This window comes from Schistocerca nitens, chromosome 2, assembly GCF_023898315.1.
Source record: "Schistocerca nitens isolate TAMUIC-IGC-003100 chromosome 2, iqSchNite1.1, whole genome shotgun sequence".
NCBI lineage: Eukaryota > Metazoa > Arthropoda > Insecta > Orthoptera > Acrididae > Schistocerca > Schistocerca nitens.
This window is the reverse complement of record NC_064615.1, coordinates 201,549,547-201,621,635: the sequence shown is the minus strand read 5'-3', so window position 1 is coordinate 201,621,635 and position 72,089 is coordinate 201,549,547. Positions and strand designations below refer to the sequence as shown.

Sequence of the window (72,089 nt, the reverse complement as noted above, 5' to 3'; positions counted from 1 at the left end):
GCTTTGATGCAAACAGCTTTGATAAAACAACGGTAATAACAACACAATCCGAGGAAGCTTCTCACATCTCGTAATACTTTTAGGAATGGGAAATTCCGTTATAGCTCTCACCTTTTCTGGGTCTGCGTGCACACTTTCATTTGGCACAAGGTGTCCAAGTATTTTGATTTCTTTTGCTCCAAAGAGACACTTTCTTGGATTAAGTTTCAGTCCGGCTAGTTGCAGACACTTGAGAATGGCCCTCAGTCTTTTTACGTGTTCATCAAATGTCTCTGAGAACACTATAATGTCATCTAAATAACAAACATACATCGTCCACTTCAGGTGCCTTAGAAGATTATCCATATTTCATTCAAAAGTTGCTGGTGCATTACACAAACCAAACAGCATTACCTTAAGCTAATACAGGCCCTCAGGGGTGATGAATGCAGTTTTCTCATGATCAGTCTCATCTACTTCGATTTGCCAGTATCCTGAGTACATGTCAACAAATACGGTTTTCTGCAACTGGCGATGGTACTTCTCTGAAATGACTTAATATTATGCTCTAGAGTCCACAAGAGCTTGGGCTGGTCAGCCATGCATGAGGATATCAACGTAGTTTTCTATCAATTTTGTAGTGATTGAAGGCAGAGGATTTTTCTCTTTGGTGGCCTCACCTCCAAGGAAGGTCACACCCTTTAGTTTTGCAGGTTGTGGCAGCTAGGTGATCGGCTGGAGCTTCTAAACGGCGATGGAGACCTTGATCGGTGTGTTGGGGAGTGTCTTCTTCAGCGGCTAGCTTGTGGCGATGATTTGGTAACCTATGTCATCCTTCACCCACATCATCTTGTTCACGTTCGTCATCCTGGAGTTGGCGTTGGCTAAGATCAGTCTGCTGTCTTCTGGCATGGGCGTCATTAAATATCCATCGCCTTTCTTGACAATACCGCACCACATGACCAGGTCGTCTGCAGTGGAAACATACCGGCTGGTTATCCTGGGTCCTCCAGACATCAGTCTTCCTTGGTGCCCAAACAGGTTCCTCATGCGGCATTGTAGGAACGTAACTTCACCTGGGTCTCAATTTTTTTACCATTTTAAAGGGAAATGAAGGATGAGAGATTGGGCTCAATGTCTGTTCCACTTCCTCCCTTATGACCTCCTGAATTGTCTCAGTATTTTGCTCCCCATGCAATCCAAGTGCCTTCTGAACTTCCTCTCTCACTATCTGATTAAGAACACTTGTGAAATCAGTTGCTTCCTCCGTCACAGACATCGATACGCTGTTTGGCAGCTGTTCGAACTTCTTGCATGTAATTCTTTTTTTGATGCATTGTCTCGATATACTGGCACCATTTAATGAAGTCGCCTGCTGTCGAAACCTCCTTCAGGAGTAGGGCTTGATACATGTCCTCAGCAACACCCTTCATGAGATGTGCAACCATATCTTCCTCCTTCATTCGAGGATCCACTATTTTACACGGCTCCAAGACGTCTTGAATGTAGGATGCTGTCATTTCTCTTGGACGCTGTGCCCTGCACTTTAATTTGTTTTCAGTCTTGCACTTGTGCCATTGTGTGTAGCCAAAATACTTGTGCGGTTCTGTCTTGAATACTTCCCAGCTTGTGAACTTCTCCTCGTTGTTATCATACCATTGCTTTGCAGTGCCCTCCAAGTAGGAAAATACGTTAGCCAAACACACGGTGTCATCCCATTTGCTAAATTTGGCTATACGCTCATATACCTTCAGCCACTTGTTTGGATCTTGGCCATCATCACCAGAGAACCCGGATGGATGTCTCATGTGGTGGCACACAGTTTCTGTCATCGTGACGTCCTCTTCTTCTTCTGTCTCTGATCGATTGCGATCTGTTGAATATTGCTCAAACTCGGGTTTTTTGCCACGTAAACGGCGGCTCTGTCATGGCCTGATGGGAGCCACTCTATCGTCGATAATGTGCGGTATCACAAGTTCCAATACCCAGTGTCTCCACCAGAATAATGTCACAGAAGAAGGTGTAATTAGTTGAATGATGAACACTAACTTCACTTAATGAAGGTTTATTCAACACATGCAGATACAAGAGCACAGAGCAAACTGCCTCTGGCTAGAACACATACAGTATATATACAGCTACAGAACATTCCAGTAAAATGATTCTTGACATTTGTGGATACTTCTAGAATGTACTTGAACATAATATAGAAATCAAAACGTTTCCGCGACCCTCCATGCAACAATCTAGTATCATAACCACTACACTAAGGTGACTGCAGTACTTGGCTTCTTCTGTGACAATATCAGTGAGTAATTTTTAGCTTTGGACAGGAGCATGCATATGTACTGTGGCTGAAGTTTGAAAGAATAGTTGACCAAGCATGAGGTGTGTGAGAAAATTAATTAATCTGACAATACTGTGAGCGATCTGGCAATGTTGTGTTGTTTTACCTGTGTAGACCAGTGTCTTCATCCTTTTCAAGTGCTCAGTCCGAGTTTCAGCTCTGTACAACCATCATGTGATTTTCTGAGAGTGCCATTAGTGAAATTGTGTTTTTGTTGTGTGATACGAAAATGGAACAGTGGAATTTAGAGCAAAATTGTCCCATTAAGTTTTGTATTAAACTTGGTAAATCCATGAGTACGAGTTTACGCCCACTGAAAAGTTGAAACTAGCCTGTAGAGAACATTCCTCATCAAGATCACAAGTTGTTCAATGGCACAAATCATTTTTGGAATCAACAAAGATGTTAAATGTGTGCATGCTCTTGTGACACTGTCAACCAATTGTTTTAAAGATGTCCTTGAAAGACTCAGGAAAAATGTGACTCGAGTGAGATTGGACATTGCAGACAAGTGGGTGCTGCATCATGACAATGCCCCACGTTACACAGCCACATCCATCACAGAATTTTTGACCTCAAAAGGCACTCCTGTTGTTCCACAGCACCCCCTAGTCACCTGATCTGAGTCCTTGTGACTTTTTTATTTTCCTGAAATTGAAAAATGTCTTAAAAGGACGTAATTTTGGGACTCTGGAGAATGTTCAAAAGAATGTGACCGACATGTTAAAAGCCCTAACAGTTGAAGCCTTTCAGTGTTGCAACCCAAGACTGGGAACAATGATTCCACCAGTGTATAGCCGCCAAGGAGAACTACTTTGAAGGGGACAATATTGTTGTTTGAAAAAAATAAAAACTTTGGTAGACAAAAAATTAGTCTCCTTACTTTTCTCACACACATATGTACCGAGTGATGAGAAATAAGCTGATGGTGGTCTGGGTGCCGGAGTGCAGGCTGTATACATTGCAAGATGCTGAAACATCATAGGTATGTTCATTAATCAGCTCGCTTGTGGAATATGCTGAAAAAAAAAAAAAATAGTTCTACTGTCTGATGCCAGCTGGAAACATGATGCTGTAAGCAGTCAGAATGTGAAATGTTTCCCGTTTTGACATCAGTATGCTGTTTGTCACTTGGTGACGTGTTGATTTCTTTTGTGAAGTGGCTGTTGGTGTAAGCAGTAAGAAGTTTGATGTTTTCTGTACGTAACACAATGACTATTGAGAAGAAAGACAGCTGGTAAAGTTGTTTTATGAGAACAGCAGCAACAGCAGCTCTGCATTATGGGAATATCACTGACAGAAACAGCTGCGAAGGGACCCCATGTCAACAAATGGGTTAAAGAATGTGATAAAGAAATCTGAAGAAACAGGTGAATTATTTGATGTAGCAAGGAGAGGGAGACATCAATTCCCATGGCAGTTGTCAATGAAGTTGCTGTAGCTATAGACAATCATGCAGCACATGCCTCAAATTCTGCAGCCAGTGCTTGAGCTATGTCACAGGAATTCTCTCTTCCTTGGTCAACAGTTCATAATATTTTGTGGCATATTTTACACTGGTATCCCTATAAGATTCAGAACGTGCACCAAATGTAGCCAGAAGATAGGATACAATACTGTGACTTTGCCCTTCATTTTTTGGCACACTTGGAAGTGAATGACAGGGAATATTCTTTGGATGGACACGGCACTTTTTACTCTGCATGTTGTCATGAATGCACAGAACTAACGCAGATTGGGTTCTACTCTGCTACATGCGCAGGAACATCCACTGCACTCAGCTTCTGTGGCTGTGTGGTGTGGTTTCACAAGCTCCTTCATTCTCTGTTCTTCAAGGAGATGACCCCTCACAGACCTGTTAGGTGTACAGTGACATCTGCATGTCATAAGTACCTCCTTGTGCAATATGGGACTCCAGCTCTGCAAGAATGCAACTGTGTTCACTCCACTATCTCCATGCAAGTTGCTGGCCAGTTGAAAGATTTGATTTAAAAAAACCTTTGGTAATTACATCATCTCTAGGCAATTCCCAGATGTGTGGCCTTCCAGATCCCCCCAACCTAAATCCATGTGACTTCGGGTTGTGGGGATATATGCAAGATCATTTCTATCAGGGATGTATCTGGACACTTCTGATCTGATGGACAGCATACAATGGCATATCACTTTGATTACACTAGAAATGTTGCGAGCAACTGTCGACCATGCCATGTTACAAATGCAGCATGTTGCTGAGTCGGGAGACCATCCTTAACACATGTTGTAACTTGTGGCCATATCCTAATAAACATGCCAGAACCATTGTTATCATGTGTTTGATCATACCTCCCCTTTTCCTGCCCCCACACCACATTCTGACTGTTTACAGTGTCATATTTTCACCTGGTGGCAAGAAATGGAACTATTATTCTTTTCAGCATATTCCCCGAGCTTACCGATTAATGAACTATGCTATTTCAGCATCATGCAATGTATACAACCCTCACTATACCACTCAGAACACCATCAATTTAATTGTAACCATCCAGAACCTAGAAGAAACTACTGCACAATACATGTAAAACACAGAATAGGATTATAAACAGCAGTGCTACATGTAACATGATTAGGTTTCAAAAGGCTTATGCATGAAGCCTACAATGAATGCAGCAGCAGTATCTTATTGAAAGACCTTTCACAAAACCCAAAACAAATTCTAATCACATGTAAAGAAATTGAGGGTAGCAAAGCAAGAAATTGAGGGGAGCAAAGCAAGAAATTCTGAACTTTACAATGGAAAATCCAAGAGTATTACCCTAATTTAATTCTCACACCACAGAAAACATACATAATATAGATATTAGTGTCAGAGGCATTGTAAAACAATTGAATTCACAAAAACATCAAAGCTCCATAGCTTAAAAGAATCCTTATCAGGTTCTACAAAGAATTTGCAGCTGAGTTAGTGCCTCTCTTAACCACAATATACAGAAGATTCCCTGAACAGAAAACTATTCTTAGCAGTTAAATGAATGTGCAGGTTACATCTCTCTACAAGAAGGGCAGCAGAGCTGAACCACAAAACTATCATTAAATATCTCTGACATCATTCTGAGCTCAAATGTGATGAGGTATCTCAAACAAAATGACTTCTCACATGAAATCCTGAAATCCATGGTTCAAAGCAATCAGGAATATGCAGTATTTCATCACTTCCAAAAAGCAGTTAACTCAGTACCACACCTAAGATTATTATAGAAAGTAGGACTGCATGCAGTATCAAGTGAAACTTGGACAGCATTGAGGAATTCTTAGAATGGAGGATGCAAGATGTTACTTTGAATGGAAAACCATTGACAGGTGTAGAATTAATGTCTGGCTTGTTCCAGGGAAGAGTGTTGGAACCCTTGCTACTGATGATGTATAGTAACAGCCTGGCTGACTATATTAATAGTAACCTCAACTTTTTGTAGATGATGCAGTTATCTATAACGAAGTATGCCTCAAACAAGCTGAAAAAATATTGAGCCAAATCAAAGTGGTACAAAGACTGAAAACTTGGTCTAAATATTCAGAAAAGTAAAGTCGTTCATTTCATAAAAACATAATATCCTATGACTACAAAATCAGTGAATCACAATTGGAATCAGCCAGCTCATACAAATATCTGGATGTAGCAATTTGTACAGACACGAAATGATGTGATCACATAGGCTCATTTGTAGGCAAAGCAAGTGGCAGACATTGGTAGGATACTGAGAAAACATGATCAGTCTACAAATGAGATTGCTTGCATCACAATTGTGTGTATCACCCTAAAATATGGCTCAAGTATGTGGGACCCTTACAAAATAGGACTAACCCGAGGGGTGGGGGTATTGAATGTATACAAAGAAGGGCAGCAAAAATAGTCACAGATTTTTTCCTCACAGGTCAAGTGTTTTAATACATATGTAGGGCAAACAATCTACATTTAGATCTACATCTATGTGATTACTCTGCTATTCACAATTAAGTGCCTGGCAGAGGGTTCAATGAACCACTTTCAAGCTGTCTCTCTACCGTTCCACTCTCAAACGGTGCACAGGAAAACCAAGCACTTAAATTTTTTCTGTGTGAGGCCTGATTTCTCTTATTTTATTGTGATGATCATTTCTCCCTATGTAGGTGGGTGCCAAGAGAATGTTTTCGCAATCAGAGGAGAAAACTGATGGATGAAATTTATTGAGAAAATCCCGTCGCAACGAAAAATGCCTTTCTTTTAATTATTGCCACTGCAACTCGCATACCACGTCTGTGGCACTCTCCCCTCTATTTCATGGTAGTAAAAAATGACCCCCCCCCCCTTCTTTGAACTTTTTTGATGTCATCTGTCAGTCCTACCTGATGCTGCTCCCACACTGCACAGCAATACTCCAGAACAGGGTGGACAAGTGTAGTGTAAGCAGTCTCTTTAAGAGATCTGTTGCACCTTCTAAGTGTCCCGCCAGTGTATTGCAGTCTTTGATTTGCTCTAACCACAACATTATCTATGTGATCGTTCCAATTTAGGTTATTTGTAATTGTAATCCCTAAGTATTAGTTGTATTTACAGCCTTAAGATTTGTGTGACATATCATGTAAATGAAAATTAGCAGATTTCTTTTAGTACTCATGTGAATAACATCACTCTTTTCTCTAGTCAGGGTCAATTTCCACTTTTTGCACCACACAGATATCCTATCTAAATCATTTTGCAAGACAGCAAACGACGGCATCATCTGAAAATAATCTAAGAGGGCTACTCAGATTGTCTCCAATGGCGTTAATATAGATCAGGGAACAATAGAGGGCCTATAATACTTCCTTTGGGAACGCTGGATATTACTTCTGTTTTACTTGATGACTTTCCATCTATTACTACGAACTGTGACCTTTCTGACAGGAAATCATGAATCCAGTCACACAACTGAGGCGATATTCCACAGGTACACAGTTTGGTTAGAAGACACTTGTGAGGAACGGTGTCGAAAGCCTTCTGGAAATGTAAAAATATGGAATCAATTTGACATCCCCTGTCAATAGCACTCATTACTTCATGAGTAAAAAGAGCTAGTTGTGTTTCACAAGAACAATGTTTCCTGAATATTTGCTGTCTACATGTCAATATATTGTTTTCTTCAAGGTAATTCATAATGTTCAAACACAGTATATGTTAAAAAAAACCCTACTGCAAATCAAAGTTAGTGATATGGGCCTGTAATTCAGCAGATTACTTGAGCAATTTTCCAGTCTTTAGGTACAGGTGAAATACCCTCAGACTTCAAGAAGAATATAATAATTCCAATCCCAAAGAAAGCAGGTGTTGACAGATGTGAGAATTACCGAACAATCAGTTTAATAAGCCACAGCTGCAAAATACTAACACGAATTCTTTACAGACGAATGGAAAAACTGGTAGAAGCCGACCTCGGGGAAGATCAGTTTGGATTCCGTAGAAATACTGGAACACGTGAGGCAATACTGACCTTACGACTTATCTTAGAAGAAAGATTAAGGAAAGGCAAACCTACGTTTCTAGCATTTGTAGACTTAGAGAAAGCTTTTGACAATGTTGACTGGAATACTCTCTTTCAAATTCTAAAGGTGGCAGGGGTAAAATACAGGGAGCGAAAGGCTATTTACAATTTGTACAGAAACCAGATGGCAGTTATAAGAGTCAAGGGGCATGAAAGGGAAGCAGCGGTTGGGAAGGGAGTGAGACAGGGTTGTAGCCTCTCCCCGATGTTATTCAATCTGTATATTGAGCAAGCAGTAAAGGAAACAAAAGAAAAATTTGGAGTAGGTATTAAAATTCATGGAGAAGAAGTAAAAACTTTGAGGTTTGCCGATGACATTGTAATTCTGTCAGAGACAGTAAAGGACTTGGAAGAGCAGTTGAACGGAATGGACAGTGTCTTGAAAGTAGGATATAAGATGAACATCAACAAAAGCAAAACGAGGATAATGGAATGTAGTCGAATTAAGTCGGGTGATGTTGAGGGTATTAGATTAGGAAATGAGACACTTAAAGTAGTAAAGGAGTTTTGCTATTTGGGGAGCAAAATAACTGATGATGGTCGAAGTAGAGAGGATATAAAATGTAGACTGGCAATGGCAAGGAAAGCGTTTCTGAAGAAGAGAAATTTGTTAACATCGAGTATAGATTTAAGTGTCAGGAAGTCATTTCTGAAAGTATTTGTATGGAGTGTAGCCATGTATGGAAGTGAAACATGGACGGTAAATAGTTTGGACACGAAGAGAATAGAAGCTTTCGAAATGTGGTGCTACAGAAGAATGCTGAAGATTAGATGGGTAGATCACATAACTAATGAGGAGGTGTTGAATAGGACTGGGGAGAGGAGGAGTTTGTGGCACAACTTGACCAGAAGAAGGGATTGGTTGGTAGGACATGTTCTGAGGATCAAGGGATCACCAATTTAGTATTGGAGGGCAGCGTGGAGGGTAAAAATCGTAAGGGGAGACTAAGAGATGAATACACTAAGCAGATTCAGAAGGATGTAGGTTGCAGTAGGTACTGGGAGATGAAGAAGCTTGCACAGGATAGAGTAGCATGGAGAGCTGCATCAAACCAGTCTCAGGACTGAAGACCACAACAACAACAACAGGTACAGAACTTTCTATGAGCGAGTGGTTGTATATAATTGCTAAATATGGAGCTATTGCATCAGCATACTCTGAAAGGAACCTGACTGGTATACAATCTGGAGGCCATACCTTTATTAAGTGATTTAAGCTGCTTTGCTACACTGAGGATATTTACTTCTATTTTTCTCATCTTCGCAGTTGTTTTTTATTGGAATTCAGGAATATTTATTTCGTCTTCTTTGGTGGAGGAGTTTCGGAAAACCACGTTTAATAACTCGGCTCTAGTGGCTCTGTCATCAGTGACTTCACTGTTGCCATCGCGCAGTGAAGGTATTGATTGCGTCTTGCCACTGCCAGATTCCGAGACAGAGTTTTGTTATGTAAATTATTAAAGGCGTCTCTCAATACACAATATAAAATAATGTTGCATTGAACACCAGTTATACACTTACTTACTACACCCAACAAATTTGCAGGGACTGTACACTGTATTTACACTAGCCATTCCATGGATTATGGCAGTTGAAGTATTGGTACAAGACTTGATAATATCCCGGATGCACTCCCAAAAAATGATGGAATAGTCATTTATTTTTTCAACACCAGGGAGAGCACCATGGAGTTGCTGAATGACCCAAATTGGCAGACCCTCCAAAGATAGATGTAAACTTTCCCATGAAAGTCTGCTGATAAAGTTTGAAAAACCAGTTTTAAGTGAGCAGTCTAGGAATATACAACAACCTCCACATATCACTCCTGTAGGGTTCACGAAAACAAGATAACACTAATTACAGTGCAAACAGAGGCATTAAATAAGTCTTTCCTCCTTGCTTCATACACGAATGGAAAGGGGAAGAGGCCCTGATAAGTGGTACATTGGAAAGCACTCTCTGCCATATACCTCACAATGGTTTTTACGAAGCTGGGAGGTTCAAATCCCCATCTAACAATCCAGATTTGTGTTTTCCTTAAATCATGCGAGGCAAATCCTGAGACACCTCTTTTAACATGACTTGGCTGATTTCCTTCGCCATTATGAGCTTCTGCTCTGTCTCTAACGATTTCATCATGAACAGGACATTAAAGCCTAAGGCTCCTTCCTTTTTGTGGCTGTTGAGTTCAGTCACAATATCCGTAATATCTTAGCCCATTTCACCAGTATTTCATCCAGGGTGGTGCTCATGGCATGATATTGTTCATGTCTCTAGTTTCTCATGTGTACATGGCCGTCACTGTGCTTCAGAATGATGAAGAGAATTTTTAAGAAAGACAATTGTTTGTCTTTTGGTATGCCATTGCCTGTACTGAGAACACCACTGTGGCTGGAGGCATTTTAGATTTTATAAGCAGGAAGGAATGGGTGGGGAAGGGGGGGGGGGCAGTGGCAGGAGGTGGAATTTGCCAATGCCATACTTATAACAGTGCTACAGCGTAGTGCTCATGTGAGTGATGGGTCTCTAATTGTGCTGACAGCCAGTTTCAGATGTTTTACAACCGTATTTGAAAGATACACATTTATTTATTGTTAACACTGTAGATAATTGCATAAGTAAATGCATTTTTTACTCATTCAATTCCGTGAATGTACGTTACCTGTGTGACACTGTGCACCCACATAAGATGGATGTGAAACACTCATAATATAGGGAAGAACATGAAGTGTTTTTCAAAATCTAAATAGTGACCAGTTACAGTAAATCCTCTCATCAATAATATATGTTACAGTCAAACTGCTCAACAAACCATTACAGAGGAAAACATGTACATTTATGGGGGTTGCACGAGTCATAAAATGTGCATGTTGCTTTGTGTCTTCTTTGAAACATACAAGTATATAATTTAATGTGTTGAACCCTGTTGTTGTTTTTTGAGCCATCAGTCTTCTGACTAGTTTGATGCCCCCCCCCCCCCCCCCCCCCCCACACACACACAAATTCCTCTCCCTTGTCAACCTTTTCATCTCAAGATGCCACCTATGTCCTCAATTATTTGCTGGATGTATTCCAATCTTTGTCTTCCTACTCAGTTTTTATCCTCTATAGCTCCCTCTAGTACCATGAAAATTATTCCCCGACGTCTCACCACCAGATATACTATCATCCTGCAACGTTTTCTTATCAGTGTCTTCTATATGTTCCTTTCATCTCTGTTTCTGCAGAACATCTCCTCCATTTCTTACCTTATCAATCCACCTAATTTTAAACATTCTTCTGTAGCATCGCATCTCAAAGGTTTCGGTTCTCTTGTATTCCAGTTTTCCCACAGTCCACATCTCACTACCATACAATGCTGTGCTTCAAACATAATCTCGCAGAAATTTCTTCCTCAAATTAAGACCTATGTTTGATATTAGCAGACTTCTCTTGCCCTAGAGTACTCTTTTTGCCAGTGCTAGTCTGCTTTCTTATGTCCTCCTTGCTCATCCATGTAGGCTATTTTGCTGCCTAGGAAGCAGAATTCCTTAACTTCACCTACTTTGTGACAATAATCCTGATGTTAAGTTCCTTACTGTTCTCATTTCTGCTATTTCTCATTACTTTCATCTTTCTTTGATTTACTCTTAGTCCATATCCTGTACTCATAAGACTGTTCACATGCCATGCAGCAGATCATGTAATTCTTCTTCATTTTCACTCAGGATAACAATGTCATCAGCAAATCTTGTCATTGATATCCTTTCACCTGAATTTTAATCCCACTCTTGAACCTTTCTTTCACTTCCCTCATTGCTTCTTTGAGGTATAGATTGAACAGTAGGTGTGAAAGACTACAACATCCCTGCCTCACACCGTTTTTAATCTGAGCACTGTATTCTTAGTCTCCCACTCTCATTGTTTCCTCTTGGTTCTTGTACATCTTATATATTACCCGTCTCTCCCTATAGCTTACCTCTTATTTTTCTCAGAATTTTGAACATCTTGCACCCTGTATTCTAAGTACAATGTCTGGTGACATAAATGTAGATTTATCTGATAAATATGTCATGAAGAGTAAGACATAAATGGGCTCTAATCACCTCACTTGACAGGTTGTGTGCCTGCATCAGCTGGATAACACAATGCCTTCTCCACTGATTATCTTCTTCTTTAAATAAGTGAAAATGAGTATTTCTCACAAGGCACTAACACCATACAGTTGAATTTCACATACTGTGTAATGGCACAAAGAACTAAATACTTTAAAAGTAATATGAAAAAAAGAAATATTTTTTATTAGTCTTTTTCTGATAACATTACTCTTCCTCACAAAGTTTAATACTTTCACACTACTATGAAAGAATGAGATCCAAAATTCTCATCTTGCCTCCAGCTGTTGTTCATGATTTTGCACTTCATCAGCTTGTACATCTCTCCCTCCATATCATTACATCAAAGAAATTTTGGAATTTATTAATATATACTAGGGCAGTCACAATTGATTTGTTAACTGTATCATAGGAAATCACTACACTGAATGCTGTTCCACTTGTTTTCTGTATTTTGGGCTAATGCCTGTCCTTCGAAATTCACTTCTCTCTGACAAATATTCCTCCTGGCATTCTCTTTTGAAATCGTCATCTTGATACCACCTTGTCAGACAGTCCCTCAGGGCATCATTCTCCTTGCGACACTTGATGACCATTGATAAGCTGGACTCCTTGCAACATTTGTTGAAGTCTACAAGAAAATAACTGGGATGAATAATCAAGCATTAAAAATCTTTATTTTAAGAAATGAACAGTAGTAGTAATAGTAGTAGTAGTAGTAGTAGTAGTAATAATAATAATAATAATAATAAATACCTTCAACCTCTTTCGCACACTTGTCAGTCTTGGCCTTCTCTCTCATTTTTTTTGGTATGAGTACCTCTACCTCCACTTTTCTCAATGACTTGTCATTGGGGTCACCTAAAAATTTGTGAAAAAAATTAATAAATGAATTCATAAGCACCTGAGATAAACAGTACAATTAAGAATCAACATCACAGTTCATGGGGCTCTGGTCACAATGTTGGAAAGTATTAATATTATTCATCTACAGAACATTTTAATATGGTAAGTGATTTGTCAGCTTAATAAAACCAAAAAATATATGCAAACAAACAAATATGCACAAATGTGTTTAAGGAGGAGCTGACAGGTGGTCCATTGTAGCATTGTTGAAAGAACCACCTCAGCATGTGCGTGAAGAGATCTACGAAAACTACAGAAAACCTAAACTAAGATGGCCAGACACAGCATGACCTTCCATCCTCCGGAATCTGAGACCAGTGTCTTAACAAATGTACCAAAGGACATGAGAAGTTCACAAATATACGAGACACTTTGTCACTGAACCACTTGGCAGTATAATCACACACTCAAATCTTTAGCAACCTTACTGGCAGTGTACGAATGGTGGACGATAAAACAGTGCATTCATGTGGACTCATCACATCTTATGAGAGTTGTTTTTGATGTGTCATCTAGTATCAATACATACTCTCTGTGTAGATAACATAATGTTAGATCTTAATAAATTTTAAAATGCAGGTTAAGCCTAGGAGCCTTCCAAGTAGGAAATTTAGTCACAGAATAAACTGAAAATAATACAGGACATAGTGAGGACAGTGTAAGAAAAGCAATATAAGTATTCACTTATCAGTTCATGAAAAGCAGGGAATGTTGCTGTCATGAGACTGAGGGTAGACAGAAAATTAACTCTTGTGAAGGCACACTTACATAACAGGAAATTAACTTTTGTGGAGACACTTATACATCATCTTTTGTAGAAGATACTTTTATCAATTTGGTAATGGAGGGAAGATTGTGTGTGTGTGTGTGTGTGTGTGTGTGTGTGTGTGTGTGTGTGTGTGTAGTGGGGAGGGGGGGAAGGGGGGTGTATTGTAGAGGACACAAAGGCTTAACTATAGTAATGAAAACAAGATAAACTAGTGTGGAGAGCAATTTCAGACCAATCGAACCAGTCCCTGCACACAACAACAACAACAACAACAACAACAACAACAATCTTCAATTGCAATTAGGAAATCTCAAGTTCCCACTGTCGTTCCAATAAATTCAAGCCAGGAAACTTAGTGGTCTTGGTTTGCACTCTGGTGCTGTGCTTTCCTCCTGTCGCTCTGTCCAGCACAGTCATGTGGTGCCAGGGTGCAACATTACAACAGAATGCCTGAAACGCTGAGGGGCATCCAGAACAGGCATAAAGAGAGACTCCTTCTACATACAGGGTGTATCAAAAAGGATGGCGAAAACTTACATGGCTGAAAGTATACGATAATAGAGGCACAAATGCCCAGTAAACATGTACTCTAAACTGAACACTGTAAAAGTTATGAACACTTGTTCATTAGAAGAGTTGTGTTATAAAGTACTGAAGATGAACAGGTGCTTGTAGCTGTTAAGGTATGCATTTTAGAGCACATGTTTACTGGGCCTACCACCACCATACTACCACTTCCCAAAATATGGAAAGCAAAGAGCTTGCAGTAGAAGAGATTTGTTTCACAATAATGAAAATCAAGAACCTCACATAGCTCTTAAGTATGCGTGTTTACTTGACATTTGTGCTTCTATTATCATGTACTTTCAGACGTGTAAGTCCACGCCATTCTTTTTGCTACACCCTGCATAGGCACCAGTTTATATCTACATCTATTCTCCGCACATCACCTTATGGTTTGAATGGCTGGTACTTTTCTGTATCACCATCACTTCCCACATTTATCTGTTCAATTCATGAATGGTGGATGGGAAGAAAAATTGTTGGTAAGCATCAATTTGAGCTCAAATCTATCTAATTTTATCTTCATGGTTCTTATGCAAGATACATGATGGAGGAAGCAATATACTGATCATCTCTTCTAAGAACATATTCTCTCAGAATTTTTACAATAAACCTCTCTGCGATCCACAATGCCGATCTGTAGTGTCTGCCACTAGAGGTGGACGATCATGTCTGTGATATTTTCACAATTATTAAACATAACTGGATGAAATGTGCTATCCTTCTTTGGATCTTCACTATTTCACCTAACAATCCAATCCGGTAAGGGCTCTAGACTGGCAAGCTGAAAAGTACCATCAAACAAGGGTTTTGTAAGCTAGTTCCTTTGCCGGTTGACCAAGCTTCATCTCTACCCAGGTAGTTGTCTGCATGTGGGGTGCACACAAGGTTCTTCCTTTTTTTTTTCTTTTTATAGATTAGGCGATCCCCATCTAGTCTAGATAATGACAGCTGTAGAGACCTAGAAGTATTAGTATAATATCCAAAGGAAAGCCCCCCAAGTGAGAGTAAGAAGTCCTAGTTGTAAATTGCCAACACATTCGCAACAAAGTGCCTGAGGTTGAAGCGCTCCTGAAAAGCAATGAAGCCCACACCACACACCAGCAAGCTCGTTAAAATGCGATGTTCATAGCTGTGAAATTTTTGGTGAAAATTTAAGTGTATATCAAAAGGATAGGCTAGTGGAAAACTGTGTATTTGTCACAACAGGCAATACACTAAATCCACTGAGACAGAAACTGAAACTGCATGAGAGATTGGTTTGCAAGACTCAGTGTCAGGAGTGGGCATAAAATTTTAATTGAATCCTTCGATCGCCCACCAGACTCACCTCCAGATGTAATCAAAAACATTAGAGAAAAACCTCAGTTTACTTTATGTAAGTTTCCCAATTATACAGCAACCATCCAACAAACAACTGGGAAAATTTCAGTCTTGTTACTGGTGGGCATGATAAGACATCCTGTGAAACATTACTAAATGCCTTCTCTGAAAGCTACTAAGAGCAGATGGTTTGGAACCCCGTTGGTGATGGAAATGTTTTAGATCTAATGGTAACAAGACCTGACCTCTTTGAGCATGTCCACATTGAAACAGGTATCAGTGACTGTAAGGCAGTTTAGCAAGAATGATTACCCAAGTACAATGGATGCCTATATTAGTAGAAAGATGTATATGTTCAGTAAACTAGACAAAACAAAACAAAACAAAACAAAAACAGTAGGGTCATATCTCAATGAGGAAATTGAAAGTTTCAGCACAGTACAGGAGCATGTAGACTATGATTCAAATTTAAAAGAGTAGTTGACCATGCACTGCATAATTATGTACCTAGCAGAACAGTTCATGATCGAAGGGACCCTCCATGGTATACAGTCACTGTAAAGAAACTTTTAAAGCAGCACAGATTACTGCATAATAGGTTTACAACTAGCATAGTACTACAGATAGAGAGGTGCCACATGAAACACATTTGGCTGTCAAGGGAGCAATGCATGAAACTTTCAATGACTACCACAGCAGAAAATTGTCAAATGGTCTTTTGAAAAACCCAAAGAAATTCTGGTCATATGTAAAGGCTGTTAGTGGCACCAAAGTCGCTTCATTATGTGTGTGGAAGCGCCATGATGAGAAGGTCTGATGATAGGTGTCACCTAAGAATTCATGTGCGTGGAAGCGCTGATCCAAGTGTTCAGCTGGCTTGTCGCAAGTGGGAAACTGTGGCAGTGCCGCCTAAAGTCCAGTGAGTCTGGTGGTGCATCACAGTAGGCAGTTGGGGAAGTCTGATGGTGCATCACAATAGGCGGTTGGGTAAGTCTGGTGGTGAATCACAATAGGTGGTTGGGTAAGTCTGGTGGTGCATCACAGTATGTGGTTGGGTAAGTCTGGTGATGCAGCAATGCCGGGGAGCTTCTTCATGGTGAGTTTTTGTGTTTGTTGCATGGATTGCAATGATAATAGCACTTGGCTTTTCATGTCTGTGGTCATACTGAAATGATAATTACACATTGTCATACCAGGTATATCAGAAAATGTCTGAGGAGCATCACCTAGCTTGCCACTAATGATAGCCAATACTTAAGACTGAGGCATAGGGCACAAAAAATAACAAGCTCCCAACTAGACAAAAACATTTTATTAGGAATAGCGTAAATGAAGACACTGCAATAAACATGTGCCACCAAATCAGTAATTTAAAATATGAAAGTAGCTTCTGAATGTAGTATGCACTGCTACTGTCTGACCATTTGTTAAATGTAGACACTTCTTAATTAGATGTCCGCGATGAAGCACAATCACTGCGAGTTCTAGTATAATGTCTATGTGTGGGCATGCCACAAGTTGGACTGCTATCCGACATTCACTAGAATAAAGGCTATGATACTTTGATACGAAGTCCAATGACAAAGTCCACAGAGGCCAATGCTTGATGAGACAAAGGCTCTTAGTAAACTTATTAACTGCCCTGGAGGATGGTGCAGCTCAAGTAGTCCTGGATTGGCGACTTTACTGCATCTTGGTTTGACTGCTAAGTGCGACACGTTTGGTGGCTGGGATTAAACTGTCTGGTTGTAGTTGAGTGTCAGTGTCAATTCTGCAGTTGCATAGGAATACAGCACAGCACATGACCTGGCAGATGCAAGTAGTGCTGTGATTGTTGTGCCTCCTACTTGTGATGAAAATGCTGCCTGCTGGTGACACAGGTACTCCTGGTTGCAGCAGTGGCTGCCATAGTTTCTTATGACAACAGTCTGTTGCTGCTGTTGTCATCCAGACTGGTGTGTTTGGCTTGCAATGACAGAGCACTGGAGGCCCATGTTGTTGCTGTAGCCATTCCGACTGTTGGGTGTGTTCATTTTATGAGTCAGACTATAACGTAGATACGTACCTCAAGTTTTGTTTCACACAGTTTTGAAAATCATATTAGGAATGTGATACCCCTTGTTGCCCATACCCTGAATAATACAATTTCTGATCCTTATCAGCATAGCAGTAGTTTTGGCAATTTCTGCCTGTATTTTGGCCTTAAAACGCAGGAGGCCAAATCAGGGGAGTAGGCTGGCTGCTCCAAACTCCCCTTATTGAGGTGAGCCACTCTCGAAAGTGTTCCCTCAAAGCAGCCATTGATGCCCTTGAAATGTGAGCCATTGTTCCGTCCTGTTAGAACCAAATGTCCCCCAAGTCCATTTCATCAAGTCATGGAGAAACAAGTTTCTCCAACATGTTCACATACTGGTGTGAATTGACACTCACTGTGGCCCCATCTTCAAAAACATGAGGGGCCAACAATTCCAGCTGAGGAGATTGCACACCATAGTGCGGCTTTAGATAAATGCAGAGGCCTTTGATGCCATTTTCAGGGGCTGGTGCCAGCTCAGCAGCGCATGTTCATTTGTTGACGTATGCAGTCAAATGGAAATAGGCTTCATCATTGAAAAAACAATTATATCCTCAGAAATATTTTTGAAAAGAGCTTTAAGTATGTTCCTCCATGAACTGAAGCTGCTTTTGGAGAGTACCTGCACAATTTCAAATTTATATGGATGGTAACGAAGGTCATCGTGAAGAATTCGACTGACTGAAAGGTCAGAAAGACCAAAGGCACATGCATGTCTGCATGCAGAATGCTGTTAGGATTGCACGACTGAAGCTCAATGTTCTCATGGGATTTGATAGACCGAGGGACTCCAGTTCTTCGGCTCATCATACTCGTAATTTGTCCAACTGTAGTGAGCCTTGTAACAATTGATCTCTGGTATGGGACATGGCCCAGTGGGGCTATATTGAAGTGATTTCAGAAGGTGCACTAGGTTGCAATGACAGAGCATCTGTTTGAAAAGTAGGCTTTGACAGGAAACACATGCTCCACACGGTTCTAAAGCATGATGGTGACTAACCTGGAATACAACAATGCTTTAGAGCCGTGTCTGTTGAATGAAACCATTCCCACCCTTCTGCAACCATCCCATTCAGAATGGTGCGCATGTCGATCAAGGAAGTTATATTGTTGTAACTGGGCATGGGAGGTGCCACCTACCTTATGTGATTTTTAAATGTGTGTAAAACAAAACTTTAGATATGTACTTACATTATTAAAAAATAAATTAAAAAATCTAATTCATAAAATGGGTTTTATTGTGTTTTGAAACCAGGAAGTTACATTGTTGTACCCTGTATATAAATGACATAGCAGACAACATTGGAAGTTCCATGAGCCTTTTCATGGATGTCGCTGTTGTATACAGAGAAGTCGCAACACTGGAAAATTGTAGAAAAATGCAGGAAGATCTGCAGAGGATTGACATTTAGTGCAGGGAGAGGCAACTGACCCTCAACAAACAAATGTAACATATTGCCCGTACAAAGACAGAAAGACCTGTTGTGGTACAATTACACAATTGCAGAATGACTGCTAGAAGCAGTTACCTCCATAAAATATCCAGGAATATGCATAAGAGGTGATTTCAAGACTACATAAAACTAATCACAGGAAAGGCTGATGCCAGACTGAGAGATTCACTGGAAGAATCTTCAGGAAATATAGTCCATCAGCAAAGGAGGTAGCTTACAAAATCCTCATTTGACAAATACTTCAGTATTGCTCGTCAGTGTAGTATCCACACCAGATAGGATTGATAGAGGAAATAGAGAAGCTACAAAGAACAGCAACATGTCTTATTACAGGTTTATTTGGTAAGCACAAAATTTCACAGAGATAACCAACTCCAGTAGCAGATGCTGCAAGAGGGGCATTCTGCATCACACTGTGGTTAACTGTTAAAAGTTCCAAGAGTGTACGTTCCTAAGGAGAGTCAACAAATATAATGCTTTCTCCTACATATATCTCACAGAAAGACCAATTCAAACCTGCAGTGAGTCTTAACCTGCAATTGTTCTTCCTGCAAACTATTCATGACTGGAACAGGAAAGAAGGGAAGTGACAGTGGTATACAAGGTGTCCTTCACGACACACTGCATGGTGGCTTGCAGAGTGGAGCTGTAGAAGCAGATGTAATGGTCCTGTAACACTCCCTTGGTTTATGCCCGGAGTTATTTTTACATCACAAGATTTCTCTCGATTAAGAATAACATGCTGTTTCATTTCCTTGTAAGTCTTTAAATCCAGTCACAGAGTTGATCTGATATTCTATAGAGATGTATTTTATTTATTAGGTGTCAACGCACAACTTATCAGATGCCTTCTGGAAGTTAAAAAACACACCATTGACCTAGGTGCCAGTATGTAATGCCCTTTGAGTCTCATACACAAACAAAACTATTGTTGTTTGCAAAATCCATGTTGATTCTTACAGATAAGATTCACCAGAAATGTAATAACATACGAGTTCAAAAGTGTTCCCAAAGTCTACAGCAGACTCATATCAGCAATACAGGATGTACATAAAGTCCAGGAACACTTTCAATTATTTTGTAAAGATGTTATACATATTGCATTTTGAAGAGAAACTCTGAAAGTTTTTTTTACAAACATTCGATTTGTGAACCATGCGTGACCCGGCAGATGTCAATACAGTAATCGAATTCTTGCCATGCCCGTCACAGCATGGCATTGTCAACCGTAGCAGTCGCTTTGCGTATTCTCTCCTGGAGCTCTGCTACATCATGTGATAGAGGCGGTACACACACCAGATCTTTAATGTGTCCCCACAGAAAAAAAGTCACATGGGGTGAGATCTGGTCACCGGGGAGGCTATTTCAAGAAACAGCTGTCCCTTTCTGTAGCACGGCCGATCCATCGATGCGGCAGCTCCGTGTTCAGGTATCCACGAACTTCACGATGAAAGTGGGGTGGAGTCCCATGCTGCTGAAAGATGAATGGAGAGTCTGACTGCATTTGAGGCATCAGCTATTGCTGCAATATGTCCAATTAGGAATATCTCAGCGAAGAAGAATGACCCGTACAGTTTACAATGTGACAAGGAACAAAAAGAATTTACCTTTGGGGAATCACACTCAAATTCAATGGATGTTTTGTACCCCAGATTTGAGAATTATGCCAGTTCATTTTCCCATTAGGGTGAAAAGTGGCTTCATCGCTAAAAATTAAGTGATCAACAATGCCATCCCCATCCTCATTCAATTATTGCAACTGCAAACAAAACTCAAAATGCTTGTCCTAGTCACTGTCATTGAGCTTCTGCACTAGCTCCAATTTGAATGGTTTCATAGACAGCTTCTGTTGCAGGACTTTCCACCACACTGCCATTGGAATCATTTCGAGTTCACAGGGTGCACGACGCACAGATTTCTTTGGACTCCTTATGAATGTCTCTCGTACGCACTCCACATTCACTTCATTCACACTGGGACATCCACTTCTCTTTGCTGGGCACAAGCAACCCGTCATAATGAATTTGTTGTGCAGTGGTAAATGGCCTTGCTTGTTTGTGGCTTCTTACCATAGCTGGTTCTAAACATCCGCTGAACAGCTGTAGCACACTTGTTTTTGTCAAACTCCAACACACAGATAGCTCTGTCCGCACCTGAACTCGCCGTGTTTGCGAGTAGCGCTGACTATCAGCAAATTACCAAACTACACTGTGGCGGTATAAATGAAAAAAACTTTCAGGGTTTCTCTCCAAAATGACTTATGTATGATATCCATACAATGCTTGGTTCTTGTGCAATAAATAATTGAAAGTATTCCCGCACTTTATGTACACCCTGTGTAGGCTTGTTATTAGGTGTGTCTGTTCAGTGTTACACTGCTGCTAGAAGAGGGGCAAGTTCTTTTATATACTCTTATGTGAAATCTTATGGGTATGCCATGAAATCCAATCATCTTTCCTCTGCTCCATGGTTTTCACTGATTTTCTATCTTGCAGTCACCTATTTTGATATCTGTCATTTTGATGTTTGTGGAATGATTGTGGAGAAGAGGGATCTTTGAAGGACAGGCAAATGCCTGATGCTCATCAAAGATACCGGAAGACACAAAACCCTCCCCAAAAGGAATGGCTGAAAACTGGTTCACTCAATATCCTCACTCCCACCAACAAATGTGAAGAATGGGTAGACCTTATGGGCAGTCATAAGCTTAGGATATTGGAGTTGAGAGAGACAAAGTCTTCCATAAAGATATAGACATACAGACAGACATCAAGGGCTGGTAATACACAGCATCCTGTTCTGCAAATATATGCACCACAGTCAGGATGCACCATGAGGAGAAAGAGCATTTCCTTAATGAACTTTAAGAAAAAATAACAGAGGAGAACACCATCAATATGGGCAATCTGAATGCTCAAATTGGTAAATAAAGACTAGGATGTGAAAGCGTCATCAGTCCTCACGGTTATGGGAACAGAAACCTGGAAGGAGAGAACCTAATTTATTTCTGTATGTGAAACAACTTAAGCATGTAAGACATGTGGTATCAGAAGAGGGACAGTCATAAAATGACAAGATACAGTTGGTGTGGCAAGCTCAAGACTACGATAGACTTCATCATCGCTGATAGAAAAGCTGGTCAATATGTTACAGATGTTAAAGTCATACCCAATGAGTGCCTAGATGGCAACCACCAGCTATTAATTGCTAACCTAAAAGTCCCAAAATTTAAACAAAAGAGAATGTCAAAGATTATTGAAGGCCATGGAAAAGAAAAGAAACTACGGAGTGTGAATAACTGCTAAATTACCCAAAACTGAGAAAGGGGGAGTAGAAGAAACCCTTGTTACAGAAGCCACGGACATCTGCGGAAAAACGGATGCCACAACAAAAGAGAAGGAAACACCCTGGTGGAATGATCGGGTGAAGACAGCAGTAAAAGGGGAGAAGACAGATAAGAACATACTGAAAAGAAAATTACATCATGAAAAACAGAAAATAGATGATAGGTGAAATGAATTAGTAATTGAACACCTAGCACAGGAATACAGAGCAAGACACTAGCTGTAAAATGGCTGATCCAGGAAGAAAAGGAAAAGTGCTGGGAGCACTTTACTACAAGGATAGAGGAAGACTGTCAGGGAAGTAGGAAATTACTATACAAAGACTTAAGAGTATGCAAAATGAACTTTGTAAATATCCTTGCACTGTAAACAGATGAAGGTAACTTAACACAGACAGAGGAAGAGACTAGGGATGAAATGAAAAAGTACACCAACATGCTGCTAAGTGCAGATGGGGCAGCACAATCATCAACGACTGTAGAGTAATTAATGAAGTCCAAACCAACAGACATCCATTAACATGGCTAGAGTTAGAAACAGCACTGAAGAGCATGTGAAATGGAAAATCGGGAGGCTTTGATGGTCCCAGCTCAGACATGATAAAAGCAGCTTATATCTGGCTTAAACTGGCTGTATAAAGTTTTATCCGTGATTTGGGAAGAAAGCAAAATCACAGAAGATTGGAGTAAAGGAGTCATCATCCCTCTGTTCAAAAAGGAAAATCGGCAAAAATGTGGAAATTATAGAGGCATCACTCTGCTGTCACACACCCTGAAGCTGTTATAAAAGATCATAGAAATGAGAGTAGAAAGATAGTAGAACTTTTGCTTGAGGAAGAACAACATGGATTCAGGAAATACTGACCTACTATGCATCTTATTTTTGCAGTAAGAATGCAGAAAAGTACTGGGAATATCAAAGAAATCTTGTGACTGTATTTGCACACATTGAAAAAGCGTATGACAGTGTTCCTCAAAACAAGATATGGTAATGTCTGGAAGGCCTAAATGTTCCAAAGTACTTAACTGATTAAGTCAAGATGCTATATCAAAAGTGTTGTAGGTGTATCCAGATAGGCAACAAGTGCCGTATCACCATTCCTGTTTGTAACAGTAGTGGACAAGATCATAAAATTTATCAAGAAAATAGATGGAGAACCAAATGCCCTGGTTTTTGATGATGATTTGATAGTATGGGGAGAGCCACAATCTGAAGCATAGAAGAAACTTAATGACTGGAACAATACATTCAAAAATTTTGGACTAAAAACAAGTAAACGAGAGACAGTATGAATGACCATCCACAGGCAAAGAACAACCCCCAATATATCTCTAGAAGGAATCAAAGTTGAATCTGTTGCCCATTTCAAGTACACAGGAAGCATGATCTCAAAAGACAACACCATTAAGCACGACATACTCAGTATGTTAGCAGTTAGTATTAAATTTTTACACTCATATCAGAAATCTTCTCTGGGGCGATAAAATGCCATGGACACCAAAAGTGACCATGTACCACATCTATTCTGTATGAATTCTTCTGTATGGTTTAGAAACATGAATCCTATTAAACAAAGACCTAAACAGAATCCAGGTAACAGAAATGAGATTCATTAGACCTAAAACTCAAACAACAAGAAAGGACAAAATCAGGAATGAGGTGAATAGAAAAGTAGTTAGTGTTGATGTTCATAAAAAAACTAAGGCTTCAGTGGTATGTGCACATAATGAGAATAAACAGCAAAAGACCTGTCAAAAAGTATTTGAACCTAAACCTAGTAGGAAGAAGACCACAGGGAAGACCAAGAAAATGCTGGACACAGACCATAAGATCAGATGTGGTGGAGAAAGATAAAAATGGGAAGTTGTCTGGAACAGAAATCACAGTACAATCTTCCTGTGTAAAACAATTTTGGAAAAAGGAATTTAACATTTTTGCCATTTCTCTGTCACCTTCCAGTCAGTGTGATTAAGATCACTGAATGTGTAGACAGATGGCTTTGACCTGTTCACTGCTTTAACATAAGACCAGCATGCTTGTTGTTGAAGAATTTTGCGTATCTGCTGTGAAGATTCATACTACCGCTCACAGTATGCACCAATAAAAACTCAAGAATAACAAATCAAATTAAGCTTCCTTAAAGGTGTAACACAAAAATCAATAAAATAAAGTGATCACTGACCCAAAGATTGGCTTGGATATCACAAACAAGCAAGAAACCAGTTGCCTCTCTTTGACTGAGGACTTGCTTGCCCTGCCAGTTGTATGGGGACCTATTATTTATTGTGCAATTTGAATAATGCCCTTTCTGGCCAGAAGGTAGAATTTCAATAATGACATTTTTGCTCATACACAAAACGTGTAATGGATACTGACATGCAGAAAGTGTACTCAGTACTTTATCACACAAGTTTAGATCTTGAGGCAAAGTAATAAAAAAGCAACCTGCAAACTTTTTTTACAGATATTTGCAAAGAAAGACAATGAAAACTGGAACAATGTTGTAATTGTTCTACTTCACAACAAAGGCAGCAGACAAGACAAGCCACGACAAGAGACTATTCACCTTTCAGTCTCCCCTCCATACTGTACAAGACATTCACTAAAATTACTACTAACTGCATAGAAAAATATGGATATTAATCAAGCAAATTAACAAGCTGGTCTTAAAAATGGATACATCATACTGATCACTTGCAACTGAAATAATACACGAGGTATTCATAAAGTTTTCTCACCTCGAAAAAATGAAGTCAGTAATCCCTTTTTTCATTTGTTTGTAGCTATATGTCTGCAGTCCTGGCAAACACTGAAATCCCTGTGTCTCAGTATTGTAGCACACCGCTCACGGAACCAAAACAAAATGGTGCACTGCACTGATAAAGTGTAGTATTGGTAGTTGTTGTTTTTGTTGTTGTCGGTGTGGTCTTCAGTTCGATGAATGGTTTGACACAGCTCTCCACGCTATTCTATCCTGTGCAAGCCTCTTCATTTCCAAATAACTAATGCAACATACATCCTTCTGAATCTGCTTACTGTATTCATGTCTTGGTCTCCCCCAACAATGTTTATCCCCCACGCTTCTCTTATACTAAATTGGTGATCCCTTGATGTCTCAGAATGTGTTCTACCCACTAATAGCTTCTTCTAGTCAGGTCCTGCCACAAATTCTTTCCTCCCCAATGCTATTCAGTACCTCCTCATTAGTTACATGATCTACTCATCTAATCTTCAGCATTCTTCTGTAGCACCACATTTCAAAAGCTTGTATTCTCTTCTTGACTACACTGTTTATGTCCATGTTTCATTTCCATACATGGCTACACTCCGTACAAATATTTTCAAGAAAGACTTCCTGACAAATCTATAATCATCTCTTTTTTCAGAAATGCTTTTCTTGCCATTGCCAGTCTACATTTTATATCCTCTCTGCTTCGGCCATCATCAGCAATTTTGCTGCCCAAACAGCTAAACTCATCTACCACTTATAAGTGTCTCATTTCCTAATCTAATTCCCTTAGCATAACCTGAACCTGATTTAATTCAACTACATATTAGTATCCTTGTTTTGCTTTTGTTGCTGCTCATCTTATATCCTCCTTTCAAGACACTGCCCATTCTGTTCAGCTGCTCTTCCAAGTCTTTTGTTGTCTCTGACAGAATTACAATGGCACTGGCAAATCTCAAAACTTTTATTACTTCTTCCTGAACTTCAATTCCTACTCCATGTTTTTCTTTGGTTTCTTTTACTGCTTGCTCAGTATGTAGATTGAACAACATCGGGGATAGGCTATGAACCTCTCTCTCTCCCTTCTCAACCACTCCTTTACTTTCAAGTCCCTCAGCCCTTCGACGAGACGTTAAACACTAAGAAAGAGAGTATTCCAGTCAACATTGTCAAAAGCTTTCTCTAAGTCTACAAATGCTAGAAACGTAGGTTTGCCTTTTCTTAATCTTTCTTCTAAGATAAGTCGTAAGGTTAGTATTGCCTCACGTGTTCCAACATTTCTACGGAATCCAAACTGATCTTCCCCGAGGTCCGCTTCTACCAGTTTTTCCATTCGTTTGTAAAGAATTTGCGTTAGTATTTTGCAGCTGTGGCTTATTAAACTGATAGTTCGGTAATTTTCACATCTGTCAACACCTGCTTTCTTTGGGATTGGAATTATTATATTCTTCTTGAAGTCTGAGGGTATTTCGCCTGTCTCATACATCTTGCTCACCAGATGGTAGAGTTTTGTCAGGACTGGCTCTCCCAAGGCCGTTAGTAGTTCTAATGGAATGTTGTCTACTCCCGGGGCCTCGTTTCGACTCAGGTCTTTCAGTGCTCTGTCAAACTCTTCACGCAGTATTGCATCTCCCATTTCATCTTCATCTACATCCTCTACCATTTCCATAATATTGTCCTCAAGTACATCGCCCTTGTATATACCCTCTATATACTCCTTCCACCTTTCTGCTTCCCCTCTTTGCTTAGAACTGGGTTTCCATCTGAGCTCGTGATGTTCATACAAGAGGCTCTCTTTTCTCCAAAGGTCTCTTTAATTTTCCTGTAGGCTGTATCTATCTTACCCCTAGTGAGATAATCCTCTACATCCTTACATTTGTCCTCTAGCCATCCCTGCTTAGCCATTTTGCACTTCCTGTCGATCTCATTTTTCAGACGTCTGTATTCCTTTTTGCTGCTTCATTTACTGCATTTTTATATTTTCTCCTTTCATCAATTAAGTTCAATATTTCTTCTGTCACCCAAGGATTTCTACTAGCCCTCGTCTTTTTACCTACTTGATACTATGCTGCCTTCACTATTTCATCCCTCAAAGCTACCCATTCTTCTTCTACTGTATTTCTTTCCTCCATTCTTGTCAATCGTTCCCTAATGCTCTCCCCGAAGCTCTCTACAGCCTCTGGTTCTTTCAGTTTATCTAGGTCCCATCTCCTGAACTACCCACCTTTTTGCAGTTTCTTCGGTTTTAATCTACAGTCCATAACCAATAGATTGTGGTCAGAGTCCATATCTGCCCCTGGAAATGTCCTACAATTTAAAACCTGGTTCCTAAAACTGTCTTACCATTATATAATCTATCTGATACCTTTTAGTATCTGCAGGATTCTTCCATGTATACAACCTTCTTTTATGATTCTTGAACCAAGTGTTAGCTATGATTAAGTTATGCTCTGTGCAAATTTCTACCATACGGCTTCCTCTTTCATTTCTTAGCCCCAATCCATATTCACCTACTATGTTTCCTTCTATCCCTTCTCCTACTGTCGAATTCCAGTCACCCATGACTATTAAATTTTCATCTCCCTTCACTACCTGAATAATTTCTTTTATCTCATCATACATTTCTTCAATTTCTTCGTCATCTGCAGAGCTAGTTGGCATATAAACTGTACTACTGTAGTAGGCATGGGCTTCGTGTCTATCTTGGCCACTATAATACGTTCACTATGCTGTTTGTAGTAGCTTACCCGCACTCCTATTTTTTTTTATTCATTATTAATCCTACGCCTGCATTTCCCCCATTTTTATTTTGTATTTATAACCCCGTATTCACCTGACCAGAAGTCTTGTTCCCCCTGCCACCAAACTTCACTAATTCCCACTATATCTAACTTTAACCTATCTATTTCCCTTTTTAAATTTTCTAACCTACCTGCCCGATTAAGGGATCTGACATTCCACGCTCCGATGCGTAGAATGCCAGTTTTCTTTCTCCTGATAACGACATCCTCCTGAGTAGTCCCCACCCGGAGATCCGAATGGGGGACTATTTTACCTCCGGAATATTTTACCCAAGAGGACGCCATCATCATTTAACCATACAGTAAAGCTGCATGCCCTCGGTAAAAATTACGGCTGTAGTTTCCCCTTGCTTTCAGCCGTTCGCAGTACCACAACAGCAAGGCCGTTTTGGTTAGTGTTACAAGGCCAGATCAGTTAATCATCCAGACTGTTGCCCCTGCAACTACTGAAAAGGCTGCTGCCCCACTTCAGGAACCACACGTTTGTCTGGCCTCTCAACAGATACCCCTCCGTTGTGGTTGCACCTACAGTACGGCTATCTGTATCGTTGAGGCACGCAAGCCTCCCCACCAATGGCAAGGTCCATGGTTCATGGGGGGAGGCTCATTTTCTTATTAATTATTAAATCTACTCATGCATTACCGCTATCTGATGATGTATTTACAATCCTGTATTTGCCTGACCAGATTTCCTGTTCCTCCTGCAACCTAACTTCACTAATTCCCACAATATCTAATTTCTTTCCCTTTTCCCAGATTAAGGGATCTAAAATTCCATACTCTGATCCATAGAAAACTACTTTCGTTTTTCCTGATGATGAAATCCTCCCGAGTGGCCCCGACTGGAGATCCAAAATGGGGACCATTTTACCTCCAGAGTATTTTACCCAAGAGGATGCCATCACCACTTAACAATACAGCAGAGCTGCACACCCTTAATAAAAATAATGTAAAAAGGCCAGATCAGTCAATTGTCCAGACTGTTGTCCCTACAACTATTGAAAAAGATGCTGCCCCTCTTCAGGAATCACACATTCGTCTGGCGTCTCAACAGATACCCCTCTGTTGCGGTATAGCTATCTGTATATCTTTACTCCTGGGGCAGGTGGGGGAATATCCCACAGGCAACATGAATGCATGTAGCAGAATGCCATGATGAATGGAGAAGTGTTGAGAAGGGCTTTATCCAGCAGCAGATGTAAGAGGACTGCTATTGATTGTGATATCTACACTCTGGAAACCACCATGAGGTGCTTGCCACATCCCATTGTACAAGTTATCAGAGTTCCTTACTGTTCCATTTATGAACGGAATGCAGGAAGAATGGTTGTTTGAATGTCTCTGTGCCTGCAGTAATTATTCTAATCTTATCCTCACAATTCCTATGCAGGCAATACTTAGGGGGTTGTACTGTATTCCAGAGTAATTATTTAAAGCTGGTTCTTGAAACTTTGTTAACAGACTTTCTCGGGACAGTTCAGTTCCTTCAGTATCTCTGTGACACTCTTCCATGGATTAAACAAACCTGCCCTGCTCTGTATACATTCAATATCCCCGGTTAGTCCTATCTGGTACGGGTTCCACACATTTGAGCAATATTCTAGAATGGGTCGCACAAGTGATTTGTAAGCAATCCCTTTTGTAGATTGATTACATCATAAAATAGTGTTGTTAGAGAGAGCAGTATGTCCTGGCTACGTCCTTCATATGACTCCTCATGTGCACATTTTTGACACAATCTCTCAACACACTTGGTTAAAGCACTGTGCATTAGACAACTTCTCTTCTTAAATAGTTGTCCTCCGCAGCTTGTGGTCTCGCGGTAGTGTTCTCACTTCCCAAGCACGGGTCCCGGGTTCGATTCCCGGTGGGGTCAGGGATTTTCACCTGCTTCGAGATGACTGGGCGTTTGCGTTGTCCTCCTCATTTCATCATCATTTACGAAAGTGGCGAGATTGGACTGAGCCAAGGTTGGGAATTTGTACGGGTGCTGATAACCACACAGTTGAGCGCCCCACAAACCAATCATCATCATCAATAGATGTCAATGTACTCATGCATATCAAGTGCACGAGCTGTATTTCTTCCAGAAGCAGATGTGTTCCTGTTAATGATTGTCTTAATTTTGTAAGCACAAGCAGTATATAACTATAACACAATAAATGAGCTTATATCTACAAAAAAAATGGGCTAATATTCAAATGTGTGTAAATTTCCAAGGGGCCAAACTGCTTAGTCATCGGTCCCTAGACTTACGCACTACATAAACTAACTTATGCCAAGAACAACACACTCACACGCCCGAGGGCTCGAACCTCCGGTGGGAGGGGCCGCGCTGAGCTAATATTAATAATGTGTACTGTGTGAACTTAACTATGCAGTGTTCCATTGTGACTGTTAATTACAAGATACAGTCCGTTATCTGATATAACTTGATTGCAGTGTAAACAAACTATACATTATTAACTACTAACATAATATATGCTATTTTTCATTGTTTCATTTTTTTCTTATATCTTCAATTACAACACATTATAATTGACGTAGAAAATACGTAATATGCCGCAAATTGGCAACGTCACAAACATTTGAGTTTCTGGAGAAATGCAACCATTTCACTAAGCATAATAAAAATGTTGTAATATTTCAAATTACCCTAAATAAGTTACTGTTAATGAGAGAACTTCTAGAGATCGAAATACTAAGAACCAAAATTTTACAACAGAATGTAAATGTCTTTAACAGAAACAAATGAGTTCGAAAATGTACGAAAGTGAGACTCTTGCAATTTTGTAACCTTCGGTTACTGACAGCGTGTAGAACAAGGAAAACAGGCGCTCATTCAACTATAATGAGAGAACAAAAACCCATTACGGACTTCATGTATGGATTGGAGGCCGTGTATTGGCAGCAATGCGATGTACATCTTTTGTCCATATTCTGCTTTTTTACCAGAGATCTTAAAGAAACTTAATTATAAAGTGGAGGCAATAATAATGAATATTTGTTAATGTCGTTTTCATTCCATCTGGAAAGAACGCCTGCAATGTAAACTTTTCGAGAAAAACATATCGTTTTACGGGATTCCTTAAGGTTTGTCTGAAAGGTTATTAAGTAAGTAATGTGCCTCAGGTTAAGTATCTCGGTATGCAAACCTGTCACAACTAATTTAAAATTAAAGTACGCCCATATCAAACATTTTCAACTATGCAAACGTTAGCCTCTGTTACCTAACCCAAGTGGACCACCTCGTAACTTTGGCTGACGACGCAACTCTTCCTGACCGGTGTCCATTTTGGTTTCCCACAATGCTTCGTGAGATAGCAGATTTGAGTTCGTGACTTGGTGTGTAGTCAAGCTTAGTTTGAAAATTTTGACGTTCGTAATAAACGTTGCTGTGCAGAAGACAGGAACAGAACAACGTCTTTGGTATTAAAAGTATGCATTTGTTTAGAGGTTTAATATATGTGAAATGACAGGGATGCTGGATATATAGCAGTCCTGTAAATAGCGTGCACTGAAGTATCCAAATAAATTTTGATATAAATTTTTCAGGTTTTACTTGTGCCAGTGCTATGGATCGTTTATTACGGTTAGGTGGGGGTATGCCAGGTTTGAGCCAGGCACCTCCGCCTTCAGACGCACCTGTAGTTGACACAGCAGAACAAGTTTACATTTCGTCATTGGCGTTATTAAAAATGTTGAAACACGGTCGCGCTGGAGTGCCGATGGAAGTCATGGGTCTAATGCTTGGAGAATTTGTTGATGACTATACAGTTCGTGTGATTGATGTGTTTGCAATGCCACAAACGGGAACGGTGAGTCACTTTACTGTTCTTTCCTAATCAGTCCTCAGCTGTTTCAGTTGTTTAAATTAAATCCGAAAATAGGTCTTTCACATTAACAGTTTTTAAATAGGGGCTGCGTGTTGTAATAAATGGAACTGTTTTTCTTTTTTGTCTGCAGGGTGTAAGTGTCGAGGCCGTGGATCCTGTATTTCAGGCTAAGATGCTTGATATGCTAAAGCAAACTGGACGACCAGAAATGGTTGTTGGCTGGTACCATTCCCACCCAGGTTTTGGTTGCTGGTTATCTGGTGTAGACATAAATACACAACAGAGTTTTGAGGCACTTTCAGAGCGTGCAGTGGCAGTTGTGGTGGACCCTATCCAGAGTGTAAAAGGTTGGTAGTGAAGAGCTTGTTGGAATGTATGTAGTAGTTCATTAAGTCCTTTGTAGTATAATGTCTGTTTTCAGTTCACTTTAATTGATGCAAAACCAAATGTCAGCCTGAAGGCTACGAGAATACTGAAATAGGGATGAATTATCTTCTTTCACTTTTGTCAGATTTTGTTAGAGCATTTTTTTCTCCTCAGAGAAGTGTTGAATTACCATGTTGGCAAAGTTACAAAGCTGCCTTCTTTCCTGGGTGACTACTAATTAGCTCCATTGTTAAATATATCTAGGCTACATCATGCATAAACTGTTTTGCACAAGTTCACTACCTAACTGGTGCACTTACATTTCATGACCTTTCTCAGAAAAGGCCCGTTATTTACCAGCTTGCTTGAGTTATAAGTGATCACAGTAGTTTTCTTCTTGTCACATCCCATGCTTTGTGTGTTCATTTTTCTTAGAACAGTGATTTCTAAATTTTCTTGTGTTGGGTGCCTGATTTTTATCTATCATTGCAGAAATTCTGTTAGCTATGTCACAGTAATAATATCTGCAATGGGGAAGCTATCTATTTTATGTATACTGCAAATGCATTGTGTAGTATTACAGCTTTCAGTACGACAGTTAAATAAAATGAGGAAGAATATTGAAGTACTGAGCAAAGCTGTGCCTCAGTAAGTGAATTGGCTTGCATTCAGGTGGAATAAGATTCAAATCCTGCCACTGAGGCCACGAAGTTTAGGTTGATTTTTACTACTACTACTACTACTACTACTACCACCGTCTTGTACCCAGCGTCTCTTCTGACGAAAGCATGTATTAAGACTTCTGTTAAGATAACTGTAATGATGTTGTACACATTATTTACTTAGGACTCAACACTTGCACTTGTGAAATGTAAAAATTCACGAAGTCATGCTCACCGTAGTCTTAAGTCTTCTTGTTAATGTGGTTATAGCTTTTCCATATATTAACATGATAGGCTTAGAAAAAGGCATGCATGAAGTTCATACAAGACCCTCGTGAATTATGATGGTATATAAATAAATATTTCAATACTACAAATAGAAGTAGGGAGCAGTGGAAGAATAAACCGTGACACCATGCAGGAGACAGTCTGGTTTACCGATGGGTAGAGAACAGATGAAGTCACTGTGGTTGGGGTATACAGAGTAGAGTAGACTAGAGAGAGCAGTCTCTCTAGGGAAGTGTGCCACAGTATTGCAGATGAAAATATGTGCTGTCAAAGTGTGTGCAGAGGAGAATTTGTGTAGATTCTACAAAGATTGTAGCACCTACTTTTATTAAGATGGCCAATGTTGTTGTTGTCTTCAGTCTTGAGACTGGTTTGATGCAGCTCTCCATGCTACTCTATCCTGTGCAAGCTTCATCATCTCCCAGTACTTACTGCAACCTACATCCTTCTGAATCTGCTGGCCAAACAGCACTGAAATCTCTATCCACCACTGAAACAAGTTCAAAGCTCATTGCAGAATGCCCCAAAGCCCTTGTGGGATAAGGGGAAAGCAACGGGATAAATTTTCTGTATGTCTCTGGTCACCTAGGAATCACTGGCAGTGAACAAGCTAAATGGGCTGGACCCAGGACCTTTGTGATGACTTTATTTATTGGATAGGAATCTGTCCTAACATCACTATTGCAGTCGATAAATCAAAACTATGAAACTGAAGGTGATACAAAAACCTAAAAATAAATCCCCTTACCAGCCACCAGAGCAATTATTTATTTCGCTTCTCTGAACTCCCTCAAGATAAAATGAAGAAGCAAGTAAGACAGACTAAAGGGTCCATATAATCTGAATAGTTATAAACACCAGATGCCAAAATAACTGGGCTAGGTCCCAATGGCTAAGGCTTTGAAACATTGTGATTCTGTCAGCTTTGACTAGTGACATTGACACCACATCTATTTGTCAATATTGCGAATAAAGTATTGTGACTATGACATTATGCAATCTTACAAATTTTAAATGTCAAAGTCCAAGGAGAATGTTGAGGTTTTTGACAGGAATACCTTCAAACACATTAAAATTATTAGATCACTGTTGGGAAAATAGTTTTCATCTGGAGCATAAATGTAACTACGGAATTCATAAGAACTGAAAAAAAGAATTGATTTTGGAGTAACTCAGGAATGTGGGCAGATGAACTCCTTATACATTTCTTCCCTTTCTTTATTTTATTTTATCCACTAGAAGTGGTTAGTGAAAGCTTTTCTTCCTTCTAAAGTAAGCAGTATGAAATTTAAGGTTTTACCAGATTATATGATATTTATCCTGCCACATTCCTCAAAGTTATTCAAATACTAACAATTTAAGGAAAAGATACTACTACTACTACCACTACTTCTGCTTCTACTTGCAGTAAATATGACATGTTAAGTTCCAGGCACACAATTAATTAATTAATTAATTAATAGTACATGTCTGCATCTTAATGTGTCATCTTTGTGGTAAAAAGCATTCTCTCTATCTTTTCCTTGTATCGTTGACATTCCAACCAGCAGTTTCCATTGTTCAAATATTGTATATGCTGGTAAAAGCTCAAAGAGAAATTATCATTAAACATTTGTTGGCTTTGCCAAATCATTATCAAACTGTCACTTTCCAGCATAACCTAAACCTCAGTCTATCATTACAACCTTCATCTACAGCATTTTAGCAAATGCATGTTAACTTTGCTGTATTGAATTTTACACCTTTATTATGACTGGTTACGGTTGTCAACCATCATCCAGGGAAAAGCAAAAAAACAATATGTCTCTTATATTTCATATTGTGCTACAGACAAATGCCATACAAGAGGGCATATTATGATACACATCAACAGCTATCAGTGAAATCTTGTTTTTCATTGATCCTCTTGAAAATGTTTTTATTATAAGGTATGTCCATGAATATCAAATTTATTTTATGAATATAAAAAACTGTATTATTATTTTTTCTAAATGAAAACTTATTTTATTTTCTCATGATTGTCCTACATTAATTGCCATGGCTTCCAACCTACAAGGATGTGTGTTACGCATTTCTGTTGTTCTACCTCGGTCCATCCAGAACCAAATTTCTTTTCTAACCTCCTTAGAATGTGCTTCCAATCTTATTTTGCCCCCTCTCCCCACCCCTTGTCCTCTCCTGCTGGTTAGTACCAAGACCATGAATTAGCACTTCAAGGTCGTAAAGTTTGTCACCCCTCATGGTCTTCTGACACCTCTTCCTCTTGGTTCTTCTGGAGTATTGGGATCCTACCATCATTTACGCTGATAGCAGTAAAACTATGGGTAGGACAGGATACATTTTTGCATTTCCTGCCATTCAGGAACATCATTTGTTGATAAGAACATGTAGTGATTTTGTGTTGCATGTGACATTCACTATGTGCTATGTGTTATTAAACATACCTCCCTCAGCTGCATTCTAATTTGTAGTGACTCAGTGAGCAGACTCCAGGTTATTGATCGATGTTACTCTTGTTGCTCTGTGAAATCTCTTGCTGTTCATGACATCTTTGACCTTAGTCCCACCGCCTCTCAGTGGTCTTTCTCTGCATCCCAAGTCATGTGGACATCCCAGGGAATGAAATGGCTGACCATTGGGCTGGAGAATTTATTATTAGCCCGACATTCACTTTGACAATTCCAGGTACAGGTTTGCTTATGCAAATATCTCTCATTACAACTTCATCTGGTGGTGTACTGGCCCCTCTTTGTTCCGTTACCGAGGAGATTATTGCTGCATGACACTCCTTCTCCTGTTCCTCCTGAAAGGGCTTCACCATTGTATGTCACCTCTGTATTGGTCATCCAGATTAACCCATTGTTTAAGTAATGAACCGCCCCCATCTTGTGGTTGTGAAGCCTAATGGACAATAGCTGACATCCCGTTGGAATGCCCTTAACTTCTAGCTCTCCATACCAAGCACAGTCTTCCAGACTCTTTGCTTTTAATATTTCAGACAACTCATTGACAGCTGAACTGGTTCTCCATTAAAGTGTTTTTTATTGTCATATATAACATTTTAAACGTTAAGGATAGGATGGGGTGGTTGGGATGTGTCTCACAACATGCTGGATCTGGGCGGGGGGGGGGGGGGGGGGGAGGAAGGAAGGGACCTCAACCACACCTCTTTTACCAGCTGCATGGGTCCGGTTAGCCCTTCTTTTCTGCCACACCCTATTACCTGTTTTAGGGGTAGCACTCCAATGAGAAGAGTCCGGCTTCGGCAGCCAAAGACTGTATGGTGAGTAGCAGTCTATCCTTTTGTAGTCTTGTCATTATTCCATCTTGGATTTTTGATTGTTTAGTGTAAGGAAAAGACAGATTGCTGCTTACGGCAAAGATGACACATTAAGATGCATACAGGCACATTTAATTTTTTATTGTTGGCACCCCAACAGACATACATTATGTTTTTAGGCTTCTCACTTTTACCATTACAGATCTTCCGCTAGGAGGCATTCTACATGTAACTGTATGTGCCCCTGGTGGGGGCTCAGATGCTAGTGGGGTTACTCACGGCTTAGATGAGCCATCTGGGAGATTTGCTCTGGCCCACATACATGTATTTTTCCTTAAATTATTTCCCAACTCTGGCATCAGCATTGCTTTTAATGACTCTGTTCTACCACTCCTACAGTCTTTCAGTATCAAATTTCTGACTAATGTCAATAATGCCATATGAAATGCCTCTTGACTGAGGTGCAGATGACATATTTAGTCCCTGAGACCCCAACCGACCAACTTATCAACCTCTGTAAGCTGTCCATATATTTTGGTGTAATTTGACTGCATACAACTATTCCATGCAAAACCTGAACAGTAAGTGCCCTCGCACAAGCTGTGTGAACAATAATGTTGGACTATTGTTGAAAGAAGTGACAGGATGCTGCCTCCTGACAGGAAAGGTGCACTCCAACTTTGAATGTTCCACAGAACCAGTGATTGTTTATCTCATGCCACCAGACTGCAGTGATGACTAATCTAATGCTACCAGTGAGTATTGAAATGAATTGACTCACATTTTAAAGGTTAAGATTGAAGCCCAGAAAAAGAAAAACTGGCAGGGTCAAAAGCTATTTGAATTTCCAGTATTTGTTGACTGCATGCTCACTATCAAATTTTAAAAAGCCAGGGAAATCTCTGAGATCGGTGTCCAAAAAACAACCAGAATTTGTTACTTTGTAATGGACTGACTCTGTAGTATGTAAAACTGTGGACTAGCAGAAAGTCTTTTATAGAATGCTTACTGGATACTATATACAAAAAAGTTATTTGCACATTTCAAGGACAGCAGTTAATTTTGCCATTCAATTAAAACTGTCTCCATTTGTAAAAACCAGTACTGGGTTATACCGTCTTTTCAATTACAAAATATCAACATATGCCTTGTACCAGAGTGTTTAAATTCTGACTAAAATTAATCCTTTTTTTTCTGCGTACATGCGGTAAAACTTGTACAGAATCATTATTAATTTTTATTGTGAGCCAAAGTAAAGTAATCTTAAGTTGATATTGCAATACATGTTGTCTTATAGCATGCAGTTATTTGGGAAAATGTGTTACTTTCAAGAAACTACTATCATATGATAATGCTATCAGTGTTGACAGAAATAATTGTCTGGACACTGAAACAGAAACTCTTGAGGTCGAATTGTGCATTTAAATATTCTTTCACATTGTAGTGTATGTTTTGTAGGATAAAGTTTGCTTGCCTGTGGTGGCAGCAAGGGGGCAGACACCTTCCTGGCCATTGAGCAAAACTAAGTGTTGTCACAGGTGCCTCTAAAGTATGGGCATGTCACTGTCTGGAGGAGAGGCGTTACAACTATTAAATACTTTTCTTAGCAAGACATCCAGAGTAAGATCAGATATCAGTGCCTTTTGGTTTTTGGTAGAAATGAAGATGCAGAACAGGGCTGTCTTTTATAATGAAATTTATTGTAATGGTTGTGAGAATCAGCTTAAACAAATAGCAAGCAGCAAACCTCCAGAGCTCCTTTGAAACCATGCCAAGATATTTAGAGATCTGACCACAATTTTCATAAATATCTTGCTAAGGGATAGGTTTCTAGCAGTAATAAGGGTATAGGTCACTCTCCCTGTCTACAAAAAAAGGAAGTGTATTAATCAAACAGAGCTGATGTCATCTATCTTAAATGTGTAATTAAAACAGTATCTTTTAATATATTGAGTTCAGAAATTATGAATTTTCTGGTACAAAGTGGAAATCGACATGGTTTCCTAAAACATGGATCATAAACTCACACTTTTCACACACAGGTGTGAGGTAACAAGGTTCATTTGGTGTTACTGGAGTTCTGTAAAGTTTAAGATTCAGTAACACATTGATGACTGTAATGTACTTAGGTTCATATGATACTTGTAATTAGATTTGTGACTGGATTGAATATTTAACAGGCACAAATGCTGTATGTTAACTGGGAGAGTGTACCAATAGTATATCTGGTGTACAGGGGACAAGTATACAGGAGACCACTATTTTAGATATTAAAGACTAAAGGGGTGTAATAACGAAAATAATAAATATTGATAACAAAATATAAATGGATAGATAAAAAATCTATTCACCAAGTGGCAGCAGGGGAACACACATAAAAGGATTTAACTATTTTTAGCTAGTGGCTCATTTTTCTGGCAGAGGAGTTGAAGGGGAAGGAAGAGGAGAGGTGTGAAGGAAAAGGACTGGGGAGGCGTAGGGTAAAGGGTACAGTTCAGAAGTCATCCAGAACCCTAGGTCAGGGGAGACTTACCGGACGGGATGAGAAGGAAAGACTTTCCTTCTCATCCCATCCGGTAAGTTTCCCCTGACCTGGGGTTCTGGAGTGACTTTGCTGAAATGTACCCCTTTTCCTAAACCTCTCCAGTCCTTTTCCTTCACCCCTATATCTTCCATCCGCTTCAACTCATCTGCCAGAAGAAGGAGCCACTAGCTGGAAATAGTTAAATCCTTTTGTGTGTGTTCCCCTGCTGCCACTTGGTGAATAGATTTTTTATCTATCCATTTATATTTTGTTATCAATATTTATTATTTTTGTTATTTTGTCTCCAAAAGCATGTAATAGTTAAATCCTTGTGTGTGTGTGTGTGTGTGTGTGTGTGTGTGTGTGTGTGTGTGTGTGTGTGTGTGTGTGTGTGTGTGTGTGTGTGTGTGTGGATACTATTAGTTGCAATCTCAAAATTTTCGCACTTGCTGCAGTTATATATGATCAAGTTTTATCTTTTGCAAATGGTAGTACTATCTAGTAAGACCCAATCAAAATATCAGTCTGCAGTAAAGGTTCATTATTAGCTCATAATCTATGTAAAATGAAATAGGGTGCAAAAGTTCAGGCATTTGGCATATATTTCAGAACTTGTTTAGTTGAGTTTCATGTCATTGAGTGCACATGGTCATGTCATTGAGTGCACATGGTCATGTCATTGAGTGCACATGGTCATGTCATTGAGTGCACATGGTCATGTCATTGAGTGCACATGGTCATGTCATTGAGTGCACATGGTCATGTCATTGAGTGCACATGGTCATGTCATTGAGTGCACATGGTCATGTCATTGAGTGCACATGGTCATGTCATTGAGTGCACATGGTCATGTCATTGAGTGCACATGGTCATGTCATTGAGTGCACATGGTCATGTCATTGAGTGCACATGGTCATGTCATTGAGTGCACATGGTCATGTCATTGAGTGCACATGGTCATGTCATTGAGTGCACATGGTCATGTCATTGAGTGCACATGGTCATGTCATTGAGTGCACATGGTCATGTCATTGAGTGCACATGGTCATGTCATTGAGTGCACATGGTCATGTCATTGAGTGCACATGGTCATGTCATTGAGTGCACATGGTCATGTCATTGAGTGCACATGGTCATGTCATTGAGTGCACATGGTCATGTCATTGAGTGCACATGGTCATGTCATTGAGTGCACATGGTCATGTCATTGAGTGCACATGGTCATGTCATTGAGTGCACATGGTCATGTCATTGAGTGCACATGGTCAGAATTCATTGCAGGCAGATGGCTGATAAAGAAGCCAAAATGAATTTGCAGAATCAAACAATGGAAAATCCAGATGGAATGTAACAATTGAATTTGCAGAATTGTTTGTAATACATAGAATAAAATTGTTTGCTACAGGTAAAGTTGTGATTGATGCATTTCGACTTATCAATCCTAATATGATGGTCCTGGGACAAGAACCTCGCCAGACAACATCAAATCTTGGCCATCTCCAGAAGCCTTCGGTACAGGTGAGACTGTTTAGACTTAACGCAGCTGTGGTAAACAGTAGGTCTGGAACTAGTTAAAGTAAAGAAACTTCCACAAACAAATATGAAAATCATTCTGAAATAAATATACTTTATATATACTGAAGATCAAATGCTGCCAAAAGGAAATAAACAAAATAACTTTTTAGAATAATAATGGAAGTGAATAATTTCAGTATCTGGGATGGTAATTTTAGTAACAGGAGGGAACAAATTTGAAAGTTGAGTCACATTAAGTCTGAAAGATTAAGGCCAACAGTGAGTGGAAATAACTTGTCTTGATGTACTGTAAAGGAAAATTAGGGGAGTGAGGTAATTCTCAACTGGATGATCCATGCACAAACTGGTTTATTACAAAATTCATTATGAAGTTGCCACCACCAAAGTGTACCTTCACAGTACAGTAAAAGTGTAGTGTCTTCTTCATTGGTACACATTCAAATGTAAAAGATATAAGGATGGTCCATAGTGCAACCCCTTTAGTAGGGGAGCCTCGCCTCAAGATCCCAGGTACTCATTTGATGGCAGGCTGATGAGCCATCCTGGAGATGCTGGAAATAGGAAGAATCACCACTTCTATCTGTAATTGAACCCAGGGGCTCTAGAGACCAGTGCTCTACCTGCTAGACCATCGCGGTAAAAGATAAAAATGTCTATTTGTGAGTAAATAAGAGTGGTATCAATTTTCTTCCTTAGTAGTAGTTTGTTAAAATAATGACTACCTGAAAATGCTCACCTTGTCTAAAAATTAGGAAGGGTATCACAGTGTAGGTTATGCAAAAATAATTTTTAAGAAGAAATTCTGGACATTGTGCTGTTCAAAGCTAATTAGCATTGAAGATAGCCTATTTAACCATTGTGCACACAAATTCAATCGTCTCACCTGAGGTGGTGTTGCCAAACGTTTCTAGTTTGCTTTCCTGTAAATGAACACGAGTGAGACAACAGTTTGACATGGGATGGTAGTAAGAATAGACTCTGAGCCAAAGATGGGATGGTAGTGAGGATAGACCCACAGTCAAAGAGAGTTAGAATGCTGCTCCATTCCCCTCCCTGTTCCTCCCTCCCTCCCTCCCTCCCCCCCAGTCCCCCTCTCCCTTCCCCCAGTCCCCCTCTCCCTTCCCCCAGTCCCCCTCTCCCTTCCCCCAGTCCCCCTCTCCCTTCCCCCAGTCCCCCTCTCCCTTCCCCCAGTCCCCCTCTCCCTTCCCCCAGTCCCCCTCTCCCTTCCCCCAGTCCCCCTCCCCCTCTCCCTTCCTCCCTCACCCTCCCACCAGTCCCCCTCTCCCTTCCTCCCTCACCCTCCCACCAGTCCCCCTCTCCCTTCCTCCCTCACCCTCCCCCCAGTCCCCCTCTCCCTTCCTCCCTCACCCCACCCATCCCCCTCACCCCCACTGCCCCCCTCTCGCTCCCTCGCCCCCACTGCCCCCCCGCGCCCCCACTGCCCCCCCTCGCCCCCACTGCCCCCCCTCGCCCCCACTGCCCCCCCTCGCCCCCACTGCCCCCCCTCGCCCCCACTGCCCCCCCTCGCCCCCACTGCCCCCCCTCGCCCCCACTGCCCCCCCTCGCCCCCACTGCCCCCCCTCGCCCCCACTGCCCCCCCCTCGCCCCCACTGCCCCCCCTCGCCCCCACTGCCCCCCCTCGCCCCCACTGCCCCCCCTCGCCCCCACTGCCCCCCCCCTCGCCCCCACTGCCCCCCCCCTCGCCCCCACTGCCCCCCTCGCCCCCACTGCCCCCCTCGCCACCACTGCCCCCCCCTCGCCCCCACTGCCCCCCCCTCGCCCCCACTGCCCCCCCCCCTCGCCCCCACTGCCCCCCCCCCCTCGCCCCCACTGCCCCCCCCCTCGCCCCCACTGCCCCCCTCGCCCCCACTGCCCCCCCTCGCCCCCACTGCCCCCCTCTCGCTCCCTCGCCCCCACTGCCCCCCCTCGCCCCCACTGCCCCCCCTCGCCCCCACTGCCCCCCCTCGCCCACACTGCCCCCCTCGCCCCCACAGCCCCCCCCCTCGCCCCCACTGCCCCCCCCCCTCGCCCCCACTGCCCCACCCCTCGCCCCCACTGCCCCCCTCGCCCCCACTGCCCCCCCCTCGCCCCCACTGCCCCCCCCTCGCCCCCACTGCCCCCCCCCCCTCGCCCCCTAGGCCCCCACCCCTCGCCCCCACTGCCCCCCCCTCGCCCCCACTGCCCCCCCCCCTCGCCCCCACTGCCCCCCCCTCGCCCCCACTGCCCCCCCCTCGCCCCCACTGCCCCCCTCGCCCCCACTGCCCCCCCTCGCCCCCACTGCCCCCCCTCGCCCCCACTGCCCCCCCCTCGCCCCCACTGCCCCCCCCCTCTCGCCCCACTGCCCTCCCTCGCACCCACTGCCCTCCCTCGCACCCACTGCCCCCCCGCCCCCCACTGCCCCCCCTCGCCCCCACTGCCCGCCCTCGCCCCCACTGCCCCCCCTCGCCCCCCACTGCCCGCCCTCGCCCCCACTGCCCCCCCTCGCCCCCACTGCCCCCCCTCGCCCCCACTGCCCCCCCTCGCCCCCACTGCCCCCTCCTCGCCCCCACTGCCCCCCTCGCCCCCACTGCCCCCCCTCGCCCCCACTGCCCCCCCTCGCCCCCACTGCCCCCCCTCGCCCCCCACTGCCCCCCCTCGCCCCCACTGCCCCCCCTCGCCCCCACTGCCCCCCTCGCCCCCACTGCCCCCCTCGCCACCACTGCCCCCCCCCCCTCGCCCCCACTGCCCCCCCTCGCCCCCACTGCCCCCCCTCGCCCCCACTGCCCCCCCCCCTCGCCCCTACTGCCCCCCCCCCTCGCCCCTACTGCCCCCCCCCCTCGCCCCCACTGCCCCCCTCGCCCCCACTGCCCCCCCTCGCCCCCACTGCCCCCCTCTCGCTCCCTCGCCCCCACTGCCCCCCCTCGCCCCCACTGCCCCCCCTCGCCCCCACTGCCCCCCCTCGCCCACACTGCCCCCCTCGCCCCCACAGCCCCCCCCCCTCCGCCCCCACTGCCCCCCCCTCGCCCCCACTGCCCCACCCCTCGCCCCCACTGCCCCCCTCTCGCTCCCTCGCCCCCACTGCCCCCCCTCGCCCCCACTGCCCCCCCCCCCTCGCCCCCACTGCCCCCCCCTCGCCCCCACTGCCCCCCCCCCCTCGCCCCCACTGCCCCCCTCGCCCCCACTGCCCCCCTCGCCCCCACTGCCCCCCCTCGCCCCCACTGCCCCCCCTCGCCCCCACTGCCCCCACTGCCCCCACTGCCCCCCCTCGCCCCCACTGCCCCCCTCTCGCTCCCTCGCCCCCACTGCCCCCCTCGCCCCCACTGCCCCCCCTCGCCCCCACTGCCCCCCTCTCGCTCCCTCGCCCCCACTGCCCCCCCTCGCCCCCACTGCCCCCCCCCCTCGCCCCCACTGCCCCTCCCCTCGCCCCCACTGCCCCCCCTCGCCCCCACTGCCACCCCCTCGCCCCCACTGCCCCCCTCTCGCTCCCTCGCACCCACTGCCCCCCTGCCCCCCCTCTCGCTCCCTCGCCCCCACTGCCCCCCTGCCCCCCCTCTCGCTCCCTCGCCCCCACTGCCCCCCTGCCCCCCCCCTCTCGCTCCCTCGCCCCCACTGCACCCCTGCCCCCCTCTCGCTCCCTCGCCCCCACTGCACCCCTGCCCCCCCTCTCGCCCCCACTGCCCCCTGCCCCCCTCTCGCTCCCTCGCCCCCACTGCCCCCTGCCCCCCTCTCGCTCCCTCGCCCCCACTGCCCCCTGCCCCCCTCTCGCTCCCTCGCCCCCACTGCCCCCACTGCCCCCCTCTCGCTCCCTCGCCCCCACTGCCCCCACTGCCCCCTCTCGCTCTCGCCCCCACTGCCCCCCTCGCTCTCGCCCCCACTGCCCCCCCCGCTCTCGCCCCCACTGCCCCCCCTCGCTCTCGCCCCCACTGCCCCCCCTCGCTCTCGCCCCCACTGCCCCCCCCTCGCTCTCGCCCCCACTGCCCCCCCCTCGCCCTCGCTCGCCCCCACTGCCCCCCCCCTCGCCCCCACTGCCCCACTCACTCTCGCCCCCACTCCCGCGCCCCAACTGCGCCCCCCCTCGACCCAACTGCCCCCCCCGCTCTTGCTCCCTCGCCCCCACTGCCCCCCCTCGCGCTCTCTTGCTCCCTCGCCCCCACTGCCCCCCCTCGCGCTCTCTTGCTCCCTCGCCCCCACTGCCCCCCCTCGCGCTCTCTTGCTCCCTCGCCCCCACTGCCCCCCCTCGCGCTCTCTTGCTCCCTCGCCCCCACTGCCCCCCCTCGCGCTCCCTCTCCTCCCACCTTTCTGATGTTTGGCACCTTGTAATCCAGCCAGAAGTTAAATGTTGTAGATATTGTGTTTATGTGTGTATTTGTCATTTATAGGCTCTCATACATGGACTGAATAGGCACTATTACTCTATCAGCATTAATTATCGCAAGAATGAATTGGAGCAAAAGATGCTTTTGAACCTGCATAAAAAGTCTTGGATGGATGGCCTTATGCTAGCTGACTACTCTGAGCACTGCAAGCTCAATGAATCAACAGTGCAGGATATGTTGGACTTGGCACGTAACTACAACAAGGTTAGTTGCATTTTGCACAGGTAGTATTGTAATAACTGCAGTGTTGATTTATAATGGAATTTAATTTTAGCGTCAGATTGCACTATTATACATCAAATTTATGAGTTCCCTGTATATTAAAACTGTGTGCTGTACTGGGTTTCATAGCAGATAGGGATTGCTTTAAAATCCTGGAGTTGGGTAGTCAAATTTCAGTCATTTAGCAACACGGCCTATGCGAGCTCTTGATTTGTTCTACCCACTTATAGAGGATGAATATGACTTGACCGTTAATTACATATTTTGGAAAGGGAACATCAGTGATCTAGGACTAGCAAAGACTTTCTAGAAAGACATTGAGGACTTCAGAAAAGTTAATGGCAATTGTTGTTGTTGTGGTCTTCAGTCCTAAGACTGGTTTGATGCAGCTCTCCATGCTACCCTATCCTGTGCAACCTTCTTCATCTCCCAGTACTTACTGCAACCTACATCCTTCTGAATCTGCTTAGTGTATTCATCTCTTGGTCTCCCTCTACGATTTTTACCCTCCACACTGCCCTCCAATGCTAAATTTGTGATCCCTTGATGCCCCAGAACATGTCCTACCAACCGATCCCTTCTTCTGGTCAAGTTGTTCCACAAACTCCTCTTCTCCCCAATTCTATTCAATACCTCCCCATTAGTTATGTGATCTACCCATCTAATCTTCAGCATTCTTCTGTAGCACCACATTTCGAAAGCTTCTATTCTCTTCTTGTCCAAACTATTTATCGTCCATGTTTCACTTCCATACAAATACTTTCAGAAACGCTTTCCTTCCCATTGCCAGTCTGCATTTTATATCCTCTCTACTTCGACCATCATCAATTATTTTGCTCCCCAAATAGCAAAACTCCTTTACTACTTTAAGTGTCTCATTTCCGAATCTAATTCCTTCAGCATCACCCGACTTAATTCGACTACATTCCACTATCCTTGTTTTGTTTTTGTTATTGTTCATCTTATATCCTCGTTTAAAGACACTGTCCATTCCGTTCAACTGCTCCTCAAAGTCCTTTGCTGTCTCTGACAGAATTACAATGTCATCGGCGAACCTCAAAGTTTTTATTTCTTCTCCATGAATTTTAATACCTACTCCGAATTTTTCTTTTGTTTCCTTTACTGCTTGCTCAATATACAGATTGAATAACATTGGGGAGAGGCTACAACCCTGTCTCACTCCCTTCCCAACCGCTGCTTCCCTTTCATGCCCCTTGACTCTTATAACTGCCATCTGGTTTCTGTACGAATTGTAAATAGCCTTTCACTCCCTGTATTTTACCCCTGCCACCTTTAGAATTTGAAAGAGAGTATTCCAGTCAACATTGTCAAAAGCTTTCTCTAAGTCTACAAATGCTAGAAACGTAGGTTTGCCTTTCCTTAATCTTTCTTCTAAGATAAGTCGTAAGGTCAGTATTGCCTCACGTGTTCCAGTATTTCTACGGAACCCAAACTGATCTTCCCCGAGGTCGGCTTCTACCAGTTTTTCCATTCGTTTGTAAAGAATTTGCGTTAGTATTTTGCAGCTGTGGCTTATTAAACTGATAGTTCGGTAATTTTCACATCTGTCAACACCTGCTTTCTTTGGGATTGGAATTATTATATTCTTCTTGAAGTCTGAGGGTATTTCGCCTGTCTCATACATCTTGCTCACCAGATGGTAGAGTTTTGTCAGGACTGGCTCTCCCAAGTCGCCAGTAGTTCTAATGGAATGTTGTCTACTCCCGGGGCCTTGTTTCGACTCAGGTCTTTCAGTGCTCTGTCAAACTCTTCACGCAGTATCGTATCTCCCATTTCATCTTCGTCTACATCCTCTTCCATTTCCATAATATAGTCCTCAAGCTGATTAAAAAATTTTTTTTTTAGAACTCATCGATCTAATAGTTTTTATAATAATCAATGTCAATTTAATAAATTTTTTATATGTTGTACAGCATATTTTACATACATAGCTTTTAATCAGCGGTCTCATCAGTTATTCAGACATACATAATGCGGAACGTACTCTTGGCTGCTACCCTACTGCTATAAAGAATATTGCTATGAAAACTACAGTTAAAGTAAGACGATTCTGCAGCATCCAACAAAGATGCAATTGTGATATAGGCGACTCGGTATAATCGATATATACCACAACTCCAAGGACTTTCACATCTTTGATGTAACTGACACTGTAATAGTATGAAGGTTGCCCATAGAGGGCACAGCTATTACACATCGTAGTTTACTGTTTTTATCTAAAATATAAATAAGCTGTACACATACTATCTGTTAATCAGACATGTTAAATGAATTAATTTTATGTTATTAGTGTATTTCCTGCTTTTATACTTTGATGATGGCGTTGTATTATGAACGCTGATTGGCAGTTGTGAAGTAGTGTGACAGGAGGTAGGCGGAGCCTCTGCAAATTTAAGCTCGTGCTCAGCACTCATAACCATCAGTTGACTTTGTAGCAGCTGAGGAGAGCTCCGCCTACCATCCTAAGGGAGCCATGGGTATAATTAATTTTATTTTATCTTGTTAAATTTTGACGTCATTAGACACTTTCATTTTATTTAAAGATTGGTTTCTAGTATTTCCTAAAATTAATCCACAGTTCTGATGATGATTATGTGAAAATAACCGAAACCGGTTACCTATATCATTGAAACATAAATGGTGTGATCAAGACTGAACTTCAGTCAAAATATAATAATCTATTGATCACTGTATTCCAAAAATGTTTACCAAATTTGTGCAGTCAACTATGTAACACAGGAATCAGTTTAATTTTTCAAGGAACACCTGGGTAGAATATGAAGAGTGACCCATGAGGTAACTCTTAAGGCTAGATTTGAAAGTGCGTGGATTACTGTCAAGATTTTTTTGGGGGGGGAGGGGGGGGCTGAATTCCTAGGCTAATGAATGGGGGTCGACAAGAGGTTTGCAAAGTGGTACAACCCTCATTGCCCGAACTGTCTGATTCTGCGCAAAAAATTCCTTTTGAGAATGGAAAGTACTACCCGAAAATGTAATACCATGTGTCATAAGCGAATGAAAATATGCGAAGTATACTACTTTTAGTGAACAAGATCCTGAACATGGGCTTTCCATGGAAGTTTACTGTGGGTGTTTTTCCAGAACACCTAGAAATTTGAGCTGTTCAGTCTCACTAATAATATTCCCATTCTGTATAATTAAGACATTAGGTTTTGTTCAGTTGTGTGTTATAAACTGTAAAAACTGAGTCTTACTGTGAATTAGCGTTACTTAATTTCTACAAGCCATTAATTTGTCTTGAACTGCACTATTTGAAACAGTGCCAGTGTTACACACATGCTTTACTACCAAACTACTGTCATCAGCAAACAGAAATATTTTAAAATCAACTGTAATACTAGAAGGTATATCATTAATATAAATAAGCAACAGGAGTGGCCCAGCACTGATCCCTGGGGCATGCCCCATGTGGATCCCACAACATAGCCATTTTGATTACTGTAGAGAATGACCTTTTTCTGGCTATTCTTAAAGTAAGAGGTGCACGAATTGTGAGCTACTCCCCTTATTCCACAATGGTCCAACTTCTGGAGCAATATTTTACGATAACATAGTCAAATGCCTTAGTTAAATAAAAAGATACCCAGTGTTCTAAACCATTTTTTTCATCCATCCAATACTTCAGAGAGAAGAGAATAATGCGTTTTCATTTGTTAAACTACTTCTAAAACCAAACTGTACATCGGACAGCAAATTACGAGAGATGAAGTGAAATAAAACAATATGATCAATTATCCTTACACACACAGCCTTTCCTGCAACTTCAGCAAATACTGATGGCATAGAAATAGATCTAAAATTATCTCTATTATCCCTTTCTCCCTGTTTATAAAACGGCTTTTACTACTGAGTATTATAATCGTTCAGGAAACTGACCGTTGCTAAAGGAAAAATTAAAAATATCTGAGCACAAGGCTAACATATGCAAGACAGTACTTCTGCATTGTGTTAGATACACCATCACAGCCATGAGAATCCTTGGTCTTCAGTGATTTAATTGTTGACTCAATCTCCCCCATGTCAGTATCACAAAGGAGTAAAGCATTTTCCAAGTGTGTTATGATTCCCTGTGGAAACTAAGATTTTATTTAATTCACCATCTACATTCAGAAAGTGACGGTTAAGTACTGTACATATATCTGACTTACCAGTAAAAGAAAAATTTTTTGTTACATGCTGACTTTGTGTTTTCAACCTTGTGTTGCTGACCAGACACTTCCTTCATGACTGACAATATGGTTTTAATTCTAACCTGTGAATTAGCTATTCTATTTGTGTACCATATAGTCTTTGCCTTCCTGATAACATTTTTAAGCATCTTACATTGGTAATAGGCTGCTGTAGCTCGATTGCAGCAACTTTCAACATTCTGATGTAACTCTCACTTTTTTCTACATTATATCATTATCGTACTAGTCAGCCATAATGTTGAAATATTCATCTGGAATGAAAGTTACTCACATGTTGACACCAAAGGTTCATTGCAGATAGTATTATTCATGTATGGCATTAATACACTTCATGAGTCACACGCATAGATAGATAATAGTAATATAGAAGACAGTCTTTCACCAAAATGTTAATAGTGCACCGAACGAACTCAAACTTGCTATGTAGGCTTTAACACAGTAATGGGTAGCCACGAACTTCTGTGGAAGGGTTAACATTGTGATTACTAACCACGGATTTCAGCACACTCCTTACCTCGATCTTATACGTGCTTATAGGTTGCAGGCTGTGGTTTTTGAGATGGGGTGGGCAATATAAAGACTTGTGTATGAAAATATTATTTTGGGAAATACATGTTCATTTGAAAAACTGCTAGGTTAGATTTGTCTAGTTGAACTGAGCTACATACTCGGGCAATAATTATGTTTATGTAGTAGATGATCATTTAACAAAGTAAAAAAAGTTGATGGAACTATTTAGCCTGTCTGTCCTGTGAATTCCCTAATTAAAAGTACAATAGCCATATTTAGACTTAACATCATTCATGTTAATTAATGAAAATTCTTAATTAGTGAAGGCTGTCATTAAGCCCAGGAAAATTAGAGCAATGAAAGTATAGAAGTCAAAGCTGGAATGTAGTGAGAATAGTGGCTAAATCCGCAATAGAAATTTTAGGTGTGTATGAAATTTAATATTAATTACGTAGTAAGCTACTAAGTTTCAGTAAACCTGTAATGTTTTACTGTTAAGTCTTGATGCTGGTCTTTCTAATGAGTAGTGTCAGCATGTCCAAGATAACCTATTAGCTCATCACTGTTATATGCTGTAATAATGATTTCTGTTATCAATTACTTAACATAGTTTCCAGCAAAACTAAATGCACTGTTGGGATCTGCATATTGAAAACTATAGCCTGAATGATAATCCTACATGAATCTCAGACTGATTAATGTTTTAAAAGATTTGGGCAGCTATTGTATGTGCACTATGCAAGCAACTAGATGAAACTTGAAAAATAGGTGGAGAAATAATTATTAACAAGAGAGTAATTACAACAGGTGGGGTGGTTCCCCATTGCTGTTCTATGTGACATGGTCAGCCATTGTGTGCAAATCTTCACACTTGCACAACATGCTCCATGCCTGCAGTTAGAGGCTTGGCATGTCTCAACTTTCCTCAGTACAGTGCCACAGTCCATTTAGTAGCTCGGTGCGACATGGCACTTCCGGCATTTGGTGTGACATTTTGGGGTCGGCTAGTGCTGTTTACCATTCATTATTAATTCATGGTATAAGGGAAGTTTATAGACCAAGTGGACGTTTGCACACAACGAGGCACTCTAGCGATTTACTGTCTCAGCCTTCAAAAATAAATGGGAATCGCAGAAGGAAAGGATGAGAATGCACAGTATCTAGTACACAGTGTCATAATTGATAGGTATCACAAAGTTGCTGTAGAATGTTATGAGATTCATTGCACTTTCTTGTAAATTAGTGCGCATGGAGTATTGCTGGCTCATATAGTATATTTTCTGAAGTTGCACGCATTATTACATTGTCAGTTTTGACAGTTTTTGATGGAATGGAACACAGAGTATGGAGATGTATTAGTGCAAAGAACATAAAGTACACTTGTGGGTAGAACAAGATGGAGTCGCGTATTGGTGTAGTGGTAAATCACTACAGTTCAAATTACGAAAATAATGGTGTTAAGTGTTATGTATGTGGAGAAAATGTAACGCAGGGACTCCGTATGTGTGAAGCAGCTGAACAGTGGGTTCATTCAAATTGTGTTGTCGCACTCTGTTTAAATTACACTGCAATCAATAAAACGTGTTTGTGTAGTGGTCTTCAGTCCTGAGACTGGTTTGATGCAGCTCTCCATGCTACTCTATCCTGTGCAAGCTTCTTCATCTCCCAGTACCTACTGCAACCTACATCCTTCTGAATCTGCTTAGTGTATTAGTCTCTTGGTCTCCCTCTACGATTTTTACCCTCCACACTGCCCTCCAATATTAAACTGGTGATCCCTTGATTCCTCAGAACATGTCCTACCAACCGATCCCTTCTTCTAGTCAAGTTGTGCCACAAACTTCTCTTCTCCCCAATCCTATTCAACAATTCCTCATTAGTTATGTGATCTACCCTTCTAATCTTCAGCATTCTTCTGTAGCACCACATTTCGAAAGATTCTATTCTCTTCTTGTCCAAAATATTTATCGTCCATGTGTACTGTAGTGCAAAAAGAGTGTCATTGCGAATTCTCGTGAATACCTTACGGCAAAAGGTCTCGATGAGAAACATTTAACTTGTTCTGGTAGCAAAAAAAGTACTACTAGATTATATATTAGAAACAAATGTGGTGATAAGGTGAACACTTTATTGCTGGGGAAAAATGACAGGGCTGAAAATAGGAAAGTAAATCAAGAAAATATTTACTTATTCTCAGACAGTCATGGAAGAGGGCTAGCTGAAATACTGAAAGAAGAAATGGAAAAGGTAAATGTTATGGGTCTAGTGAAACCAAGTGCACCTCTGCATACAAAGACTCGGGTTCAAATAACTCATTTATAATAATAGCTGGAGCAAATGATGTATACGAAAATGAAGCGAAACCTGCAATAAGAGATCTGAAGAAAATGCTAGAGTGTGTGCCAGCACTCAAAATAACTATTGTTAGTATTCCTGAGCGACATGACCTAGCAAAAGCAACTTGTGTAAATAAAGAAATAGAAATTACAAATCGTAAAATTGAGAAAATGTGCAAACTGTTCTGCTACGTGAGCTTTCTTAAAGCTGCCAATCTAAGAGAAGACTTCACAACACATGGTATGCACAGGAACAGCAGTGGCAAATCTAGATTGTGTGACTTAATACTAGAAAACCTAAATCAATTCAATGAATCACAGTATCCACCATTAGCAGTATGTATGGTGGAGTCTAATCTAGGATCACAGAGTAGTACAACTGCAGTGACTTCGGATAAATTGGGAAACAATTCAAGTAAAGAAATAGACAAAGATGATTTGTCAAGTTCAGTTTCTACTACATCAACTGTCCCGTCATCAGTGGAAGTGTCATTAACTCCAGCTACAGCAACTACAGCACTGGAAACATTAACATTAACTGCAGCAGGATCAACAACTAGATCACAGTGCTCCATCAAAGCTACTGTAGTGTCACCAAGGCCTGCAGCAGTCTACAATCAAAAGAGGAGCTTGAGGCCTAGGAAACCTGCTCTACTAAATCAAGATTTTTTATGGTTTCACAACAAAAAGGGGAAAACCATGACTTAGGTAAGTCAGTCAGAAATGACACTCAGCAAAAGATCAATTATCTAACGAGCACGTGCAAAAACTCGCCCATCTTGAAACCTAGTGACTCACTTCCTCAAAAAGCCAGTACTAAATGTGACAAACTGTAAATTTTCCGTCAAAATGTAAGGGGGCTAAGAAGTAAACTAGAACTGTTGACAATGAATATTAGTGACAGTAATACTATTGATAATGCCGATATCCTTTGTTTTACTGAACACAATGTAAAGGAGGGTATCAATATGCTGAATCTAGATGGCTATCATACTGCCTCTCACTTTTGTAGAAACAGTGTGCAGAAGGGTGGTGTAATTATATATGTAAAAAAGAATATAATGTATAGATCTCTTGAGCTCGCAAAACACTGTTTTGATCAGTATTTTGAAGCTTGTGGTATAGAAATTAGCACCAAGACCCTGTCACTCATTGTAGTAACAGTGTGTAGGGCCCCATCAGAGAAGCAGTGTATGTTCTTTAAGCAACTCAAATCTCTTCTATCCCGTATATTTTCAAAAAATAAAAATACTATAGTCTTAGGAGACTTTAACATTAACTTTCTAGATTATGATAGTAGTAGAGCTTGACCTGCTACGTATAATGAACACACAACCTCACACCCATGGTAGACTTCCCCACAAGGTTTACGAACTACTGTTCAAGTCTTATAGATAATATTTTCATTGATTAGGAATAGAAACACCAATGCAACAGTAAAACAAGTCCTAAATGGTCTTTCAGACTGTGATGGCCAATTGCTATCAATGATATGTGCCCACACAAGGAGGACAAAGTCTGTAAAAGGTCATTTAGGGTAATTAATAATGAAAATCTCATGATCTTCAACAGTTATCTTCAACTCATTGGCTGGAGTCCAATTTATAGAGCACTGAAAGTCAATGACAAATTTAACCTATTTATAAATGAATTTATGTGCCACTTTGAAACTGTCTTCCCTCTAAGAACTGCAAAGAACAAGTACCAGAGCCATACCAGCAAACAGTGGCTCACAAAAGGAATAAAAACATCATGTAGGACTAAAAGACTGCTTTATGTTTCTCTCAGAAATACAAATGATCCTGAAATAAGAGCTCATTATAAAAGGTACTGCAAGATCTTAAATGAAGTTCTGATAAAGGCAAAAAGTATGTTCATCAAATCAGAAATAGATAATTCTGGCAACAAAATAAAAACCATCTGAGGTATTATTAAAAGAGAAACTGGTTGTTTCTCAAATGATGCAGAAAATATTGAAGTTAGACATAATGGAAATATCATTGATAAAGGTGAAAATGTTGCAAAAATTTTCAGCAATCATTTTTTGACTGCAGTGGATAAAATAGGGTGTAATGGTTCTATAAATGAGGCTCTGAATCTTTTACACAGAAGTGGACTTACTGCAACACCCCAGATTAGCATGCCTCCTGTCACTGTTGAGGAAATTAAGAAGATAATAAGGACCATGAAAAACAAAAACTCAACTGGTATTGATGGTATTTCCGTCAAAAAGTTGAAACACACACACATTTTCATTTGTGAAGTCCTGTGCCACATCTTTAATGAATCACTGAGACTAGGAATTGTCCCTGATAGACTTAAATATGCAGTGGTGAAACCATTGTACAAGAAGGGTGACAGAAACGAAGTAACAAATTATCATCCTATTTCACTCTTAACTTGTTTCTCCAAGATTCTTGAGAAACTTGTACACAGAAGGATTCTTGAACATCTTAGTAAATACAATATTCTCAATAAAAGTCAATTTGGTTTCCAGAAAAACATCTCAACAGAAGATGCAATATATTCATTCACCAATGCAATTCTTGAATCAATCAATAATAAAATGTCTCCAACTGGAATTTTTTGTGAGCTTTCTAAGGTGTTCGATTGCGTGAACCATGAGATTTTTCTGAGAAAGGCAGAATTTTATGGGTTAACTGGAGAAGCAGGGATGTGGCTTGCCTCCTATTTAAAGGACCGGAAACAGGAAGTCATGGTAAACGACACTAATGGGGAACCAGTGTCCTCTTCTTGGGGCTCTACTTTTCCTTATTTTCATAAATGACATTCCAATGTGTACAAGGGCTAAGATAAAATTTACTTTATTTGCTGATGACGTGACGATTCTGGTAAGACAGTTCAACAAATACTAATCTTGAAATCACTGTAAATGCAATTTTTCAGGAGACCTTTAACTGGTTTACCTCTAATGGATTATCACTAAATTTTGAAAAAACTCAATTGATTCAATTCCATACAAGTCAAAATATTGAAGGTGAGATTAATGTTAAATACAATGATGGGAATTTAGTAATAGTGGAGTCAACAAAGTTCCTGGGTCTACTTGTTAATAGCAATCTAAACTGGTCCTTACACATTCCTTACCTATATAAAAAACTAAGCTCAGCAGTTTACGCTATTCGTGCGATTGCTTCCTTCAGTGACTTAAATACTTTGAAAGCTGCCTATTTTGGTTATTTTCATGGGCTATGGAATTATATTCTGAGGAAACCAGCCAAAGGCAGACAAAATCCTCATAGCCCAGAAAAAAGTCATTAGGATTCTGTGTGGTGTCAATTACAGACATTCCTGCAGGAAACTCTTCCAAGAACTGAGAATACTCACAACAGTATCTCAGTACATTTTCTCTCTTGTGTGTTTCTTGTGTAAAAACCATTCCCTTTTTGAAATAAACAGCATGTATCATAACTATGATGCTAGGGTAAAAAATGATCTACATCTTGAGCAAAAGAATCTAAGTATGGTGCCAAAAGGAGTACACTACTCTTGCATAAAAATATTGAATGCTCTCCATCAGGCAATAAAAATGTCAGTTATTGATCCACCTACTTTTAAAGATCAACTTAAAATCATTTACTCACTGGACAATTTATGTATGAGAATACGTGAATTGATTTTGATCTATTGTAAGTTTTTACAAAAAACAATTCTTGTAAACATTTTTTCTGTGTAATATATTATTCATTGTACAACCTATTATTATAAACAAATGTCTCAAATCTATGTAAATGACACATTCTACACCCAAGTGATTTATGGCTAATGGGTCTACAGAACATGAGTGAAATAAATAAATTTTTAAAGTCAAGGGATATGCCTGGAACGATTTTTCGATTTATGGCCCACTATTGTTGAGTTTCTGAAGGATAAAGGAAAGCAGGGACGTAAAATATCCAGATCAGATTGTTGACTTCAGTTTGTAGGGATTGGACTGCGGACTAACTGCAGTAAGATGAAGCAAGATGAGAAAAAAAAACTTACTTCTGATTTGGTGGTAATGCATTACAAAGAAAATTGTGTTGTGGAAGGGGCTACTTCTGACAAAATCTTGTCCATGTCCCAGAGCTCACTGATAGTGAATAAAGCACAAATTCTGAAGAAATCGTTATGATTTTGAAATGTTTTGAGAACACTGGCAATCTTACATATGTTTTTGAGTCTTTTTTTGGGGACTGTTTGCAGTTTGTTGAAAGTACTCCTGTACATGTGCAGATGGAACCGATCGATCTGCAATACAGTTCCCGTTTAAAATAATTCTTTTACAATAAAACTGTCCAGGACTTCATTGATTTCCTTGGAAAGAGTCTCCACATCTACATAATGAGGTTGCAAATGTGAAGTGTTTTTATTAACATACGTGCACAAAAGGCGTTTTTGATTATGAAACTGAGTCACGATTACATGGCAAACTGAGTGACAAAAATCTGCAAAATTGTCCGCGACTATGTTTGCTGATTCTTTTTTTTTTTTTTTAATTTTTTTTTTAACCAGATATAAATTTTATGTCTTCAGGGTGCTAAAAGGAAATACTGCTGGAAAGTTTTGTAGTTGTGATCTGTGTTGTTATGAAATTTGAAACCAAGCTGGGATGCAAGTGTACTTGTGATCTGTGTTGATATGAAATTTGAAAGCAAGCTAGATTCAAGATGTTCAGTGTTCCTTGCACAGTTGCATTGCCATCTAAATTTAAATGTGTAATTTTCACAGTTTGTTCCTCTTCCCCTTCAGACAGCATGGTGAGGTAGTGGGGGAGTGTGCAGCCAGGCAACAGAACTCTGCATTCGAGTGAGAGCACTGAATTCATGCAGAATTCTTGGTCATCCCTGTTATATGTTCTCGTCTGTTCCCTCTAGTGCAAATGGTCAAAGTGCCAAAACATTTTGCAACAATATTGTCTGTTTCTCTTGTGATGCATTGATACACGCATAAGAAAGTAATAAACAAAAATGAGGAAAGATGAATACTCATGTGTGGATGAGTGGCACATGGTCCATAGAAACAAGTAACAGCCCAAAGAAATTACTAGCTTTTAAATTTGTACTACTTTTCCAGTGGAAGTGCACATTTTAACAATACAACTGCACCCACCTGCAGCTGCTTTGGTACTAACTGTTAGAATGATTGCTCTGGCTGACAGGGTCGGTCAGAAAGGAGAGGCTTATGGCAATTGGGAGATGTTAGATACATAGCCAAGGAGAGTGTGATGAGGTAATTGGGGTTATGATAGTGAGGGAGGAGCAGGTGGCTATCAGTGGAAATAGTGAAATGAGGAGTGAAAGGTGACTCAAAACAGAGAGAAAGAAGTGGAGAGGTGTGATAGGATATGGAAATGGAAGGGGGATAGGGGTAGGTAAGTAAAAGATTTGGACTGGGAGTAGTAGAGTGGAAAGTGATAGGAGAGAAACAGCAAGAGTATGTTTGTGCTGCAGCCTTGCTGCTGATACCTCGTTGGTGGCACATACCATCTTGCTGTGAGACTTTATACGTTTAAGCTGCAGCCTCACTGCTCGTTGGAAGTAGTTAATCTGCATCTGTTCACATTGTAAGTTGAGTGCTAGCAAAGTCAAGCATAGCACTGCTGAAGTGACCTTGAAACAGAAATCACAGCTTAAGTTTCAGGATCTGTGGCAATGGTCACATGTGAAACACAAACCAGCTTGATACCATTGCTTAGTGAGGATGATAGCAAGCAGTTGATGGCATTGATTAAATAGGCTGGGAACGCTCAGTAAGTTGATTCATCTTTGCTGTGCCATGCTGGCAAGCAGCAAGGTGGCAGCCTAAACATGCCCTCAGGTTAGGGAGTGGGGATGGGACTAAAAGAGATTTGTCCAAGGAATGGAGAAAATGGAGGCTATGCATAAGGAAATAGTTTCCGTTTACATCATTCAGTAAAGTTGGTGCCTGTGGGGTCTATTGATATCATGAGCATTGTGGTGTGTGCAAATACAGAGAAACCTGAGCTGGCAAAGCCTGAACATGGGTTCCAGTTATTACATGAAAGCGTACTGAAAATGTTTTAAGGACTGGTATTAAGTAAGGAACCTAAGAATACACTAAATATCCCTGTGTATCACTCAGGCAGGGACTGCGTATACAGGGTGAAACTAATAACAGCATGTGCAGAAATATTTGAGCAATCATTGTTTCCTCTTTCCATGCATAATTAGAATAGGAAGACACTGTCATGTGTGCTACATTGAAAAATACCCTCTGCCACTATCCAGTAGTTGCGGATGTACAGGTGGTCAGAGCCTTGGTGAAACATGTTGACTGTATTTAGGCCTGGATGATACTGCACGATAAAAGTATTTTCATGTTTTCGCAGCGTAAAGACTGTTCCATAAAATTTCGGGCAGGCAGCCACATAAATTCAGTTTCTTCTAATATTTCGGCTGAATACCATTCAGCCATCTTCAGAGTGAGCCAAGGTGACTAATGCTCCGTCTTTTTAACTCGAGGACCGAACCAATGCGTATGTGGCCAAAGATACACAAGGCACCAGAGATGTTGATAGGCGGCAAAGAGGTGTAACATATCCTGCACAGTGATATCGATGTGTCACCGAGAGCTGTACCGTTGCAACATCTTCGTGATTTATTTACAAAAATTTACAGATTCCATGATTTGTCCAAGCTGAAGCCGCTATCTCTATTAATTAAATTCGTCACCAACCAAATTTCAATTGCTTCTTTCACTACTGAGTCCCAGAAAGATGAAGTCGAGGATAAAATTTGGACATTATCGCAAACCATAGTGTGTCCAGTGTCAATACAGTGCTCTGCCACTGCAGATATATTAGGTTGTAAGAGACGGGTGTACCTGCAGTGCTCTGTGCATCTCTCCTGGACTGTACGTGTCACCTGTCCGATGTATGAACGGCCGCGCTCACATGGGATCATATAAACCCCAGGCTTCCGAAGCACCAAATCATCTTTAACGGAACCCAGGAATGCTGCAGTTTTTGGTGGAGGGCGAGAAATCACTTTCACTTTGTGTTTCCAGAGGATCCATCCTATTTTTGACAAAAGGCTTCCCATGTATGGCAGGATAGCCATGGATTTAAAACTTTCCACGTCTTCTTCCACTTTTCTTTTGCTCACAGCTGATTTCATTTGTAGTGCCTTACATATATGCTGTGGAGAGTACCCGTTGGCTTCAAAAACTCTTCTCAGGTGTAGAAGCATATTCTCCAGACTGCTCTCATCAGCAATGATGGTTTTAGATACACTGCATGTCCGAAAGTGCAGTCATCTTTGCACCGTACCAACACATCCAAAAATGGAAGGCATCCATCTTTTTCGATTTCCATTGTGAACTGAATTTGTCTGTGGATTGAATTCAGATGATTTAAAAATTCGTTTAGCTTGTCTTCACCATGGGGCCACATTACAAATGTGTCATCAGAATACCTCCAAAACACTGTGGGTTTCAAGCCAGCAGATTCCAGCACTTTCTCCTCTAAGTCCTCTATAAAAAGTTGGCCACCAAGGGTGACAAAAGACTACCCATGGCAACACTGCCAGTTCATAAAATAAAAATGTAGAGGTCAAAACATGTTCAAATAAAGCTGAAATCTTTTTACCAAGTCTTTCCAATGAGAGACAATGATTCCGAAAGAGGAACCTTTGTGAATGACGAACACTACATCGAAACTGACTAACATATCAGAATTTTTCAGGTTGAGTGATTTCAGTTTGTCAATGAAGTCCACAGAGTTGCACCAACACCAAAGATTTTACCAATACCGGCTTTCATCAGTGCCATTGAAGAAGCTGTTCGTCCTCTTTTTGCGGAATCAGCAGAAGAGGTAAGACACAAAACTTGTCAAGCAGTTATGAAGGCTCGTCCACGAAGGAGTAACATACCTGTGGCAGAGAGGGCTGCACTACATAAGCTTCACCAGGATTCTGAGACAGTGGTTCTTCCAGCTGATAAAGGTAATCCCACTGTCTTAATGTCTCGTGATGACTATCATGAATAAATGAACAGTTTACTGAGTGACAGCGCATACCAGAAGATCAATAAAGACCCCACGAACCAGGTGGTAAGGAGGACTGCTTCGCTTCTGATCGCCTCCCCCCTTCTACCAGAAGTTGTACAAAGAATGAAACCATGTGGTGCCATTCCTCCAAGGCTTTGTGGACTTCCAAAGATCCACAAGAATGGTGTTCCTCTATGTCTGATAGTGAGCAACATCGGCTCTCTGACCTATGATTATGTCAAACACTTAGCATCATTATTAAGGCCTCTGATAGGAAAATGCTCTCATCAAATACATAACTCTGTGGACTTCATTGACAAACTGAAATCACTCAACCTGAAAAATTCTCATATGTTAGTGAGTCTCGATGTAGTGTCATTGTTCACAAAGGTTCCTCTTTCGGAATCATTGTCTCTCATTGGAAAGGCTTTCGATAAAACGATTTCAGCTTTATTTGAACATGTTTTGACCTTAACATATTTTTTATTAAGTAACGAATTTTATGAACAGGCAGACAGTGTTGCCATGGGTAGTCCTTTGTCACCCTTGGTGGCCAACTTTTTTGTGGAGGACTTACAAGGAGAAAGTGCTGGAATCTGCTAGCTTGAAACCATGTGTTTTGGAGGTATGTTGATGACACGTTTGTAGTGTGGCCCCATGGTGAAGACAAGCTAAAAGAATTTTTAAATCATCTGAATTCTATCCACAGAAAAATTCAGTTCATGATCGGAAAAGATGGATGTGTGCGGATGTGTTGGTATGCCGCAAAGATGATGGCACCTTGGGACATGCAGTGTATCTAAAACTGACCCATACGGATTTATATTTACATGCAAATAGCTGCCACCATCCTTTGCAGACAATGAGTGTACTCTGAACTCTAGTACACAGAGCACACATCATTGCTGATGAACAGTCTGGAGGACGAGCTTCTAAACCTGAGAAGAGTTTTTGAAGCCAATGGGTACTCTCCGCAGTAGATACAAAAGGTACTACAAATCAAATCAACAGTGAGCAAAAGAAAAGCGGAAGAAGACGCGGAAAGTTTTAAATCCTTTGCTTTCCTGCCATACGTGGGAAGCCTTTTGTCAAAAATAGGACGGATCCTCTGGAAACACAAAGTGAAAGTGATTTTTTCGCTCTCCACCAAAGACCGCAGCATTCCTGGGTTCTGTAAAAGATGATTTGGTGCTTCAGAATCCTGGGGTTTATAAGATCCGCTGTGAGCACGGCCGATCATACATCGGACAGACGACTCGTACAGTCCAGGAGAGATGCACGGAACACTGCAGATACACCCATCTCTTACAACCTAATAAATCTTCGGTGGCGGAGCACTGTATTGACACTGGGCACTCTACGGTGTGCGATAATGTCGAAATTTTATCCTAGACTTCATTTTTCTGAGACTCAGTAGTGAAAGAAGGAATTGAAATTTGGTTGACGATGAATTTAATTAAGAGATAGCAGCTTCAGCTTGGACAAATCATGGAACCTGGCAATTTCTGTAAATAAATCACAAAGACGTTGTGACGGTACAGCTCTCTGTGACACATCGATATCACAGTGTGGATCAACTGCACAGCCATAGATTTAATTTCCATGCATATGTTACATCTCTTTGCCCCCTATCAACGTCTCTGGCACCTTGTGTATCTTCGGTCGCAGTCACAGTCGCAGTCGCAGTGTTCGGTCCTCGAGTTAAAAGGACAGGTCAAGTGCCAGAGTGTTAGTCACCTCGGCTCACTCTGAAGACGGCTGGACGGTATTCAGCTGAAATAGCAGAAGAAGAAACTGAATTTGTAAGTCTGTATGCCCGAAATTTTATGGAACGATGAAAGTACTGAAACTTCCTGGCAGATTAAAACTGTGTGCCCGACCGAGACTCGAACTCGGGACCTTTGCCTTTCGCGGGCAAGTGCTCTACCATCTGAGCTACCGAAGCACGACTCACGCCCGGTACTCACAGCTTTACTTCTGCCAGTATCTCGTCTCCTACCTTCCAAACTTTAAAAGGTCCCGAGTTCGAGTCTCGGTCGGGCACACAGTTTTAATCTGCCAGGAAGTTTCATATCAGCGCACACTCCGCTGCAGAGTGAAAATCTCATTCTGGATGAAAGTACTATTCAGCAACTAGTACTGTTAGGTATTTCTGTATGCTCAAATCAGCTATAGACAGATGGTTGTCTTTCCTCATTTCTGTTTATTATTTCTGTGCTGGAATTTCCGTAATTACCTTAAAAGAGTAGGGGCAATATTCTTAAATTCACTGATTTAGTCTTCATAAGACTAAGTTATGGAATGTGGAATAATTTTGCTCTTTATTTGGTGTAGCTATTTTACACTTATTCCTAGGTTCACCCTAACATTAAAAATACAGTCTTTACACTTTGGCTGATTTTTGTTACGTGCTGCAAGAATAGTATGTCAAAAGGCCAGTAATCCACATTATTAATTAGAGTACCTGATTATCGTGAAGAGTATCATTTATATTGATTTCTAGAATGTATTTTACAAAATTAGAGTATTTGGCACAATAAATTATTGCAATAACAAAATCAATACAAATCACTTGTCTTCATTTAGATTTCCTAAGGACACACAATCTATTGGTTATGAACTGTAGATTAAAACTGCAAAAGATGGGAATTTAAGGAGATGGGACCTGGATAAACTGACTAAACCAGAGGTTGTACAGTGTTTCAGGGAGAGCATAAGGGAACAATTTACAGGAATGGGGGAAAGAAATACAGTAGAAGAAGAATGGGTAGCTTTGAGGGATGAAGTAGTGAGGCAGCAGAGGATAATGTAGGTAAAAAGATGAGGGCTAGTAGAAATCCTTGGGTAACAGAAGAAATATTGAATTTAATTGATGAAAGAAGAATATATAAAAATGCAGTAAATGAAGCAGGCAAAAAGGAACACAAACGTATCAAAAATGAGATAGACAGGAAGTGCAGAATGGCTAAGCAGGGATGGTTAGAGGACAAATGTAAGGATGTAGAGGCTTACCTCACTACGGGCAAGATAGATACTGCCTACAGGAAAATTAGAGACCTTTGGAGAAAAGAGAGCCACTTGTATGAATATCAAGAGCTCAGATGGAAACCCAGTTTTAAGCAAAGAAGGGAAAGCAGAAAGGTGGAAGGAGTATATAGAGGGTCTATACAAGGGCGATGTACTTGAGGACAATATTATGGAAATGGAAGAGGATGTAGACGAAGATGAAATGGGAGATACGATACTGCGTGAAGAGTTTGACAGAGCACTGAAAGACCTGAGTCGAAACAAGGCCCCGGGAGTAGACAACATTCCATTAAAACTACTGGCGGCCTTGGGAGAGCCAGTCATGACAAAACTCTACCATCTGGTGAGCAAAATGTATGAGACAGGCGAAATACCCTCAGACTTCAAGAAGAATATAATAATTCCAATCCCAAAGAAAGCAGGTGTTGACAGATGTGAAAATTACCGAACTATCAGTTTAATAAGTCACAGCTGCAAAATACTAATGCGAATTCTGTACAGACGAATGGAAAAACTGGTAGAAGCCGATCTCGGGGAAGATCAGTTTGGATTCCGTAGAAATGTGGGAACACATGAGGCAATACTGACCTTACGACTTATCTTAGAAGAAAGATTAAGGAAAGGCAAACCTACGTTTCTAGCATTTGTAGACTTAGAGAACGCTTTTGACAATGTTGACTGGAATACTCTCTTTCAAATTCTATAGGTGGCAGGGGTAAAATACAGGGAGTGAAAGGCTATTTACAATTTGTACAGAAACCAGATGGCGGTTATAAGAGTGGAGGGGCACGAAAGGGAAGCAGTGGTTGGGAAGGGAGTGAGACAGGGTTGTAGCCTCTCCCCGATGCTATTCAATCTGTATATTGAGCAAGCAGTAAAGGAAACAAAAGGAAAGTTCGGAGTAGGCATTAAAATCCGTGGAGAAGAAATAAAAACTTTGAGGTTCGCCGATGACCTTGTAATTCTGTCAGAGACAGCAAAGGACTTGGAAGAGCAGTTGAATGGAATGGACAGTGTCTTGAAAGGAGGGTATAAGATGAACATCAACAAAAGCAAAACGAGGATAATGGAATGTAGTCAAATTAAATCAGGTGATGCTGAGGGAATTAGATTAGGAAATGAGACATTTAAAGTAGTAAAGGAGTTTTGCTATTTGGGGAGCAAAATAACTGATGGTCAAAGTAGAGAGGGAATAAAATGTAGACTGGCAGTGGCAAGGAAAGCGTTTCTGAAGAAGAGAAATTTGTTAACATCGAGTATAGATTTAAATGTCAGGAAGTCATTTCTGAAAGTAGCCATGGAGTGTAGCAATGTATGGAAGTGAAACATGGACGATAAATAGTTTAGGCAAGAAGAGATCAGAAGCTTTTGAAATGTGGTGCTACAGAAGAATGCTGAAGATTAGATGGGTAGATCACATAACTAATGAGGAGGTATTGAATAGAATTGGGGAGAAGAGGAGTTTGTGGCACAACTTGACTAGAAGAAGGGATCGGTTGGTAGGACATGTTCTGAGGCATCAGGGTATCACAAATTTAGTATTGGAGGGCAGTGTGGAGGGTAAAAATCGTAGAGGGAGACCAAGAGATGAATACACTAAGCAGATTCAGGAGGATGTAGGTTGCAGTAAGTACTGGGAGATGAAGAAGCTTGCACAGGATAGGGTAGCATGGAGAGCTGCATCAAACCAGTCTCGGGACTGAAGACCACAACAACAACAACAACAACAGTGACAATGAGGGCTAAGATTGGCCACATTACAGGGCAGTTTCTTTTACATTCTGTTGTATTCAACAGATAATTGGTAGAGATTAATGTTTCTTTGTAGGAGTAAGTAATGGTTAGTAAATAGTAGAAAAGACCTTTTGCAGAAAAATGTACACTTGTACAGTTATGTCATATGGAATAATGTTATGGGGTAACTCATCCTTTAAGAAGGAAAGTCTTCATTGTGCAAAAACATACTGTAAGAGTAATATGTGGTGTTCACCCATGATCCTCTGGTAGACATTTGTTTAAGGTGTTTGTCATTCTGATTACTGCTTCATAGTATATTTATTCCCTCATGAAGTCTGTTGTAAATAATCCACTACAGTTCAAAAGGATCAAAGAGGTACATAATTACAATACCAGAAGGAAAAATGACATTCGTTATTCCAAAATAGGATTGTCTTAAGCACAAGAAGGGGTTCATAATGCTGTAGCAAAAATTTTTGATCACTTACCCAGTGATATAATATGTCTGACAGATAGCAAAGTAAAATTTGATAACCAACTGAGGAAGTTTCTCATTGACAACTCCTATTTTGTAGAAGAATTTCCATTACTGTAATGTGTAAAAGATAATGGGTAGGAATTACTAACTCTCATCTGTATATATTTTTTGTCTTTCCGTTTAAAAAAAAAAAAAAAAAAACTAACTTACGAATGTTCAGACTGTAACCATATGTACAAATTAGTTTGCAATGTGAATCTAAAATGACTATCATTATGATCCAGCGCGCAAAATGATCTGTGGAACATGTAACTAACTAACATGGAATTTTGTTCACTACACATTGAGACAAATGCATTTATGAATGTGTAAAATAGCATGTACCAAATAACTCGCCACAACTGTAGCTGTAGAGAAAAATGTCACACAGGCACGATAACAAAATGTCAAAAGTTAGATTTCCCAATTGCCACTACATTAGGACCAGTGTCAGAGCCACAAACCTCAGAATCTTCAACGTAGATGTCTTTTGAATATGAAGTAATTAGATTGAATAAACTGTGTGTTGGAATTGAGTGAAGTTTAAGAATGTCAGAATCATTAGACTGCTTACAAAATTGTGTTAAAAGGAAAGCAACAGATGTCCTAATGACTATACAGCAGAACAAAACCTCAAATAGTGTGCCAGTCATCTTTACACTTGGAAGTGCATGTATATGCTTCTTGTGCATGAAATACTGTGGTAAAATATGGCAACAAAAGTCCCAGCAGAATGTAAACAATTAATGAGTGAAGGAGATCACTCACCAAATAGCAGAAGCTTTGACTTGTCTACAACCACTCAAAAAAGAATGAAATATTTGATAACTTTCCAAAACGAATCCTTTAATCTACGAGATAGAGTATGCACATGGTGTGTAGTGGGGTGGGGTGGGGGGGGATTGAGCTGCACGTGCGCTCCTTGGTCGGGTAAGATGCAGTTAACTTGTTTCATTTCATGCTCAGTTTACATTTATTCTTGTTTCTTGATATGTTACTACCTCTTGGGATGCAAACATTGCTATTTAATTATTTAAAAAATTAAAAACAAACAAAATTCTTACAGCACATGTGATTTTAAGAGGTAACAGGCTTTCCCACCACTTCGTGCTCTGTCAAGTATTTATTGTGGTGATTGTGTGTGACAAGTTACATGCAAGGCATGTTTGGATGATGTAATTGTTTGCACATTGCCAGTGAAAGGCAAAAGGTGATGAGGGTTCCTTTTGTGTTGTAATGTGACAAAATATACATCTCATCAACAATTTAGTTCACCCTGTGAATTGAGAATAATCAGTACAGTATTAAAATAAACACAAATTTACTATCTGCCATTAATGGACATGTCTGTTAAAACATTTGCACAAAGCAAAAGCAGAGCTATCAGTTTACAAGTCCATTATTTTCCATAGTGTGTTATTAAGGAATAAAACTCATAAACCACATACAGAAGGAACCCAGATCTCCCTTCCTTTCATTGATAGAGTGCAACCAATTATGCCACTCAAGAATGCCTTGCACTTAAGTTGTCACGTACAATCACCACAGCAGATTTCTCCTTAGAGTACAGGAATTGATCCCAGTGCAGTTTTAACATTTACAATTCTTGTATGCATTAATAGAATTTCCTTTGGCAGGTTATTAGCCTTAAAATGAGTATATAATTCTGAAGAATATTTTTTTCAATTTTTCTCTCTCCAGTTGATGTCTCCACAAGTCAGTTTTTCATTGTTTGTGTTTAAATTCTGTAACATTAGCATAACAGATGTAAATGTCATGTTGTTGTTGTTAGTAATCCTGAGGGCAGATTCCACAAGAAAACCTTTTGCATTTTATTGTATGTAATATTTGACTTAAGTAAACAAGGAAAAAAATTAAATGTGTTTGCAGGAATTTGTTGGGTGACAGGATCACATGTACCAACCACCTAGTTAAATTTGTTTTTTGGTTACAAGCATTTTGAGCCATAATGGATAATCTGTGTTGATTTGTAATCTATTCTATCATTGCTGACAAACTCTTGGTTAAAAAAAAAAAAAATAGTTTGCAGTACTGGAGAAAGTGCATATAATATTAAAAGCAGAAGGAAAAGATGAGAACTTGATTAAATAAGAAGTAAGATCAAGGGTGTAATGATTCTGTTGAAGATATAAGTAAACATTATCTATAATTCATTTAAAGGTTTCTCAGGATATTAGTTTTATAGAAACGTAGTTTGTGGATGACAAATTTAAAAGTGCCACCTCTAAGCAGCCAAAGCAGTTAAAGGATTCAAAGGTATTGCAAACAGTGACCCTCACTTGCCAGGGAGTTCCACTGTTATTGTGGCTGTTTGCATTTCTTGTTTTGAATGAGGGATATGTAGCAAGATATAATGTTACTGATGATTCTTTCATAAGAAATGAGATGAAATAAATGAGATGGGATGAAGAAATGGGTAAGTTTGAAATATGAGTATGACTGTAAAGAGTGGCAGCTATGTAATAAGAGTAACTAACATTAGGAGATCAGTATACTTAAAACCACAGTTGAGGTAGGAGAGTAGTGGCTAAGGATTTGCAGTGTGAGCTACTGCAAAGAATGGAAACAGGATGTACCAACTAGAGTCCTGCATGACCGAGTAAGCGAGCCAAAATATGAGGTGGGGTGAGCACACCCAAACTGGATAGGCTACCCGCACTAGTTCCTGTGACAGAGCATAGAAGCCGTGACCGAATACGTAGCACATAACTTCAAATACATTTACACGTGTTGTTATCCGTGTGACACTGCAGCCAGTACGGGCTTCTCATTTGTGGTGTCTCTCTCTCTCTCTCTCTCTCTCTCTGTAAACATGCAGCGCGAGGAAGTCAGTGTAGTAAGACGTAAGATTGAAACCAATGTTTACACATTAAAGAAACGGGAAGGTCTAAAAAGCCAAGTATGCAGTACATTTCTGTTGGTTGTAGATGAAAACAGTGCGTCTACTGGGTACGTACCGTGCATAAACTGCTCCACTTTATTGTTTTTCCAGTCGAGAACCACTCATTTAAAGAAACACAGTTGCAAGAAACCTCACAAAGATCATTTCTTTGGCCGTCCTTACGTGATCTTAATGTGCTTGAAATAAGTGAAAAGCAGGAAATTCGTAGCAATGTGCGACAAATGTGTGCTACGTGCGCAGGTACAACATGCAATCATTAACGTAATCGTTTTTGCATAGTTAGTGGAAAATGTATTATAGAGAAACGGGAATGTTGTGACTCGTATAATATTTCATTAACATAAAACATCTCGTTTTTATGGGAACGGGGGTCGGGTTGTTTGTGGAGAGAGACCAAACAGCGAGGTCATCGGTCTCTTACGGGAACGTTTCGATGATTTTCATATCAGTTCTGTATTACTTGTCTCTTTTGTTTATTATCATAGATCCTTCAAGTACTGTGTCATCACCACCCAGAAAGAAAGATCGTTTCAAGGAATGGAGGAACAACAGATCATCCGCAGCAGATAGAGATCTGTACATTTTAATGCACCCCGGAGATGATGATAACATCTTAAAGTGGTGGAGCAGACATGCAACAGATCTGCCAGATTTGGCTGCAGTTGCAAGACGTATGTTATGTATCCCAGCAACAAGTGCACCTAGTGAAAGGTGCTTTAGTAAAGCCGGCATGTTACTATCAAATTGCCGCAGCCAATTAAATCCAGAACGCGTTAGTGATTTACTGCTGATTAACAATAACTATAATTTTGTTTACGTTGCAAACAGTTGAAAAGTATGACAAGTTACATCTGTAAATGTTTAATGTTCTTTGTATGCTTTCTTTAGGAAGATGGTTGTCTTCTAGATTACAGGGAAAGCACTTATTTAATGTTTCCTATAAATGAAAGGAAAAATATATCTTTTGTTTGGAAATGAGACTCTTCTTCTATCCGTGATTGTATTGAAATATCATTTTACTTTCCAGGTGCTTTATGAATTTAGCTGTGTCACGTACCTGTTCTTGGAAATGTTACTTTTGTATTGAGAGAGAGAGAGAGAGAGGCGTTGGATTTGTACAGTGCAGCGAGGCGAGGTGAGACGTCAGCAGTGACCGGTCATGCTCGGTTATCCGCGTGTCCGGAATCCAGACAAAAGACATGGGGCGGGTACGTGACCGAGCCGAGTCGTATGGGGCCGGACAAGAGCGGCTCGGTCCCCCCGTCAACAGGCGAGCCGTGACCGGTCAAAGACTGAGCGTTGCAGCACTCTAGTACCAACATTGCACTAAATCTGAACCTAGAAATGTGTAGCAAATGATCCAATAAAGTACACACTTGAAAAGTATCTCATTTTACTCTTTAAAATTATTCTCTGAGTTGGCAAATTTCAGAAAATATGAACAGTTTTGTTCCAATGTTTTTACTGTATTTCTCAGCCGTGGATCACACAATTAGTGTCATACGTGATAGCATAGTGATACTTGTGTCACCCTTAGGGAATGTGCCTAGCCTGTGTAAATTACTGTTCAATAACTAACAGTAAGTTTTCCACTGAAGTTGTTAATTTATTTTTTAATTTTTTTCAGGCATTAGAAGATGAAGAGAAAATGACGCCTGAACAGTTGGCAATTAAGAATGTGGGAAAGCAAGATCCAAAACGACATTTGGAAGAAAAAGTGGACATTTTAATGACAACTAATATTGTGCAATGTCTAGGAGCCATGCTTGATACTGTTGTGTTTAAGTGAACAGTGTTATTCTAAACTGCAATTCCACCATCAGATTGCAGTATAAGATGATGAACAAATAACTGAATATAATTTATTAATATGTGGTTAAAGAGTTTTGTCCTTTGATAACGCACTATGGAAAACAGTGGACTTACAAACTGATGGCTCTGCTTTCACCTTATGCAAATGTTCTAATTTGCATAGTTAAAAGAAATTGTGTAACACGTGTCCAGCAATGGCAGATAATAAATGAAAGCGTGTTGTTTTTAATAATGTATTGATTATTCCTAATCCTTTGTGTGAAATACATTGTTGGAGAGGATGGTATCAATGGATTATCATCTGTAATTATACATAGGTGTATATTTTGACATATTACAATACAAAAGGAGCCAGAATGTGTTTTTCACTGTGTCTGGCGAAGAAAGTAATGTACTGATTTCTCTAAATGAAGTTGCCAGCTTAAAGGATACAACTTCTATTTTTTCAATCATTAATATTCCAATGACACTTAAAAAGTAAAGTTTTGTAGAATTAAGACATTATCATCTGAAAGTCTTGTCACAGACTGATTTATTGATATTTTTGTTACAAATTTATCCATGCAAGTGACATGATTGATGATGAACTGTGTGCCAGATATGTGCAGTTGGTTGTGAAAGCATTTCTTTCTACCTCAGTGTGTGTCTGTTTACGACCAGTGGTAAACTTAAGTGTTAAATATCTGTAATTCCTTTGCAAGAACTCCAGTGACTGAAAACGATTCTAGAAACACAAAAACCTACACTCTGCAAGCCACCTTGTGGTGGAGTGTACTTCACTGCATTTTCCCCTTTTTCTTGATCTGTTTGGAAATTGTGTGCAGGAAGAATGGTTAGTGGTTAGCCGCTGTATGATACTGATGAAGGAGAATGTTGCTCAACTCTTCGTCAAATGTACTTTGATTCAACCCCCTTTGATGTACAAAGCTCCTCTCATAACATATGTTGCTGAAGCTATATATGCATGTCCCTGTGCTTACTGAAGGGACCAGAGACAAAATACACTCTTTTTCTTTGGATCTTTTTGTATGTCCTCTGTCAGTCCTAAACAGTATCCTAAACACTACAGGGAGACTAAAAAATTTTAGAATGCCATGGTTCTAAAGCAAATGAAATTTGTTTATATTTGACAGATGTTTTTGCAAGTTTTGTAAGTTGACTGCAGTGTGATTTGTTTGATTTGCTGTAATGGTTTGTAGTCATCATCATTTAAAGATTTTCTGTGCACCAAAAAATGAATTCAAGGAGACGTTTCTGGTCCATGATGTTTGGAATTTAATGTCGGAGCAGTGTGAACATTGGCTTAGAAATAAATTTGATGAAGGAATCCCACCTAAGACAAAAATTTATTATGGTACAGAGAAATGAAAAGATCAGACTTTTTTTTTAATTAAATGAAGGACACTCAAGAACTGCTAGTGCTAATGAGAATATTCCCACTGTTAGAGCAATGCTTGCAGAAGATTTTGAACATTTTATGAATTTATTCAGGGGGTATTGTGCATTAGTATGAGTCAAATCCAAAACATTTTACATTAATGTTTAGAGACAGAATGAAGTGGTACAGTGGTTGGCACTCTGGACTTGCATTCTGGAGGAAGATTGTTCAAATCACTATCCAGCTATCCATATTTAAAGGCAGATGCGTGGATGGCTCCCTTGAAATGGCAGGATCGATTTCCTTCCCTAATCTGAGCTGCTACTTCATCTTTAATGTTGGTGGGACTTAAACAATCTTCCTTCCTCCTTTTATTAACAGTTAGATGTGAAAAACTTTGTCACTGGATTCCAGATAAACTGATTCCCAATCATAAACAATAATGCATTTATTCATCCAGAAAAGCTCTGAAAAAATTCCAAGGTAGGATCTTATATGAGATGTGGAGGCGGCCCTGCGTGCAATTTCGAGGGTGCAGTCGTCTGCAAGTTGTGGCTCATGTCAGCACTGATGACATCTATTGCTTGGGTTCTGTGGCCTTTCTCTGTTCATAGAGGCAA

The 72,089-nt window shown here is 40.9% G+C and overlaps 2 protein-coding genes across 3 annotated transcripts; one reads left to right on the top strand and one right to left on the bottom strand.

Annotated features, from left to right (window-relative positions):
• Nucleotides 1-12,117: 12,117 nt before the first annotated feature.
• On the bottom strand, nt 12,118-31,286 carry LOC126235900 (COX assembly mitochondrial protein homolog). The gene is made up of 3 exons (XM_049944844.1): nt 31,151-31,286; nt 12,714-12,818; nt 12,118-12,588 (listed from the first exon to the last, which is right to left on the bottom strand). The coding sequence occupies exons 1-3, from the start codon at nt 31,212-31,214 to the stop codon at nt 12,377-12,379; spliced, it is 381 nt and encodes a 126-aa protein (XP_049800801.1). The 5' UTR covers nt 31,215-31,286; the 3' UTR covers nt 12,118-12,376.
• Nucleotides 30,859-70,525, top strand: LOC126235899 (26S proteasome non-ATPase regulatory subunit 14). 2 transcript variants are annotated; one of them, XM_049944842.1, is made up of 6 exons: nt 30,859-31,013; nt 31,476-31,738; nt 31,887-32,103; nt 40,282-40,394; nt 44,771-44,971; nt 69,907-70,525. In XM_049944842.1, the coding sequence occupies exons 2-6, from the start codon at nt 31,496-31,498 to the stop codon at nt 70,066-70,068; spliced, it is 936 nt and encodes a 311-aa protein (XP_049800799.1). In that variant the 5' UTR covers nt 30,859-31,013; nt 31,476-31,495; the 3' UTR covers nt 70,069-70,525. The 2 variants fall into 2 exon arrangements, with proteins under 2 accessions (XP_049800799.1, XP_049800798.1); XM_049944841.1 differs by lacking the exon at nt 30,859-31,013 and adding an exon at nt 31,211-31,358.
• The last annotated feature ends 1,564 nt before the right edge of the window (nt 70,526-72,089 follow it).

What these genes read in the sequence shown, in the direction of transcription:
- LOC126235900 (XM_049944844.1), bottom strand. Translation starts at nt 31,214, where the DNA reads ATGGACACCGGTCAGGAAGAGTTGCGTCGTCAGCCAAAGTTACGAGGT. An exon ending in AGGTGGTCCACTTGGGTTAG is followed by an intron (nt 12,819 to 31,150) that starts GTAACAGAGGCT and finishes ACAAATTTTTAG; the next exon opens with GTGACCCCAATGACAAGTCA. An exon ending in GTGTGCGAAAGAGGTTGAAG is followed by an intron (nt 12,589 to 12,713) that starts GTATTTATTATT and finishes ATTTTCTTGTAG; the next exon opens with ACTTCAACAAATGTTGCAAG.
- LOC126235899 (XM_049944842.1), top strand. Translation starts at nt 31,496, where the DNA reads ATGGATCGTTTATTACGGTTAGGTGGGGGTATGCCAGGTTTGAGCCAG. An exon ending in CAATGCCACAAACGGGAACG is followed by an intron (nt 31,739 to 31,886) that starts GTGAGTCACTTT and finishes TTTTGTCTGCAG; the next exon opens with GGTGTAAGTGTCGAGGCCGT. An exon ending in CCCTATCCAGAGTGTAAAAG is followed by an intron (nt 32,104 to 40,281) that starts GTTGGTAGTGAA and finishes TGTTTGCTACAG; the next exon opens with GTAAAGTTGTGATTGATGCA.